We start from the raw sequence: 65,254 nt of genomic DNA on the forward strand, positions 1-65,254 counted from the left end.
ACAGAAATGTTTTTTGCTATTCTCTCCCGGATAAGGAGTAGAATATTTTTGGGTAGTTTTGGAGATAGAAATGGGTAGATATATGTGGATGCGTACTTCCGGAGTAGAAGCAACATGCGTGAGTGAACGTGCAAGTGAATCTTGATTTAACCACATGACAAGCTCCTAAGGGTCTACACAGCTTGACCACACTCAATGCTCATAAGCAGTAAAAAGTAAATGTGTGGCTCAAAGTCTAGCAAGCATGTATATATGGCTGTGGTAGGAATTTAAACTCTCATCATACAGGAACTCATCATGTGATATTTTAAAGATTTTTTAAAGATAAAATTCTCCAGAATTCTAGCATCTCTAGGAACAGATAAACAGCAGCTCAACCTTCCCATATCATATCTGTTAACAACTTAGACTTCAGATCAAGTTTTCTTCCCACAAGTTTAGGTTTAGAGCAAGCTTTAAATTATAACAGTTATGTCTAAACTTGATAGAGAACTCAAATTTTAAAAATTAGGCAGAGCAACTATTCATCATATCCATGTTAGAGTTTTATTATTAAGATCTAGTTTAGCATAGCCACTTTATTTATTTATTAAGCACACTAAGCAAAAGACACACACATATATATATAAGCATAAAATCTTTATTTGGTTTTTCATAGTTATGTATATTTATATTTTAATATAGTATAAGTATAAAGATAGGTAGAAATACTTAGCGAGATAAATGGGGGTGCTCTCCCCAAGCTGGATTTTGACATAATTTCTTCTGATGTAGCTAGCAGGTGGCAGAGGTGTATTTGAAAGTCGGCAGTACCCGGACAGCGATTAGAATGTCCTCCGTCTGCTAGTCTTCTTGATTCTTAAATTCTGTGGAGCTCAAATAGACAATAAAGCTTTGTGGAACTGATTAAGTGTTAGTATAAATATCTAGCCTTTATCATGTTGAGCCTCCTCAATAAATGTTACTCTCTATTTTTATATTTTCATTTTATAAAGCAGAAAAGAAATATTTATTTTATTTTTATGCCACCACAGTGAATGTACTTATGGGTTTTATGCCACACGTATACTCACATGGGGCTTACTATTTTTTAACATTTTTATTTTCTTTTTAGGATAGTATAAACTATTTTAAATAATTGAAAGGGAAAGAGTAACTACCAAGTTTACCTCTTGGCAAGGCGTTCGGTGTTTTTAAGTCCTCCGAACGAGACTCTTCGTATTCTTAGTTGTCCTAGGATTCATTGGGTGGTGCAGTCGGTGCTTCCGGCAGCGCCTCTTCTTCATGTATAGTTATCTTCTCTCTCCATACCTGACTCGGTGCTACGGTCTCCTCAGGATAATCTTGTTCAAGCTGTATGTCCCCAGATCTTATTACTTCTCCTTCGTAGTCTGCCCATCCATCCTTGATGATTTGCCTCTTCTGGTTGCGGTTACGTCGTCATTTTCTTGTCCCGACCTGCTTAGAACCTTCAACTATATAGTTAGGGTCAGTAAAATAGCGGCGTACCTTCTCTGAGGGTAAGTGCATGTGGACTTCTCCAGTTCCAATGTAGATGATTGCTTTAACGGTGCTGAGGAACGGTCTTCCAAAGATGACGGGTGGATCGTATTCGTCTTCTCCCATGTCAATAACCTGAAAGTCTTTGTAGACAAAATGATCGTCTATTTTGACAGGGACATCAGTTACTGTACCTTTAACCTCTCGAAATGTCTGATCTGCCATCTGGAGCTGAATGTATGTTGGTTTTAGGGGCATGGTTCCGAACAAGAGCCGATAGGTGACTGCAGCCATTATGTTGACGCTCGATCTGGTGTCGCAAAACGTCCTGTAGAAGTTGTATCCATTTATGGAGCAATAGATGCTTGGCATTTCTGGGTCGTCCTTCTTGGTCAGAAACGGTGACTTAAGTCGATGATCTTGATCTCCTTGAACTGCAGTGACCATCTTAGCTAACTCGGTCCATACTTGCTTGTTCCTGTTCCTCCTGTTGGTCCTCTTCCTTGGTTCGTGTCGAGATTGCTCTGGGATTTGTGTAGTCTTGTTCTTGAAGGAAAACGTCTCCTTCCTCCCTTTGATGTAGAAACTGATCTTGGCAGCGCTAGCGTAGATGATAGCTCCCGAGGTGTTTAAGAATGGCCTCCCTAAGATGATGGGTGCCCTCTCATCATTACCGGTCTATATCACCATGAAGTCTGCTGGGGCGTACAAGGTACCAACTTGGACAAAGAGATTCTTCAATATTCCCTTTGGGAAACTTAACGCCTGATCTGCAAACTGCAAACACATGGCTGTTTCTAATAAAGGATATCTGGATATGTAAAGAATTTTTCATAGAGTACCCTAGGCATAATGTTGACGCTGGAGCCAAAGTCGTAGAGTGCTTCTGGGAAGTCCACCATGCCGATGGAGATCGAGATGACGGGACATCCTGGATCGCCTCTCTTGACCGGCAGAAGGTCAATATTAACTTCAGTGACGGGGTTACTCCAGTAGTTACCTGCATCAAACACATCTACAAGATTTGCAGATTCTAATCCTTCCGATTGTGATGGTATACCAGGGTTAGTAGCAGGAACAGCAGCAGCTATTTGATTTAACTGAGATGCAATCATTTTATTAAAGCTAATTTGATTATTGATGGCAGTAGAGAAATTATTCATTCTATTATTTATATTTTCTAGCATTTTATCATTAGATGCCAATTTCTTAGATAGGTTATCCATTAGCTTTCCTTGATTAGACACTAACTCTCTTAGAGGTGGAAAATTATTATTATTATTATTGTAAGAATTGTTACCTTAATAATTACCTGAGTAGTTAGGCCTTTGTTGATTCCAACCTTGATTTTGTTGAGGACAGTTGTAGTAGTAGTTGTTGTTGTTGTTGATGTAGTTTACATCCTCAAGCATCTCAGGGCAGTGATTGCCTGAGTGTCCAGTATCTCCACACTCCTCACAAGTCATGTGAGAGTCGTAGATGTGCATAACTTCTTTCTTATCTCCAGCTCTATCATCGAGCTTCTTCATGAGCAGGTCTAGCTTTGCAGACAGCATGTCTACCTCCTTAAGCTGATGCATACCTCCACCTTTCTTGCGTGTCTGGGTCCTCTCTTCATTCCAGCCTTGGTTGGACGCCATCTTCTCCACAAGAGCTGTGGCTTGTGGTATGGTGAGTGATAAGAATGCTCCTCCAGCTGCAGCATCCATAGTTTCCCGGGCACTATTGCTGAGTCCATGATAAAACATCTGCATTAGTAGCTAGCTCTCCATTCCAGGATGGGATATTCTAGGATGTAGTCTTGGAAGCGCTCCCATGCTTCTGGAACGGATTCATCATGTTGTTGCTGACAACTTGTAATTTTCCCACGGAGAGCATTGGTCTTGCCCATGGGAAAGAACTTAGCCAGAAAATTCGTGGAGCATAGTGCCCACGTAGTATTCTTCTCCTTTGTAGCATAGAACCACTGCTTCGCTCTCCCTAACAGTGAGAATGGGAAGAGGCGAAGTAGTATAGCATCTCTGGGGACTCCTGATATGGTAAATGTGCTGCAAATCTCCAGAAAGTGTTGGAGATGAGCACTAGCATCTTCGTGTGCCTTCCCACAGAACTGGTTGGATTGCACCATGTTGATAAGTCCAGGCTTGAGCTCAAAGTTGCCATCGATCTCTGCAGCAGGTCCAGTACGGATGTTGTCCGTAGTGGGAGCTGAGAACTCACGGATCGATTTGTTCACCATGGCTTCGAACTCTGAAGACAAGTTCCGGTGATCTTCTTGATTGGATGAAGCTTCTTGCTAAAGTGTTGATGATCTCTTCTTGAGCTTGGCTCTTGTTTTTCTGAATAATGCTTCGGAATTGTCAACAAAATTTCCTAGAAGATGTCTTCTATTCATACATTACCCTGCATAAGATAAAATAGAAAAATATCGGAGTAAAACTGTATGAGAGAATTGATAAGCTCAATCATATTAGTGATGCGAATGATGACTCAAAATTCTATATTCATTCCTGATTAGTAATCAACCTTCCCCGGCAACGGCGTCAAAAATGCTTGTTGGGCATTCTTAACGTCACTACCAAAAGTAGACTTAGTTTTCTAATTCTGATAACGGCGCCAAAAATGCCAAACCTATCCCTCATGCCACTTAAGCCAAGTTGTCATCCCCAGCATGACATAAGAGATGCGGTATTGAAATATGCAATTGCTCATCTAAATAAATAACAAATGGGATCTGCAAGCACACAGATTAATACCGATGTTGCATTTTAACCGGGAAGTATTCCAGGTATCGTTATTTATATTTTTACCACTGGGAAGGGATTAGTAACCATCAATGTTGATTATAGAATGGAATATAAGATTGAGTATCTATCATTGCATGTATAATTGAGAACATTTATCTAACTCTTTCATACAGGGATAAGTGTCACATAAAGGATATATAAAGTAATGAATAGTGACAAAGATAATTAATCTGATCAGCATAACTTAGCCACATATAAATATGATAAGCACCTCAATTAGATATTCTAGCTAGTCATTAGCATAGAATTAGAACGAACTACAAGAATATTTATACAGTCTAGCATATCATAGTTAGTGCAATTATACTTAGCAATCATTGTGAGACAAGATTACACCCATGCATAGTGATATTATCAAGGTAAATGAGAAACATAGCAATCACTCCCCTGTAATAATGTTGCTCTGCCAGCCCTATACACGAGAGGGGGACTATATAAGAATCAATGAAGTTGTCACTATCACAAACTACCCCGCGATCTGGCATATAGGGTACAATCGCAGATAAATACGGTATAGGCACCACGCCTACACAATATCTATCATTTACCCATGGATCCGATGGATAAACGCTATACGATCCTAAACATGTATATAATTCCAATCTAACTAAGCCAAGTATATAACTATGATAAACTAAGAACAATATAATGGCGAATATAAACAAGTAGAGCAAAGTCATAACCAATATATTGAAGTAGAACAAAGTCATATTCATAATATCGAAGAACAAAGATGAACAATTGAAGAACAATAGAGAATTACCAAGAATCCTCTTGACAGATCCAGAAACCAATCGAAGATTAACTCCTTCTAGTTCTAATCCTATGTAGCTATGCTAATCTAAATGTCTAATTGATGTGGTGGCTCTAGGCTTGATCAGAGGCTTCTTCTCCCTTGATGAATAATGAATTAGGGTTGAGAGCTCTCCTCCTCCAGGGGCCAGGGGGTCTGGTTTTATAGTCCTTCCAAGTGAATATGGGCCGTCGGATCAAACCGACATTGATTGAACGGTTATCCTTGATCCTTTAGGTCGGTGGAGCGTAATACCAAAAGAGAGTTCTGATTGGACTCCAACAGGGGGCGGGCGCCCTGGTCCCTAGGGCGGCCGCCCTGGGCCAGGCTCCGTTCTGCCTCCGCTTCGTTCTCGTGGCTTCTGGAGTCTTCTAGATGTAAGATAATTGCGCGGCTCGTTAATATCTCTATGTAATCCCGACATGTGGGCCTTTCTTTCGTATTTCTTGATAACCCCCTGCAGAAATAGACAAACACCAAAACTCGTGGAATTCGGTCAGATAAAACCCTAAATCTGGATGTTGATTTCATTTGGATCCTTTTCTTTGTTTATTTGATAATTAAGTTTGATACTTAAGGACCGTCAACAGGTATGTCTTTTTACATGCATTCTCTTTGTTTCTAATGGCTCATTCCTCGCCCTCTTCTGATGTTTTGTACTGCACGAAGTCATCCCAGAAGGCCCTCAGCTTTACATATTGCTTGAGGTTGAAATTTGGAGTCTTGTTTTTCTTGACAAATTTATTGTACGAAGACTTCTTCCAATTCTGGAACAGTACCGCCATCTTCTTCATAGTCCAGTCATAAATTCACACCTTCAACTCTTCATCGTTGGTGTCGAAGGTGAAAACGTCCGTGACGGCTTTCCAAACTAACTCCTTGTCACAATCAGAGACAAAACTGATTTCACAAGCACCTCGCTTCTCTCTCCATTCACGAGCACTAATCGGTATTTGATCTCTCACAAGGTATCCACAGTGACTAACATATTTATTTGTATGTTCACCAAGTGGTCTGCATGTAGCTATCTCAAACTCAGAGATTACATAGCGGCCCTCCAACGGCTTCTTTGGCCCTCGTGGAGGTACGCTTCTCCCCGTAGAGGTCGATCCAGAAGGCTACACGTAGATATAGAAACAAAAATAATAAATTAATAACCAAGTAAGTCTAAAACCTAATGTAAGAGATGCATTATATATATTTACATTTACATACCTCGCCGGTATTTCCTTCTTGTTGCACGACAAGTTGTTGCTCAGGCGCATTGCCCTCTTGTTGCTCAGGGGCATTGCCCTCTTGTTGCTCAGTCGGATTGTCTTGCATGATCTCGTTGTAATCAATAAAGTACTGACTACCGTCGTCGATCATATTTTGAATGACATCTTCCATATAATCAGGATCATCATGAGGACGGTCGGCCATTTCTATGTCTGCAACCATATATATATATATAAGATAAGAAAACCATACTATAATGAAAGTGTTGGAGTGCTCCAAAAAATAATACTAGAATCTTTTAATCTAAGTAATACACTGGAATAATATAATAAAAAACAATACTAGAATAATAGTACAAACAATAATATATAGAAAACACTAGAAAATAAAATATATATTAGAGACTTATATACTAGTACTACTACAAATGAAAGTGCTGGAGTGCTCTAAAAATAATACTAGAATCTTTTAAGCCAAGTAATACACTAGAATAATATACTCAAACAATAATATATACAAAAAACTAGAAAATAAAATATATATTAGAGACTTATATACTACTACTAGTACTACTACAAATGAAAGTGCTGGAGTGCTCTAAAAATAATACTAGAATCTTTTAAGCCAAGTAATACACTGGAATAATATACTAAAAAATAATATTAGAATAATAGTACAAACAATAATATATACAAAACACCAGAAAATAAAATATATATTAGAGACTTATATACTACTACTAGTACTACTACAAATGAAAGTGCTAGAGTGCTCCAAAAAATAATACTAGAATCTATTAAGCCAATTAATAGACTAGAATAATATACTAAAAATAATACTACAAAATAATACAAGAATAATATTAATATACTACAAATATACTATAATTTATAACAATTCAAAACACTACATGTATACTAGAATAATATACTAAAAACTATTACTAGAATAATATACTAGCATCATGCATTATTTTTTATGTATATATATACTTAATATACTAGCATTCATTATTATTTTTTACTGTGTATATATATATACTTTATATATATACAAATCACTAAAATTGCAAAGTGCTTGGCATATAATTCATAACATTCGTTTATTAAATATATATAAAAATTGTAGTGCCATGCATATTTCGATCGATGTCGGTTTGGAGAGTGTTACGTGTGTAGAGGCCGGACGGTGTGGACGCGGGCTGAAGACGATGCTAAAGGGCCTTAGGCGGGCTCGGACGGGGTCCTGAAATTTTCAGGACCCTTTAGCACTGGTTCTCACTATGGACCCGTGCTAAAGGCCCTGTTTTTAATTTAGAATTTTTAAAGTGTTTATATATACACTTTACATTATAAATTATATAGTAAATTAAATATTTTGCATAATATTTTTTAAAGAGTGACATGTATTGTAATTTTTTTTAATGTACACATGAAAATTTTTAACCTTAAATATCTTACTGTATTTTTTAATTTGCAATAATTTTGTAAGGAATGTTTAGTATTTTGTTAATGCAAAAAAATATTATTCCAATAAATTTACAAAAACTATATCCAATCAACTGAAAATCTATTTTCACATCATATAAAAAAAATCTACTTATTACTCAGAATGCTAGTAGGGTACAGTTTTCATCAAATAAAAAAACTATTTATCATATAAAAATATATATCTTAATGAATACACCCTTTGACCGAATCCTAGATGGTCGCAAATGGAAAAGTCATGAATACAAAGTTTTTTACACTCATCAAGTTCTACATTTGGTCTAATGGTCAACTTTTCATTTGGAAATGTTTGAACCAGTCAATTTTGAATTTTGAAAGAATTTATAGCCACGCATCAGTTTCGGAAAACTAGATGGTCTCGAATGGAAAAGTCAAGAATACCAATATTGTTCTACTCATCAAAATCTACATTTAATATATAGACTATTTTTGCATTTGACAAAGTTTTGGGAAGGTGTAGTTGAAAATCCACAATTGACACATATAGTTTCATATAGTTTGTGTGAGATTCAAGATTTGGTGGGTATTGTTAACTTAAACTTTCTCAAATGGAAAAATTGTGTATATAAAAAGTTTAGATCTTGATGATATCTAACAACTTCGTATTCAAAATTTTTTCATTTTAAGTAATTTAGTTTGTCATTTGACCAAGTTTGACCAAAATCCGTCTTGGATTTTAAAGAAATGTGCTTAGGATTGGCTCAAATTTATCCAAATAGAAAAGTGGACAATATATCAAATGTAGATCTTAATGATCTCTAACAACTTTGTATTCAAATTTTTTCATTTGAAGTCATCAAATGGGTCATTTGACCAAGTTTGACCAAAGTCAAAGCATTGGTTTTTACAAAAACACCCTTTGACCGAACCCTAGATGGTCCCAAATGGAAAAGTCATGAATACTAAGTTTGTTACACTCATCAAGTTCTACATTTGGTCTAATGGTCAACTTTTCATTTGGAAAAGTTTGAACCACTCAATTTTGAATTTTGAAAGAATTCATAGCTACGCATCGGTTTTGGAACCCTAGATGGTCTTGAATGGAAAATTCATGAATACCAATATTGTTCCACTCATCAAAATCTACATTTAATATGTAGACCATTTTTGCATTTGATAAATTTTTGGGAAGGTGTAGTTGAAAATCCACAATTGACACATATAGTTTCATATAGTTTGTGTGAGATTCAAGATTTGGTGGGTATTGTTAACTTAAACTTTCTCAAATGGAAAAATTGTGTATATAAAAAGTTTAGATCTTGATGATATCTAACAACTTGGTATTCAAATTTTTTTCATTTTAAGTAATTTAGTTTGTCATTTGACCAAGTTTGACCAAAACTCGTCTTGGATTTTAAAGAAATGTGCTTAGGATTGGCTCAAATTTATCCAAATGGAAAAATGGACAATATATCAAATGTAGATCTTGATGATCTCTAACAACTTTGTATTCAAATTTTTTTAATCTGAAGTCATCAAATGGGTCATTTGACCATGTTTGACCAAAGTCAAAGCATTGGTTTTTACAAAAACACCCTTTGACCGAACCTTAGATGGTCCAAAATGGAAAAGTCATGAATACAAAGTTTGTTACACTCATCAAAATTCACAATTCTCAAATATAGTTTCATACAATTCTTAGAATTCGTACATTTTACAACACATACTATTAGCATTCTGTTAAACATGACTTTATGTTAAGCCGACACAAGAGTGAACTTCTTCTTGACGTATGACCCTTGGTTACGATCCTGCCGTAACCATGGAGTATCCTCATTGTTTAACAGAATGCTTGGGTCTTTGTTGACTATGAAGGGTGGAATTCGATCATCCCTTTCGTAATCGCCTGACATGTCTGACTTGTCCTCAATTCCGACAATGTTTCTTTTCCCAGAAAGGACAATGTGGCGCTTTGGCTCATTGACGATTGAGTGGTCATTATTTTTTCCTCTCTTTGGTTTCGTAGACATATCTTTCACATAGAACACTTGACTCACGTCTGCAGCAAGGACGAATGGTTCGTCTTTGAACCCACTATTGTTAAGGTCCACGGTTGTCATCCCATACTCCTTGTCGACTGTTACCCCATCTTCGGTCATCTTCACCCATTGACACCGGAACAAAGGAACTTTAAAATTAGCTGCATAGACTAGTTCCCATATGTCTTCCATGCGTCCATAATATGTTTATCTGTTCCCATTTGGATCCGTGGCATCCATGCGTACACCACTATTTTGGTTGGTGCTCCTTTTATCTTGGCCAACTGTGTAAAATGTGTTACAATTTATCTCATACCCTTTGTACGTGAGGACATGCCACGATGGTTGCTTGGCCAACAAATAAAGTTGCTCATTAATGTTTTCATCACCCTGACATTTTTTGCGCAACCAATCACCAAAAGTTTCCATGTGTTGATGCATTATCCAAGCTTCATTCTTCTCGGGCCACTAGGACCGTAGGAAATCTTTGTGTACCTCAACATATGGTTCCACCAATGAGGAGTTCTGGAGAACTATGTAGTGTGCTTTATTGAAGTAATCGTCTCCCGTACCAATATATGTTTTCTTCCCAAATGTTCCCTTTCCGCTGAGTCTGCCCTCGTGTCGAGATTCAGGAATGCCAATTGGGTCAAGGTCTGGAATAAAGTCAACACAGAACTCTATGACCTCCTCTGTTCCGTAGCCCTTAGCAATGCTTCCTTCTGGCCGGGAACGACTATAGACATATTTCTTTAGAACACCCATGAATCTCTCGAAGGGGAACATGTTGTGTAGGAACACAGGACCGAGAATACGAATCTCTTTGATCAGATGAACTAGGAGGTGTGTCATGATATCGAAGAAGGATGGAGGGAACACCAACTCAAAGCTAATGAGACATTGAACAACATCATTCTGTAGAGTAGATAGTTGCTCTGGATTGATTGCCTTCTAAGAAATTGCATTGAGGAATGCACATAGCTTTACGGTGGCTAGACGTACGTGTGGAGATAAAATTCCTCTTAAAACCACCGACAACAATTGCGTCATTAGAACATGACAGTTATGGGACTTCAAGTTCAGGAATTTCTTCTCTGGCACATTAATTATTCCCTTGATATTGGAGGAGAATCCATATGAGACCTTGATGCTGCTAAGACATTCAAACATGCTTTCCTTCTCTTCTTTGCTCAAAGTGTAGCTAGTAGGGCTTAAGTAATGACGTCCATCATCTGTCTTTTTTGGATGCAGGTTATCTCGTTCTTTAATGCGCTACAAGTCTTGTCGTGCTTCAAGTGAATCCTTAGACTTCCCATAGACACCCATGAATCCGAGCAAGTTCACACAAAGATTCTTTGTCAGATGCATCATGTCGATCGCGTTGCGGACCTCTAGGACATTCCAGTAAGGTAGCTCCCAAAATATGGATTTCTTCTTCCACATGGGTACGTGTCCCTTAGCATCCTTGGGAATAGGTTCGCTGCCTCGTCCCTTTCCAAATACCACTTTTATATCCTTGACCATTTCGAGTACATCATCTCCGGTTCGATTGAGAGGCTTGGTCTGGTGGTCTGCCTTGCCTTTGAAATGCTTGCCTTTCTTTCGTACTGGGTGGTTCATAGGAAGAAATCGATGGTGGCCAAGGTACATGACCTTTCGACATTTTTTCAAAAATACACATTCAAGGTCTTCATAACAATGTGTGCATGCATTATATCCCTTGTTTGACTGGCCTAAAAGATTACTCAGAGCTAGCCAATCATTGATTGTTACAAATAGCAATGATCGCAGGTCAAAGTGCTCTTGTTTGTACTCATCCCACACGCGAACTCCTGGTTTGCTCCATAATAGTTGAAGTTCCTCAACTAATGGCCTCAGGCAGACATCTATGTCGTTGCCAGGTTGCTTCGGTCCTTGGATAAGCACCGGCATCATAATAAACTTCCGCTTCATGCATAGCCATGGAGGAAGGTTGTAGATACATAGAGTAACTGGCCAAGTGTTGTGACTACTGCTCTGCTCACCGAAAGGATTCATACCATCTGTACTTAAGGCGAACCGCAAGTTTCTAGCATCATCTGCAAAATCTGGGAATTCTTTGTCTATCGCTCTCCACTGGGATCCATCAGCAGGGTGTCTCAGCATGTTGTCTATCTTACGGTCTTCTTTATGCCACCGCAACAACTTTGTATTGTCCTTGTTTCTGAATAGACGTTTTAATCGTGGTATTATAGGAGCATACCACATAACCTTGGCAGGAATTTTCTTCCTATGACGTTCTTCACCCTCAACATCGCCAGGATCATCTCGCCAGATCTTATACCGTGATGCATTACATACTGGACATTCATCCAAATTCTCGTATTCCTCCCCACGGTAGAGGATGCAGTCATTAGGACATGCGTGTATCTTCTGGATTTCTAATCCCAAAGGGCAGACAACCTGTTTTGCTTCATATGTAGTGGTGGGCAATTCGTTGCCTTTCGGAAGCATCTTTTTTATGATCTTCAATAACTGCCCAAATGCCTTGTCAGATGTACCATTCTTTGTCTTCCATTGCAGCAATTCCAGTGTGGTACCCAGATTTTTTTGCCCCTCTTCAGCGGTGGGATATAGCGATTTCCTGTAGTCCTCTAGCATGCGCTCAAACTTGGCTTTCTCTTTATCACTTTCACTTTCTCTTTGTGCATCACGGATGGCATCACCAAAAGCATCATCGCCCCGATCATCTTCTATCGCTACCTCTTCTTCATTATCTCCCCCCATTGCAACATCATTGAAGCCACCGTACTGAGCAATAATGTTGGCGTGGTCCAATTCTTCTTCTTCTTCTTCTTATTCTTCACCTTCATCCATTATAATCCCGCTTTCTCCATGCTTGGTCCAACAAATATAGTTTGGTACAAAACCAGACTTTAATAAGTGCGAATGAAGAGTTCTTGAGTTAGAATATTCCGTCAAATTCTTGCACACGACACATGGACAACACATGAAACCGTCCCTCTTATTTGTCTCGGCCACACTTAAGAAATAGTGCACACCATTAATGAACTCTTCGGAGCGCCGATCGGCATTATACATCTAATTACGTGTTACCATCTGCATTAAATATAACATATATATTATGAAAACCATGCACACATATAGTTTCTCATCTTATTGCACAACATGTCTAACACACATAGTTGATTAATTCAAGCAAGCTTGGCTACAACAAATACAATCGCAACTAACACTAAAAAACCAAAACTAAAATGCACTTAAGCAACATAATTAGTTCGCGTCTGATCCCAACTATAATAGATAGATCATTCGCTTGATCAATATCATTGAACTCCTTTCGCTGGCTCACTGCCTCATCACCTTCAGCCTCAACCACCTGTGCAAAAGATTTTTTAATGTGTTGAATGTATTCTTCCTCCCAGTACCAACCTGTACATCCGCCGGTACTGTCCCACTAAAATTAAAAAAGAGAATCAAAAGTTTAATTAATATTATTAAAAAAATAAGCACATATATAAGCAAATGTCTGGAAATAACTCACATTACGATCCAAACACTTGTAGAATATACGACTCTTGTTTACTCCCTCTTTCGACACTTTGTACTCCATCACAATCTTCTGCCCACACTTGCCACAAGTAATGAGAGGGAGTTCCTGCCGGTATCGCTTTGAACCCGTTGAGAGACCGAAGACCCGGTCACGGTTGCCATCTACTATCCATACTCAATTTTTAAACAATAATAAATTTCACATTTACTAGTAAACATGTATGATTAAAGAAGAACCTAATAATATCCTTTATTTGTCTAGTTACTTCAACAAATATTTTAAATTATACAATGGACATTATGTAGTAATAAAAACTTATCAAGTGATATTAACAAACCAATTAATTTGAACTATCCTACTTTCTAAGATCATAAAAAGATACTATAATTCATTCTTGCAAACTACATTAATACTAGGTCAACCATGAAATAATATATATATATATATATATATATATATATATATATATATATATATATATATATATATATGGATACTAATTCAAGTAAATGATTCAAAATAACAAAGTGGATTTGAGCTAAAAATAATAGGAAAATCACAAGCCAAAAACAACATGACAAAGACAAGAAAGAATGCAGTTAGTCACCTCCAAGCACGAAGAGACGATAACGGAGTCGAAGAAGATCAACGATGGGTGTCGGAGATGAATAACAAAGGAAGACCAAGCAAGAACAACAAAATGGAAGCTCGAAGAACAACAATGGTGCTCTCAGTTTCGAATGGACAGAGGGGAGGAGGTAGCCGCCCTATAAACCGGACCTTTAGCACCGGTTCATAACATAAACCGATGCTAAAGGGTCACCCTTTAGCACCGGTTTGTGGGCTTTACCTCGGCCCATGGCACTGGCCGGTGCTAAAGGAGATCCTTTAGCACCGGTTGGTAACACGAACTGGTGCTAAAGGGTCCCTGCCCCGATAGCACTAGCCGTTGGGCAGGACCCTTTAGCACCGGTTCGTGTTAGAAACCGGTGTTAAAGGGGCCTTTAACCCCGGGCCACAAAAAAACCGAGATTTTTGGCGATTTTGGGCATCGACCAATGCCTCATTCTGTAAGCAGTGTTAATTGTGGGTTACCATTACCAAGAAACAGCGTTTAATGAGTGACTCTATTTTTTTACTACCACTAGTAGAAAAAAAGGTCCATTTGACCTTCCTCAACTATTGCATAAGTTCGATTTGTCTCCCTCAATTAGAAGACTGTTTTTATAGACTCCGTCAGATATTGAAACGTGAGCAGTTTTGGCTGACATAGTGCCATGTCAGCCATCCTACATGGCAGTCAGCCATGAGGGGTATAAATCAACTTTCGCGATAATTTAGGGAGGTCAATTAGACTTTATAAAAATAATTAGAACTAATTTCAAAAAAATATCCAAAGTTTTTAAAATAAATATGTATTTAAAAAGGACTAAAATTTGATTTATTATTATAATTTTTTAACCCAGAAAATATGTACCAGTTTTTTTTCTAAATCCATGCTCTACCTTTTTGTTCCTTTCTTATAATTATTGGAATGTTATATGGTCTCGTCCTAAAGTTTGAAACTTGACCAAATATGAAACAGAGAATACATACCAAGATAAATTATTGCAGGCCACAGTGTCAATCACCGTACAAACCGCCATGCAAACTACAAAAAATTCCTCGACGGCAATGTCTTGCTTAACCATCATGCATGGAAAAATCCAAATAAAACATATAATTCAAACTTTGATTGCATATTGACAATAAGTATCATGTGGTTTAAACTTTGTAACAGCATTGCCTTCTTAAGGGGACATTGTGACAATAGCATGTGTAGACTCATAGTAGCCATTGCGACTTCTTAGGGCCTGTTTGATTGCTCCTATTTTTTAAACATCTATCGCATCGAATATTTGGACACATGTATTAAGTACTAAATGTAGACTATTTATAAAACTAAAAACACAGTTAGAGAGTAATTTATAAGACGAAACTTTTAAGCCTAATTAGTCTATGATTGGACACTAATTGTCAAATAAAACAAAAGAGCTACGATACTCGTTAAACTTTAACACTTCCGACCAAATACCTCCTTAGCCTCCAAACTGTCTTCTGGGACTTGGTTGATAACACCTGAATGGACGCGACCAGTATTTTTTGTTGTCACCGTTGTAGATTTGCATATACACTCATAGCACATGATTCATCAGGTAGACAATTTGGACAAGCTCAGAATGTTGGACCCCATGTGTTTTCAAAAATCATGATCTAGATTATGGTGCCTAGCTCAGAAAAATAAAGAGTACATGATTTAGTTTTTTAAATGCATATTTATCCTATAAAATATTTGTATATCTTTTTGAAAATTTATTTCTATATTTTTTATAAAGTCTAACTTATTGAACTATCAAAGTCCTATTTATCCTCCTTGTGGCTAACTTGGCACCATGTAGGATGGCTGGTGTGGCACCACAACAGCCTAAACCACTATTAAAACCGCTTAGAGCACCATGATAGCCTAAACCACTATCAAACCGCTTAAAGAAGTAAATTGGATGGTTTTACTGGTCAGAGATGTCTAAAAACAGTTTTTTATTAGTATAAAACAGTTTTAAAAATTATAAGGTAAGTAAATTATACTTATGTAATAGTTTTTTTTAGCAGAATAAAATCCTTTATTGAGTTTCATAAGAAGAAGTACAAACTTGAGGAGGTCAAATAGACTTTTTTTCCCCAACGGGTACGAATCCAGAAACGCTGGTTTGCTTGGCTAGGCCCAAACCCGGCCCATCTACGCGGATGGACATGAATTTCCCTTGTCCGGCTCATTTTCGTGATCCAACGGCTAGGAAAAGCGAGAGAAGGCTGGAAAGGCCGAGCGAGGGTCGATGGCGATCAGGACGGCAGCGCTCCTCTTCCGCCGCCGGGCCGTCGCCGCCGCCGCCGCCGCCGCAGCTCCAAAGCCGCTACAACAGTACTTCGCTGGTCTGTCCAGCGCAGTGGGGCACGTTACTCTAGACGATGGCGGTCGCATTGGCGGTGGGGAGGAGAACAAGAAGCGGTGGGTGGAGCTCCCTCCCTTCGCACCACTCGACGCCAACGCCGCCGCTCGAGCCATCTATCGGGGAGATAATGGGGAAGGTTCACGCTCCAATTCCACGGCTATCAGGTGGGTCCGGCGCTGCTGCCCACACCTGCCGGCGTCGCTCGTGCAGAAGCTGTTCCGCCTCCGCAAGGTGCGCGCACCACATTCTCGACCAAATGCTCCACTGCCTATCCTCCTCTCTCAGTTACTCCGCGTAGCTTAGAAATTGAAACATGATAAAACTTTATGTTTGTCTTGTGATTATCCATGGTTAGCTCCGTGCTTGGTCCTCAGGGCGGCCATGGTTTCTAGTTGTTTTACTTAGCATGTGCAAAAGAATTCTCATTTTTTTGTACGGATGGGTATGGACACACCACACACTTACACTTGGTAGTATGCTCACACAACCTTTTAAAAGAGGAGCATGAAAAAAACTTAGAAATTGCAAATATGTCACATTTTCAATTAAATACATGCAAATCTTCCAAAATGTTACACATTCTTATTCTGCTTTCATCAATATTCACTTCAATAAAAGGAAACTGCATACATCTTAATTTATTCCAAGCTGAGTGTTCGTGCGAGAACACAAATCTGTGCTAGGGATTTTTTGTAAGCATGTGGTACTTCAAGCTGTTTGCTTTATTTTCTTTGGTAAACAACATTCTAGAATGATGTTTTGTAGGGAATAGAATCCCAAAAGTATTGATGCTAAATACAGTAGTTTAGCATTCTAGTATTTTGTGTTTTACTTTCCATGCTAAAAGTTTTATGTTAAAAATAGAATTGTATGTTTTTAAAAAAGTTGTTTTTGGAAAACCTATCCCCTCCCCCTCCCCCTCCCCCTTAACTTTTGAGCAACTGTTATAGTATTTTTTATTTTATCCTTTGAGTTCTGCTGAACAAAGTTAGAGTTTTTCTCCACTAAGAAGATATTTCTTTCCCTGTGTATTCACTGTTGCAGGTTGTTAGCAGTAGGCGCCCTAATGGGCTGTAATGGGCCGGTGCGGTTAAGCATCTTAGGGATTAAGATAGATTGATAATGCAAGGATCACCATTGATTGGGTGTTTCTATAAACCCTTAGCGATCCTTGCCTATATAATGTACCCCTGTACCCCTTAATCAATTATCTAATTCCGAGGCTAATTGCTCTCATGGTATCACGCCTAGGTTAGGTCAGCTTCCGCTACATCCTGCGCGCCGGCCCCTCGCCGCGCAGTGCCTTTGCGCGCTCGCCCTGCTGTGCTGCGCCCGCTACTCCCAACCATGGGCAGGACAACACCGGCTCCTCTGGTTCCGTTCAAGACGACGAGGTCGCCCAACGGACCGCCAAGGAGCAACGCTGCTGCTGCCGCCGCCCAGCAATTGGAGCATGACCGCGCTGCTACTCGCGATGCTGCACTGGCCCGCGCACTCGAGGCCGAGCAGGAGGCCGAGGCCGCGGCCCAGGAGCGTGACAACGCGGCCAAGCACGCCTCGGACGCCCTCGCGCGCGCACCGCTGCTGCCGCCGTGGCTCTAGGCGCTCCACCCGGTGGTACCTCTGCACCGACCGACGGCCCTCTACCTGATCTCCGCGCCGCCATGCTTCATCACGAAGTCGTGGCTCTGCTTCAACTTCACTCCCAGGCTGTTGCCGTCAGCAACATCCGGAACCACGTCAACCGTCCTTGACGTCGACTCCGGTAACTTCAATCGCCGGTGTGATCAGTTCCTCCTTATCCTCGGCAAATTTACCCTCCAGGATCACGTCCGCGAAGACCCTCCAGTCCCGATTTCTCCGGATTGGGCCCGGATGGACTGCGTCGTCAAATCCTGGATCATCGCCACACTCACGGACGGACGATCTGGGCGAGATCATCCGTGCTCAGGGCTCCACAGCCCGACACGCCTGGCTCGTGGTCGAGTCGCAGTTTCTCGGCAATCGGGAGGCTCGCTCCATTCAGCTGGAGACGAAGTTCTGCAACTTCGTGCAAGGGGACCTCTCCATCACCGACTACAGCTGCAAACTGAAGAAGATGGTTGATGATCTCACAGCCCTCAGCGAGGTCATCACCGACCGCACTCTCGTTCTCAACCTCATCTGTGGCCTCAATGAGCGCTTCACCCACGTCGGCACTCTCCTTCGTCACGCCAAGCCCTTCCCCACGTTCATGGAAGCTCGTGAAGACCTCATTCTTGAGGAACTCACCATGACAGACCGCAAGGAGACTCCAGCAGCTGCCCTCGCCGCCTCCACTACTCCCGCCGCGGCGCCTCCACCTTTTGCAGGTTCCGGCGGGGGTCCTAAGGCCTCCAACAACCGCCGCAGCAAGCGCGGTGGCGGCAACAAGGGACAAGGCAATAGCAGCGCTACAGGATAGGGCTCCCGGCCTCCTGCCGGCGGCGCACAGCAGCAGCAAGCTGCTGTCCAGCAGCAGCAGCTAGCTGGAGGAGGGCGCCCTTGGCCTAGCTTCTTCAACCCCTGGTCCGGCTCCATCCAAATGTGGCCGGGAGGTCCTCGTCCGCCCCTGGCACCCATCCTGGTGCCTCCTCACCTCCAGGCGCAGCAGCAGGCATAGCACCAGGCACAGCAGCATGCCCTGCTCGCTCAGGAACAGCAGCAGGCGTTCGTTGCTCCCCAGCAGCACGCTGGGCCGTGGGTCGCCCCAGGGTATTACAACCCCATGACCGGCCTGCCCTCCTGGTACCTGACAGATGTCGCTGCCTCCTTCAGCACGACCTCGCTGACGCCTCCTTCGACCAATGAGTGGTACTTCGACTCAGGTGCTACTTCACATATGACATCTCAACCCTCCTCTCTTTCACATGTTCTTCTCCCACGGTACCCTACTCCTTCATCTATTGTTATCGGTAATGGCTCTCTTATTCCTGTCACTGCCACTGGTTCCACAGAGTTAGCTTCAAATTTACGTCTTAATAATGTTCTTGTGTCGCCACAAATTATTAAGAATCTAATCTCTGTTCGCCAATTTACTCTCGACAATAATTGCTCTGTTGAGTTTGACTCCGCTGGTTGTTCTGTTAAGGTTCTTCCGTCTCAGAGAGAGATCGTCAGGTGTAATAACTCCGGGCCCTTGTACCCACTTCGCCTTCCACCAGCACTCTCCTTTGCCGCTCAGGGCTCCTCTCCACTGTGGCATCGGCGTCCTGGTCATGAGACCTTGTCAAAGCTCGCGTCTACGTCTAGTGTTTCTTTTTTTTATTCAGGATTGTTCAGATTTATGTCATGCTTGTCAGCTAGGGCGTCATGTTCGCCTTCCCTTTCATGTGTCCACATCTCGTGCGTCTAGCAAGTTTGATTTTATTCATTGTGATTTATGGATCTCTCCAGTTGTTAGCATTTCTGGTTATAAATACTACCTAGTCATTCTTGATGATTGCACTCATTATTTGTGGACTTTTCCTTTATGACTTAAATCTGACACTTTCAGCACGCTAGCTCAATTCATCACCCATGCCTCCACTCAGTTTGGCGCCCGCGTCAAACCTGTACAGTGCGACAACGGGAAGGAGTTCGACAACTCTAGCACTCGGCATTTTCTTCTCTCCTAGGGCATTCACCTCCGCATGTCCTGCCCTTACACATCGTCCCAGAACGGTAAAGCCGAACGCATTATTCGCTCTATCAATAATGTTGTTCGCTCCCTGCTCTTTCAGGCATCCATGCCTTCCCGGTATTGGGTAGAGGCCCTCTCCACAGCGACTGTTCTCCTCAACATATTGCCCACCAAAACTCTTCCACGCCTCATCTTGCCTTGTTTGGTAAGCCAGCCACATATGATCATCTGCTAGTCTTTGGTTGCAAATGTTATCCCAACATGTTTGCCACCGCCATTCATAAGCTTGCTCCTAGGTCTATCCTGTGTGTCTTCCTCGGCTATTCAACTCATCATAAAGGGTACCGTTGCCTTGACCTCTCCTCCAACAGAGTCATCATCTCTCGGCACGTCATCTTCGATGAAACGGCCTTCCCCTTTGCTGAGCGCTATGGTCCTAGTATTCCAGTAGACCTCGAGTTTCTTACAGATATTACCGGTGTTGTGCCCGCTCCTATTGGACCATCGCACAAGTGTTTGCCTGTAGGAACTTCTCCCAGTACCTTTTATGCTGCTTGCGCCCTTGCCGGTCACCGTGAGGCCGTGCCTGGGGCGCCCTTCGAGGATGCTGAGGACCCCCCGGCGCCCGCGCTCTACATTCCTCCTGCGTTGCGGGCGGTAGAGCCACCTTCCGCGCCACGTGCGGCCCTAGAGCTGCCTGACGCTCTGCGTCATGGCTCGGCTCCCCCTTCGTCGCCCACAGGCTCTTCAGCGGTGCCCCGTGGGCCACCACCCGGATTCCCTCCTCCTCAGCCGGCTCGCTACTTCACGCACGTCTACGAGCGTCGACCACACCATTTGCCCCCGCCCCTGCTGCTACTCCAGCAGCCTCGCTGCCCAAGGGTGCGGTTGCTGTCCCTCCAGTGACCAACCAGCACTCCATGGGCACTTGATCGAAGAGTGTGGCTACAGGATGCCCTCTATCTACCACGCCGTGCCTCTCTCTTCGGTGCCGAAGACCTTCCGTAGCGCTCTTGCTGATCCCAATTGGCGAGCAGCTATGGAGGAAGAACACAGTGCTCTTCTTCAGAATCACACCTGGGATCTTGTGCCTCGCCCTCCTCGGGCCAATGTTGTCACTGGGAAGTGGATCTTCAAGCACAAGCTTCAGTCTGATGGCTCCCTCGAGCGGTACAAGGCGCGTTGGGTTCTCCGTGGATTTACCCAGCAGCCTGGTGTGGACTTTGATGAGACTTTCAGTCCTGTGGTGAAGCCTGCTACTATGCGCACGGTGCTCTCCTTAGCGCTCACACGCCACTGGCCCATTCACCAGCTAGATGTGAAGAATGCCTTTCTTCATGGCAACCTGACTGAGACAGTTTACTGCCAGCAGCCGTCCGGGTTCGAAGATTCAGCTCATCTGGATTTTGTCAACCTTCTGAAGAAGTCGCTCCATGGCCTGAAGCAGGCCCCTCGTGCTTGGTACAGCCGGATGGCTTCTTACTTGCTGTCTATTGGGTTTGTTGAAGCCAAGTCAGACACCTCACTCTTCATCTACCAGCGCGGATCCGACACAGCTTATTTGTTGCTCTATGTCGATGATATTGTCCTTACAGCCTCGTCCACAGATTTTCTTCGGCGGATTATCTCAGCACTTCAACGGGAGTTCGCTATGAAAGATCTTGGTGAACTTCATCACTTCCTTGGTATGCATGTTCAACGACGTGGTGATGGACTCCTCCTTTCACAGCGACAGTACATGCTGGATATCTTAGATCGTGCCGGAATGACTGAGTGCAAGCCGTGCTCTACACTAGTTGACACCAACTCCAAGATTGCTGCAGCTGAGGGGGCCTCTGTGTCTGATGCGACGGACTTCTGCAGTCTTGCTGGAGCTCTTCAGTACTTGACATTCACTCGCCCAGACATTGCATATGCTGTTCAACAGATCAGCCTACACATGCATGACCCTCGAGAGCCTCATCTTGCTGCTCTGAAGTGGATTCTTCGCTATGTTCAGGGCACACTTCACCTTGGTCTCCTGCTGCGACCGTCTTCTTTGATTGATCTTGTTGTTTATACCGATGCTGATTGGGCTGGTTGTCCTGACACTCGCCGATCCACCTCAGGTTATGCAGTGTTCCTTAGTGGCAATCTCGTTTCCTGGTCCTCCAAGCGTCAGAATACAATTTCAAGATCAAGTGCTGAAGTCGAGTATCACGCAGTGGCGAATGGAGTTGCAGAGGCAACCTGGCTGCGTCAGCTTCTCTTGGAGCTACATGCCCCTCTTCGGCGCGCCACACTGGTGTACTGCGACAACAACAGTGCTGTCTACATGACCTCCAATCCGGTGCAACATCAGCGCACCAAGCACATCGAGATTGATCTTCACTTCGTCCGAGAGAGAGTCGCCATTGGTGATCTGCGAGTCTAGCATGTTCCTACCGCCCTGCAGTATGTTGATATCTTCACCAAGGGACTGCCTACCTCAGTGTTTACGGAGTTTAGGTCCAGTCTAAACGTGCAAAGTGGCTGACGTTTGGACTGTGGGGGAGTGTTAGCAGTAGGCGCCCTAATGGGCTGTAATGGGCCGGTGCGGTTAAGCACCTTAGGGATGAGATGGATTGATAAGGCAAGGATCACCATTTTTTTTCTCGAACACGCAGGAGAGCTGCGTATCATTATATTAAAAGAAGAAGAAACAGTCTTACAAAGGCTCCGAAAACCTACTCAAACCCACACACTAGTCCAAAAGGAATAAATCACCGGGTGTTTCTATAGACCCTTAGGGATCCTTGCCTATATAATGTACCCCTGTACCCCTTAATCAATTATCTAATCCCAAGGCTAATTGCTCTCACAGGTGAAGAAGAATCTTGTGACTGCTGATACCTCTTCAACAGACAGTATTGCCCAGCAACTCCGGCTGAGAAGGGTATTTCACTTATATGCTTTTACATAACATTTTTTGTATCATATGTACTAGTTTGGAAATTTGGATACATCATACATTGCTGGAATATGCACGGTTTTAAGAAAATATTTGAAGTATGATATTCTTTGAAATAAAGTAAATATGTTATCTACTTATCTGAGTGAAGTATAACTTTAAGGGGTGTTCTTCTGCAGTGATTTCTTAAAATGGTTTATGATCTTAAATCAAAGTGATTAACATTAAGGTGCAGCAGTATGTGTTCCCTACACATGAATTTCTGCTCTTCACGTTAAAAATGGTACTTAGATAAAAGATTTGTCTTCATCTAGTAGAAACCTATATGTGTGTGTAGCCATCAACTTGATTTAGGGCCATTTGTGGTGGTTGAGCTGTGCTGCACTATGCTCAGGATCTTTAATAATGCTAGTAAGATTTTAATGTTACGGATCCTAAAAAGATGCTCATAACCAACTGTCACAGGCAGATCTAGAAAGGAATAAGTACTTTGGAAAAGGCCACCGCAATGGTAAACGGATCCTTGTTCTTTTGGGTTGGTACACAGAGTTGCTCCAAGCCAAACATTGAATTTTGTGGACTTTGCACTCTATCTTTGCACTTGATAATTTGACACTTGATGTATCATGAGCATTTGGTTCATGGGGCCACATGTTAGCGAAACAATTGATTAGTGTTTTTTTTTTTCGAAAAACGCAGGAGAGTTGGGCATCAATATATTAAGAAGTCAAAAAAGGGAAAGAACCCATACAACACACCCCAGGCAAGCCAAAAGGCAAGCCCACACACTCACACCAACTCACACAAAACTCCCCCAAACTCTCTGATCCTTAGCATACAAGCGTGCCTGTGTCTGTACCAAAGGGCGACCAACAGCAGCATTAGGATCTTAACTTTCTGAATGGGGGGCAGTCAGGAGAGAAATTCCTTGAGCCCCAGCCAATGACCATAGTTTCGCTCCCCTCCAGCAACGATCAGAGTTTTTGCAATATCAGGGGCTGCTCCATCAAAAACACACCTGCTGCAATGAGTCCATACAGTCCATGCTCCAAGAATTATGAGAGAATTGATTCCTTGCTTTAGTAAGTCACTAGTAGCACTAACTCTATCCTTGTTCCCTTAAAGTGTGACCTATCTTCCCATGGTACTATTACTTAAAAGAGGAACTTGATAACTTGTCATCGTGGTTTATGATTTTGAAAGGCACAGTATCAATCACATGGATTGGTGATATTAGCAGCAAACTTTCAACGTAATGCTTCAGCTTTTCAGAAACTTTCATTTAAATTTTAGCAATTGTCAGTATTTTCTTTGTTATTTGGAGAAATTTATGGAACCACAAATCTTTCACATTGTTTTCTTCTTTTTTCGTTCATGTGACTTTGTGCCTCTAGTATTTTTTTTCATGGAACTATATTTTATCATCCCATATCACTAAGCCTTGTTCTTTTATACTGCATCCTGCATACATGTATCATGTTTTGATGTAGTTATTGGTCTATTGCCAAAGAAAAGATTTGCATGGATGAAGAACGGCCAATTGTATTATAAAGTGAGACAGTTTTCAGTTGTAGTCTAATGAGGTTATAGAGCACAATATTTTACTAGTAACTAAGTCCTCTCGCAGTATGTGACCTTGTTTTAACTGCTTCAAAGGTTTCAGCAAAAGATGAACTTGTGCCTGGTGATATTCTCTTTCTACCTGATAACATTCAAGAATCTTCTGTTACTGAGAAGAAGAAATTTGGTAACAAGAATGAGATTGATTTTCTACGCAGCCTTGAGATCTACAAGGTGGAAATCTGTATTTGTTTTTCAAAGATATGTTGATTAGCTTGGATGGTAAATGATCTCATTGGCATCTGTATTTTTTTCAGGATAGGGCCATCATCGTGCTCAACAAACCACCTGGAATGCCAGTGCAAGTAGATAACTTTATCTCCTTAATAATCTGCAGTTCACAAAAATTTCAGAGCCTATTTGAAACATTTTTGCTTCTTAATTCTGAAGGGTGGTGTTGGCATAAAAAATAGTATTGATATACTGGCCCCAATGTTTGAGGACGGTTCTTCTGAAGCACCTCGGCTGGTGAGTTCTGAGTGCTGCAGTTGCTACTCACTTGCAGTGCTCATACATGTATCTTATTGTACAAACCTGATATATCACCTTAGCTTAAAAAACCTTATGAGAGTAGAAGGGTTAACCAAAATATCATTAAAGAGTTCTGAAAGCGTAGTAGATTGGGTATAATGTGTGGGATGAATTGCATTGAGACTTGGGGGGACAAGTTGCCTCCCCGGATACATATGGCAATACCGAATTAGAATCCTAACTACCAAATATTACTCTAACATCCCCTGGCGGTCGTAGCGGGGGCATCACAGACAGTCAAACTGGAGAAGAAGTTAAAGACTAACGAGTTCTACGGCCCTTTTTAGAGCTTTATAAAAGCAATTTGCAGAATTTGAACATCCAAACAAAATTAGATATTTCATTAATACCAAGTGAAAAAATAGCCTGTGAAGATGTTCTGCTAGCGTTCTATTAATCCTCATGTTACAGTCATAACCAAGAATGCAATGACATCATTATTAGGTGATAATACATGTGGTTTTAGGTGATAATTTACATGTAATGCTTTTGGAAATGGACATAACAACTGCCAAGAACATCATTATTGTAAGAGTGTTTTAGGTCCCTCCACTTTTTCTATGGCTGAATATCAATGCTAGGAACCTGCTCTCCATGTCAAGGTCGCGAACTCCCATAAACACTTGAAAGCACGGTGATTAGTTCTTAACTAATAAACTTATAACATTGATTCAAGGATCTAGAAGAAATATAGCAGCTATTAGTCTATTATCTCTGTCAGCATGTATACCACTAGCAGCTTGCTTTTGTACTGAGGTGCCGTTTACAAATACGCGCACCTTGTGAGGCATTAAATTTGATGTACTAGAGGAGTTATTCTGCTTTAGTGATAAGTCCTGTAATCTAGGAGTGCTGTAAGAATCACAGACATGGGATGACACGTGGACCCAAAGACAGGCTTATTTGGGTGGCATTGTTATATAAGCCACAAGCTGTAGATGGATGAACTGGACTGAAATAATATGTCATTTTCCTTTCTCGTCCAATTCTTCTACATCCATGTGTTTCTTCTTCGTGATCCTTCTGGCTCTCTCATATCTTATGTTCCTGCCCTAAACCTCGTTTTGTTCCTGTACTTTAGCACATCTCTTGTGATATTAAACTATTTGAAAGGAATGGTCTCTTGTGGCTCGTGAAGGTTTTGACAGTTCAACAAGCCATTACTGCAATGAAAGAAACAATAGATAAGGCATTATGGCAGGGATCATAAGAAGCCACCGGCTAGGCCAGTATTACAGAATACAGATTCTAAACTATGGTTGACTAAAAAAATTTGACCCCTGGGGTAAGACCTCCCCTGATGTATTGACGGAAAGGTAGAAGATTCTCTTCCGTAGGGTCAAGAAAAGGCCATGAACCCTGGCAGGACGTGCCACTAACGTGTAGCGCCCCGTGGCCCTCGCCCGTCGCCGGCAAGAACGTGAGATGCGCAACGGTAGACAAAAGAAGGATTTTCGCGACGAGGACGCCGCCGGGCAAACCCCCGAGCTTGGCGTGGACGTGTTGTCTGAATCGATCTGTTCTCCCGAGATCGGGTTTCGCTTATTACAGAACGGCCTCTGGCCCAGAGTGCGCCTTCCGGCTTACAGAGACGTAAACGTAAACAACAACCAAAATACGCCTTCGCTGATACGGTGGCCTCCTGTAACTCTTCAAGCTATTGCCGCCGTGACACCTCCCCCTCCTTGAGAACCAGCGTGTCCCCATGCTGTCGCATCTGGGAAACTGCTCTTCACGACAGTGTAATCTTGCCAGGTAGTGACGTCGCTGGGCAATCCTGTCCAGTTGAGTCTCACTTGGAGCACGGCAGCGTTGCCTTTCTTCACCAGGCGGCGCTCCACAATCTCATTGGGAACTGCAGCAGCTGCCTGCAAGTCAGTAGTGACTGGAAGCTTATCAAATACTGGAGCATAGTTTGCAGTGAATGGTTTCAGCTGGGAGATGTGGAAAACATTGTGAATGTGAGATCCAGGAGGTAGTTGCAATTTGTATGCTACTGATCCCACTTTCTCCAGAATCTGATATGGTCCAAAATACTTGAAAGACAATTTGGGGTATGGACGATTTGCAACTGAGGACTGTGTATATGGTTGCAGCTTCAACAGCACCATGTCACCAACCTCAAAAGTATAGTCTGTTCTCTTCCTGTCAGCATACTGCTTCATTCTGTTTTGAGCTCGAGCCATATGATGCTTGAGAGCTGCTAGATGGAGTTCTCTGTTGGTGATCACCAATCGGACATCTTCAGGTGTGTCATCGGTTAGAACAGGAACAGCACCCAAATTTGCCTCACAGCCATACAGAGCTTTATATGGAGAACAACCAATGGATGAATGGTGTGAAGAGTTGTACCAGAGTTCAGCCAAAGGAAGCCAGTCCTTCCAGGTAGTTGGAGCATCTTGTAAAGAACACCGCAGGTACATTTCCAAGCACTGGTTAACTCTTTCAGTCTGCCCATCTGACTGTGGATGATATGATGTTGTCAGGTTGAGGTCAATTTTGTATGCATTGAACAGTGTCTTCCAGAATTTGCTGACAAAAATGGTATCTCTATCAGAGACCACAGAATTAGGCAGTCCATGAAGCTTGATGATGTTATCCAGGAACAGCTGTGCTATAGTGGTTGCAGTGTATGGGTGTCTCACTGGTATGAAGTGAGCATATTTGGTTAATCTGTCTACCACAACTAATATAGCACTGAAGCCTTTGGATTTGGGAAGTCCTTCAATGAAGTCCATGGATAGATCTTTCTAGATGTCCTTTGGTATTGGTAGTGGATTGAGCAGTCCCATTGGGTGAGTGTTGCTATGCTTTGCTTGTTGGCAGATGTTGCATTGCTTGATGTAATTCTCCACATCCACTTTCATACCTTTCCATGCAAAGAATTGCTTCAGCTTTTGATATGTCACAGCAATTCCAGAGTGACCTCCAATAGCACTGGAGTGACTGAATGATATCAATCTTGTTTGTAGTGCAGAGTTTTGGCCAATCCAGATTTTCCCTTTGAACCATATGAGCCCTTTTTCCAAGGAAAAGCCTTGATCATTTGGGCTGGACAGAGCTAACTGTTGCAGTAGTTGCTGAGCTTGTGTGTCAGTTGCATAGGAATTCAACACTTCTTGGACCCAAGCAGGTTGTACTACTGAGACTGCTTGGAGAGTAAACAGATGGGCCACTTGGGACAGAGCATCAGCAGCTATATTTTCCTTGCCTTTGCGGTATACAATTTTGAAGTTGAGACCCATAAGCCTTGCCATTGCTTTTTTTTGCATTTCAGAGTGGAGATTTTGCTCATTTAAGTATGCCAGAGACTTGTGGTCAGTGAGAATGGTGAACTCGTTCCTTTGAAGATATTGTCTCCATTTCTCTACTGCCATAATGAGTGCTAGGAACTCTTTCTCATAGATGGAAATGTGCTTGTTCCTGCCAGCAAGTGCTTTGCTCAGGTAGGCTACTGGTCGACCATGTTGCATTAGGAAGCCCACACCATCTTGACAAGCATCTGTCTCGATGACTGTAAGACATAATCTGCTGCCCCCTTTCTCTCTTCTTCCTGTCCAGGACAGAGACATGGTAGTGGATCAGATCATCTCATGGCTGGTCAAGTCTCTAGTCCTGTAGAGTATAAGGCAATAGGCCATACTTGTACTAGTAGAAGTACACCAGCAGTATGGCTGGTACTAGTGTAGTTGTTGGCTGATTTCAGCCTTGTACCCTGGGTGTATGTAGTTGGTAGAGCTGTACCTTAGAAGGTACATGTATTGGTGTATATAAACCAGCCCAATGCAATGGAACCAGCAGCAAGTTCATTGCCACTCATTCAGTTCCAGTTTCAGTTCAAGTCTGAAACTGTGTGTGTGCTGTGTGCGTGTGCAGTAGTAGCTCAGGGCTTTTCTTCTACCTTGGAGCAGGGGAGAGGGAGAGGGGAGGAGAGCAGGTGCTGCTCACCTCGGTGCAGGGTTGCTGTGCCAACAAGTGGTATCAAAGCCGTACAAGCCGTAGCTAGGTCCCCTGACCAGCAATGGCAGAGAGTGCGGGCCGGAATGGTGGCGGGGAAGGTAGTGAGCGACAGCTCCAGCCGGCGCCACCGCAGGTTGAGGTGCGCGTGGTGAAGGAGTTCGGTGGCAGCGGCTCCTGGCCCATGCTCACCCGCACCAACTACGGTGAGTGGGCGACGCAGATGAAGTGGAAGCTGCGCGCGCGGAAGTGGTGGCGGGCAATAGAGGAGGATGATCGCACCGAGGACGCCCAGGTGGGAGTCATGGAGGCGCTCATGGCCTTGACGCCGACGGAGTACCACGAGGCGCTGGGAGCCAAGGACACCGCGAAGCAGGCCTGGGAGATGCTGGAGTCGCTGCGTGTTGGCTCGGATCGAGCCAAGCGGGCCAGGATCCAGCAGCTCCGCAGGGAGCTCAACGACATCAAGTTCAAGCCCGGAGAGTCGGTGGAGGAGTATACCCTTCGTCTTCAATCTCTGGCCACGCAACTGGCCACCTACGGGAAGAAGGTGGACGACGAGGACCTCGTCACCAAGCTGCTGTGCACCGTCCCGGCCAAGTATTCGCAGCTTGCCATGTCCATTGAGACGATGTTGGACATCTCCACATTGTCTCTGGAGGACGTGGCTGGGCGGCTGCGAGTTGCAGAGAGCCGCATCACGCCGGCGCCGGAGAAGGAGAAGGCCAAGCTACTCCTGACGGAAGAGGAGTGGACCGCGCGCATGAAGGACAAGCGCCGGACCGGGGAAGGCTCCACCAGCCGCGGCGGTGATGGCGCCAAGGGGCGCGGGAAGCCGCCGGCGGACAAGAAGAAGGGGAAGAAGAAGTTCTCTGACCCGAACGCCTGCCGCAAGTGCGGCAAGGTTGGGCACTGGGCGCGGGAGTGCCCAGAGCGCAAGGAGAAGAAGGATGAGGCGCACCTGGCTCAGGACGACAGCGACGGCGATCACGCACTCCTGATGGGGGTGTACTGCGCGAAGCAGAGTGGCAGAGAAGAAGTGTTGGAGGCGGAGCAGAGCCCTGCGCCGCTGGCCATCCATCACTTTGATGAGCCGCGAGCGCAGGTCCATCTTGGAGTCGCCGGAGATGAGTCCGAGCAACGGTGGTACCTGGATTCCGGCGCGAGCAATCACATGACCGGCTGCCGCGCCGCTTTCTCCGAGCTGGACGAGAAGCATGCTGGGAGCGTCCGGTTCGGGGACGGCTCTCGGGTGGAGATCCGCGGACGAGGGACGGTGCTGTTCAGGTGCAAGAACGGGGAACACCGAGCGCTCTCGGAGGTCTACTACATCCCCGAACTCCGGTCGAGCATCGTCAGCTTGGGGCAGCTGGACGAGCATGGCGCGGAGGTGCTTATCCGCGGCGGCGTGCTCCGGATCAGGGACCAGGACGGTCGACTCCTGGCGATGGTAAAGCGATCACGCAACCGACTTTACCTCCTTGATTTGAAGATCGAACAACCGGTGTGCCTAGCAGCAGCGTGCACGGAGAAGCCATGGTTGTGGCACGGCCGGTTCGGCCATCTCAACTTCGATGCGCTGGGCCGGCTCGGGAAGATGGTGGACGGCCTACCGGAGATCAGGCACGCGGGCGAGCTCTGCGACAGCTGTCTGGCGGGGAAGCAGAGGCGGCTGCCGTTCCCCAAGGCAGCCAAGCGTCGCGCAGAGGAGCTGCTCAAGCTGGTCCATGGGGACCTCTGCGGTCCAATCACGCCGGCGACCCACGGCGGGCGGAGGTACTTCCTCCTGTTCGTAGACGATTGCAGCCGCTACATGTGGCTGCAGCTTCTAACGAGCAAGGCCGAGGCAGCGGACGCCATCAAGCGCTTTAAAGCGCGGGTGGAGGTGGAGTCCGGGAAGAAGCTGAAGGTGCTGAGGACAGACCGCGGCGGCGAGTTCACGGCGATAGAGTTCGCCACCTACTGCGCCGAGGAGGGGATGGGGCGCCATCTCACTGCGCCCTACTCTCCTCAGCAGAACGGCGTGGTGGAACGCCGGAACCAGACCATCGTTGGGATGGCGCGTTCGATGATGAAGGCGAAGAAGATGCCGGGAGCATTCTAGGGCGAGGCGGTGAGCACGGCCGTCTTCATCCTCAATCGGGCTCCCACCAAGGCGCTGAAAGGACAGACACCATTCGAGGCATGGCATGGGCGCAAGCCTAATGTCTCGTTCATGCGCACATTCGGCTGCATTGGCCATGTGCGCACCACCAAGCCAGGGCTTCACAAGCTGGAAGATAGGAGCACCAAGGCAGTGTTCCTTGGCTACGAGGATGGGTCCAAGGCCTACAGGCTCTACGATCCGGCTGGCGGGAAGGTGATGGTGTCCCGAGATGTCATCTTCGATGAAGCGGCTGCCTGGAGGTGGGAGGAGGAGACCGAGTTGGGGGAAGCATCAGAAGGCGGTAGCATCAACGACTCCTTCGACGTCGAACACCTGGTGATTCAAGGCCATGGCGCAGCGGCTGAGCAGTCACCAGAGCCTACAGCCGGGAGAGGTGTCGAGTCACCGGTTGCAGCAGAAGAGCCACCCAGTCCAAGCAGGACTGGGCACCTGGATATGCCCGGGCCGGCCTGGGAGGAGTTCCCTGGCTCACCCGAGCAGAGGACACCAGCTGCGGCCACTGTGGAGTACGCCTCGCCACCCTCCAACGTCTCAGATTTCGTGGATGCCTTCCATGAAGGGGAGGAGGTGCGGTTCCGGCGGGTGGACAACGTGGTCGGAGAGGCAGCCGTGCCAGGACTGGCCGATCGGTTGCTCGACGACGGTGCCCACACTCTGCTCTTGATGAGCGCAGAGGAGCCGGGCACGTTTGCAGCTGCGGAGCGCGATGGAGCATGGCGGCGTGCGATGCTCGAGGAGATGAAGTCCATTGAGGACAACCGCACCTGGGAGCTTGTCGATCCGCCGGCGGGATGTCGACCGATCGGGCTCAAATGGGTGTACAAGGTCAAGCGCGACGAGCGGGGCGCCATCGTGAAGCACAAGGCACGGCTCGTCGCCCGCGGATTCGTGCAGAGAGAAGGAGTTGACTTCGAGGAGGTCTTCGCACCAGTGGCGCGCATGGAGTCGGTGCGGCTCCTGCTAGCGCTCGCGGCGGCCAAGGACTGGTAGGTCCACCACCTCGACGTCAAGTCTGCCTTCCTCAATGGCGACTTGGCGGAGGTGGTCTTCGTCAAGCAACCGCCAGGATTCGTGCAGGCGGGGCAGGAGCAGAAAGTGTTGCGGCTTCGGAAGGCGCTGTATGGACTGCGTCAAGCTCCGCGCGCCTGGAATGCCAAGCTCGACGCCACCATGACGGAGCTTGGATTCACACGATGCGCCAGCGAGCATGCTCTGTACACCCGACGACGGGGGAAGGAGCACCTCATCGTCGGGGTGTACGTCGATGATTTGATCATCACCGGCGCGCGGGCGAGCGACATCGCTCGGTTCAAGGAGGAGATGGCCAGCCAGTTCAAGATGAGTGATCTTGGATCGCTATCTTACTACCTCGGGATTGAGGTGAGGCAGGGGGCGGACTCCATCAAGCTTGGCCAGCGGGCGTACGCGCTCAAGCTACTGGAAAGGGCAGGCATGGTAGGCTGCAAGCCAGTGGCTACACCGATGGAGGAGCGCGTGAAGCTCTCCAAACAGAGCACGGCGGAGAAGGTGGATGCCACCTTGTACCGGAGCATCGTCGGTGGTTTGAGGTGGCTCACGCATACCCGGCCGGACATTGCGTTCGCCGTCGGCTATGTGAGCCGCTTCATGGAGGATCCGCGTGAAGATCACTGGGCGGCAGTGAAGCGCTTGCTGCGGTACGTCCAGGGGTCAGCGGAGATGGGGCTCATCTTCCCCAAGCGCGGTGGGCTTCGGCTGTCTGTCTTCAGCGAGGCGCCACCCAGGACAGGGGAAGCAGAGCTGGTGGCTTACAGTGATGCGGACATGGCCGGGGACGTGGATGGACGGAGGAGCACCTCTGGGGTGCTTGTGTTCCTCGGGACTGCGCCGGTTGCCTGGCAATCACTGAAGCAGAAAATGGTGGCTCTGTCCACTTGTGAAGCGGAGTATGTCGCGGCAGCGACGGCAGCATGCCAGGTGGTGTGGCTCCGGCGGTTGCTGAGTGAGCTCACAGGAAGTAAAGCTCAGGCACCGGCACTGAAGATGGACAATCAGCCGGCCATAGCATTGGCAAAGAACCCAGTTCTCCACGACCGAAGCAAACACATTGATGTGAAGTTTCACTTTCTTCGTGATTGCGTCGATGGAGGGCAGCTGATCATCGAGTTCGTCGAAACTGGTCGACAACTCGCTGACATCCTCACCAAGTCACTCGGGAAGCTTCGGTTTCAGGAACTGAGGAAGATGATTGGCATGGTGGAAGTCAAATGAGGGCAGCAAAGATTAGGGGAAGATTGTAAGACATAATCTGCTGCCCCCTTTCTCTCTTCTTCCTGTCCAGGACAGAGACATGGTAGTGGATCAGATCATCTCATGGCTGGTCAAGTCTCTAGTCCTGTAGAGTATAAGGCAATAGGCCATACTTGTACTAGTAGAAGTACACCAGCAGTATGGCTGGTACTAGTGTAGTTGTTGGCTGATTTCAGCCTTGTACCCTGGGTGTATGTAGTTGGTAGAGCTGTACCTTAGAAGGTACATGTATTGGTGTATATAAACCAGCCCAATGCAATGGAACCAGCAGCAAGTTCATTGCCACTCATTCAGTTCCAGTTTCAGTTTTCAAGTCTGAAACTGTGTGTGTGCTGTGTGCGTGTGCAGTAGTAGCTCAGGGCTTTTCTTCTACCTTGGAGCAGGGGAGAGGGAGAGGGGAGGAGAGCAGGTGCTGCTCACCTCGGTGCAGGGTTGCTGTGCCAACAATGACAAAAGGCTCTTGGAAGTTGGGCAAGGCTAACACAGGTATTTGTGTCATTGTTTTCTTTACTTTGTCAAATGCTAGTTGTGCTTCAGGGGACCACTAGAAGGCCTTTTTGCTGAGCAAAGTGTTGAGAGGTTGAGTGAGTAAGCCATACCCTTTTATGAATCTCCTGTAGTATCCAGTTAGTCCTAAGAAACCTCTTAATTCTGTGACAGATGTTGGAACTGGCCAGTTTTGCATATCTTGAATCTTTCTAGGATCAGTAGAGACCCATATGATATGGCCCAAGTAAGAGATGCTTTGTTGAGCAAATGAACATTTAGATTCTTTCAGGTATAATTGGTTCTGCCTGAGAAGCTCAAAAACCTCCTGTAAATGTACCAGGTGGTCATCCAGGGTAGGGCTGTAGATCAGGATGCCATCTAAAAATACCAGGACACATTTCCTCAGGTAAGGTTGCAGGATGTGGTTCATGAGGCACTGAAATGTAGCTGGAGCATTTGTTAACCCAAATGGCATGACCTTGTACTGGTAATGGCCCTGATGGGTTTTGAAAGTTGTTTTATACTCATCTGCAGGGTCCATTCGCACCTGATGATAGCCAGATTTCATATCCAACTTGGTGAAGTATTTGGTACCAGCCAGCTCATCAAGAATTTCTTCAATGATTGGCATTGGAAATCTGTTCTTGATAGTTAGAGCATTGAGCTTTCTGTAATCCAGACAAAGTCTCCAGGTACCATCCTTCTTTTTCACTAGCAATACTGGGGATGCAAAGGGGCTTTTGCTGTGTGTAATGAATCCAGATTGCAGTAATTCCTGCACTTGCTGCTCAATTTCAGTTTTATGATGAGGAGAGTAGTGATATGGTTTGCTATTGACAGGGACAGAACCAGGGTATAATGGGATAGCATGGTCATGGGTTCTGTGAGGTGGCAGCATAGTAGGTGTTTGAAAAATGTCCTTGTATTGCAAGAGGAGGTGTTGAATCTGCTCAGGTACTGTTGCTGTTTTGTCCATGTGATGATGTTGTTCAACCAGGACAAAGGCCCACACCTCATTGCCTTTAGCCATTTTGTGAGCTTTAGTAGCTGAGATTGTGTTCACCTCCCTGATTGGAGTATGTAGTCCTTTCAGAGTGATTGATTTTCCATCTTCTATGAAAGTCATTGTTTTCTGATCCCAGTCAAAAGTCATATGTGGATGTGCTTCAAGCCAGTCATACCCCAAAATTGCATCATAAGGTTGCATATCCAACACTATCATGTTACTTGTCATAGTATGCCCTTGACAGTACCATTTCATGTTTGCTGCCATACTGTTTGTAGTGATAGTGTTGCCATTGGCTAACTTAACTCTTTTAGGTTGAGTTGGGCTTACTGGTAAGTCTGTCATATCTGCAAACTGCTTGCTGACAAAGCTATGGGAGCTTCCACTATCCAGTAGGACCAACATCACCTTGTCTTTTACTTTCGCTTTGAATTTTAGGCAGGCAAGGTTGTCCTTTGTGGTGATGGCATTGAGGGAAAGCTGACAGAATTGTTCATTAAGCTCATCTTCTGTGGCCAGTGCATTGAGGATTTCATCAGGTAGCTCTTTGTCCATATCAAGATCATTGACAGCCAGGACATTTGCTTGGGCCTTGTTTCTGACCTTGCAGACAGCCATGTGTCCAGGAACAAACTTTTCCCCACAACTGAAACAGAGACTATTAGCTTTTCTGTAGTCTCTGAGTTGTCAGTCCTTCCATGAAATGGTTGGTTGTAGGCCTGTCTTTGGGTCATGTTTTTGCTGGTGGAACTGTTTGTAGTTTCCTGCAGGTTTGTGTTTGCTCTTTGCTCTTTCTGCTTGTTGTTGCTGAATTTTAGCTAATGCAGCAGCTTTGATGACAGAAGGTGGCATTTGAGATTCTACCATCACTCTAATGTCATCTTTCAGTCCTCTTATGTATTGCTTTGTGAAAAACATCTCATCAAAGCCAACATGATGTATGCTGACTCCATACTGAAAGCTCTGGAACTGAGTGGTGTATTCTTCTACTGTTGCAGTCTGTCTGAGGTCAAGCAATTGGTCCATGTAAGCATTGTAGTCCTCTGAGCCAAACTGTTTCTCCACCTCATAACAAAAATGAGTCCAGCTTTTGAAGGAATTGTTCTGTTTGAATGCCTGATACCATTTTCCTGCATTTCCTTTCAAGTGTACCTTGGCTGCTGTGACCCACATCCCTTCTGGGATATTGTACATGTCAAAGAAGTCCTTGCAGTTATCTAGCCAAACCTTTGGATCATCTCCATAGAAATCATGAAAATCCATCTTGGGCATAATGCTCTTAGGCAGTCTCTGCTCAGTATGTGTTCCCTGATTGTTGTATTCTTGTTTACTGGACCCAGAAGCCTGATGATCAGTTTTGAGTATCTTGGCAGGTTTATGCTGTGTTGGCTTGTGTTGCTCTGGAAAGGGGTTTTCAAAACTCTGTTCTTTTCCAAAGAGTATAGAATCCACATCATCCTCATCAAATACAGGTTCAGTATCAAATGTTGGGTGACCTGCATCAATAGGTTGTTTCTCTGGTTTCCCCAGGTTGCTCTCGCAATGGCAATTGCATTGGCTTCCACAGTATGGGCAATTTTATGCTGTTCTTCCGTGTAGGAGTCCATAGCCTGATCTCTGAGGTCCATCTGCGCCTTCATTTGGCTCTGTGTGTTACTGAGGCCATCAATGCGAGTGAATAAAGCATCCAAGCTTCTCTCCAGTTTCTCCCAGCGATTGTTTTCTTCTTCCCGGCTACGAGTCATGATGCCGAGGAGGAGGCTGGTTTGTGGAGAGGGCTCACACTGCTTGCCGCGCTTCGGAGCCAGTTGTGTTGCAGAAAGGTTCAGCCTTGGCCTCCCCTGTTGGTTCTGCACACAATATCACCGCCGTCTAGGAACGATGCAGCCGTCTCGGGATTTTACGCCAGGACGGCTCTGCGCAAGCGCAAGAACAGCCTGACAACCTGAACGCTGGACGTTCCGCCGCCGTACGCCACCGCACACTTGATCAATCGGCGAATACTCGGAATTTTACACGCGAACAAGTGCCGCGCAACCCTAATCTGCGATTAATCGGTGCTAGATGAAGGAAAATGGAGTGAATTTGGTGTACTCACTCGGGTTCTCGCCGCCGAACCCGGTTGTCGATGCCGAACCCCAGTCGAACACTTCGTGGGCGCCGCCGCCTCGGTCGCCTGGTGCTCGGTGTAGCGCGTCGCAGCGAGGTTGCTGGGCGCGGTCGTGAGGATCCGCGTCGAGCTTGAGTGTGGTGGTGGTGGTGGTGGCTGCAGGTTTTATCCCTGCCGCCTCCGGTAGCTCGCGTCAGCTCCGAGCGATGGAGCTCGTCGCCGCTGCCGAGGATAGATCGGGCTCTGATGCCACTGTAGCGCCCCGTGGCCCTCGCCCGTCGCCGGCGAGAACGTGAGATGCGCAACGGTAGACAAAAGAAGGATTTTCGCGACGAGGACGCCGCCGGGCAAACCCCCGAGCTTGGCATGGACGTGTTGTCTGAATCGATCTGTTCTCCCGAGATCGGGTTTCGCTTATTACAGAACGGCCTCTGGCCTAGAGTGCGCCTTCCGGCTTATAGAGACGTAAACGTAAACAACAACCAAAATACGCCTTCGCTGATACGGTGGCCTCCTGTAACTCTTCAAGCTATTGCCGCCGTGACATAACGGCGATGACGCGCTTGCAGCCGCTTATCACTGCGACCATTAATAGCACAAGGAGTGGCTTTTTTTTGTGAGAATGGGGAGTTGAACTCCCAAACTGTAGGTTGCACTTCTGCTTCCCTGCCACTGCGCTAGGTGCACATTCTCAACTATGGTTGACTCAGAGAAACACATGATGGCCATATGTGAATTTGTCAAGGTAGAGTGGTAGATAAATCTCAAATTAGTGAATGCTATGTTCTGGTTCAAACTGGCAATGTCATAATACCTCATTTTAGCGTTAAAGTATCATCCTTTCTGATTATACAAGCGCTCTCTGTATTCTTAGTTCCTCAGCAAAGTGGCTTACATTGGCGCCACTCCAACAACTTGTTTGAAAGTTTATGCATGACTTGCTTTTTTCTTAATATTCTTTTTTTTTACTTCACAAGGTCCACAGGCTTGATAGGGATTGCAGTGGCGTCCTAGTTCTGGGAAGAACTCAACTTAGCACTTCCATTATGCATGCTATATTTCGTGAGAAAACTGCTGATGCTTTAGGTGATGTAAGTTATTAAAATAATATTACTCTGGTTTGCACCATTTTTTGTATTCTTATTCAACTGTAAGGTTATTATCTTCTATTTATCTTGACAATATTGTCCATTATGTCAAGGGTACTCAACAAGTACTGCAAAGAAAATATGTTGCACTTGTTATTGGAAGACCTAGGCATCCCAAGGGTTTATTGTCAGCTCCACTTGCAAAGGTTTGTATGGATATTGTTACCTTGTCCTTGCTAGTTTTATCTTTTCTTAAGTATAGGACAGAAAAATGTGCACAGTTCAGTGACAATGGAATAACCTGAAATTATCTTGAACAACAATCTCAAACTAGTAGTATTTCTATATCTGAAAGTTATTTGATACTCTACAGGTACTCAATGGCAAGTTCTCCATTTTTTCTTGTTTGTAGTGGTGACGAGAGACTATATTGTTAGAGTATGGGTAATGCAGGCCCATGTGGCTAGGCCCATGAGGCCCATGTATTCCTAACTATATGGCCACCCTGGTTAGGGTTGGCCTAAGTAATGAATGACAGTTCTCTAATATGGTATCAGACTAGGGTTTCTCTTCCCTGCTCTCTCCTCTCCAGGCGCCGTTGCCACTGGCCGTCGCGCCGCCGCCGGCAGCTATGGCCGGCCTGCCACCTCCTCCTCTCTCTTACTTCCATCACTTCCCCTCCCTCCCTACCTCGACTTGGGCGCAGATTATGGCCGCTCCCAGACCAGGACCCGCCAGCGCCGCCGCTTCCCTGCCCGCGGGCGCCGCCGTCGCCCTGGCCGCGGGCGGGCCCGCCGCGGACGCACCGGTGGGTGCTGCGCTAGGAGCCGGCACTGCCGACGCTGGGGGCCGAGGACGGCGTTCTCTAGGGCGCGCTCGTCGGGGATCCGGCCGCCGCCGCCTCCTACGCCCGCGCCGCCGCCGCGGCTGGCCTCGGGATGCCCTTGGCGGCGCCCACTCTCCCTCCTCCTGCGCCTTCTCTGCCCGCAGGGGCGCCTCCTGCACTGGAGCTGGGCAGGAGGCACTTGGCTACGCCCGATATGCCTGGAGGGGCGCCTCCTGCACCTGCACTGGCAGTGGGCGTGCGCGGCTCGCTCCTGGCCGCGGCTGCTCTGCCCAGGGAGGGCGCGGGCACAAGCGATATGTTCCAGGCAGCGGCCGCTTGGCCCGGTGCTGCCTTCCCTGCTCCGCCCCCGCCCACGTCCCGCTCCGCCGTCGCTGCCGCCCTCGTCGTAGCCCGGGCTGCTGCTGCGGAGGGCATGGCCCGCGTGCGTGAGGACGCCATCGCCTAGGAGCGCGAACGTGATGCGGTTGATGCCTTTGCTCGCCAGATCGCCGACGCGGAGCAGCTCCTCGGCCTACCTGCCTCGCCCGACGTTGGGGCCACGTCCTCGGGATCGGCCGGTCCCCGCGTGTCTCACACCGTGGTCCTCTGGCACGACCCGGCCGACCCGCTCGTGACCCAGCTTCACTACCCGGCTGGAGGGGTCCAGAACATCCGGCTCCTGGTCCCGGTCGTCCTCGAGCCGGAGTCGCCTTCCTACGCCCGGTGGCGGGACCTGGTCCTCCTCACCCTCCGCCGCTACGCCCTCGACGACCACGTCCTCCTCGACACCGTGGGCGTGGCGCAGACCGCCTCGTGGCTGCGCCTCGACAGCATCGTTCTCTCCTGGATCCTGGAGACGATCTCCCTGGACCTCCACGACCTCGTCCGCAACACTCCGACCGCTTGCGGGGCCTAGCTGGCGCTCGAGGGCTAGTTTCTGGGCAATGCTGAGGCCCGGGCTCTGCGTCTCGATGCGAGCTTCCGGACGTTCGTCCAGGGCGACCTCTCCGTTAGCGAGTTCTGCCGCAAGATGAAGGGCATGGCAGACTCCCTCGACGATCTGGGTTGGCTCGTGGAGGACCGTATCCTGGTCCTCAACTTCCTCAGCGGCCTCAGCGCTCGCTACGCTCACCTCCGGACGTGGATCACTCGTCAGTGGCCTTTCCCCACCTTCCTGCAGATCCGTGACGACCTTGTCATGGAGGAGCTCCAGCAGGGAGTTCATGCCCCCTCGACCTCCACGCCAGGGTCCTCGTCCTCCTCGATCGCCCTCGCCGCTACTCCACCCCGTTCGACCGCTCCGCCATAGTCGTCGCTCCTTGGTCCTCTCCCTACCGGGCTGAGCGGGGGTGGGGGGGCCGTGGCGGCCACCGTCGCCGCGGCGGAGGCCGTGGTGCTGGTCGTGGGGGCACCACAGCGCCGACACCTCCACAGGGTGCACCCTGGCCATCCTACAACAACCCATGGTCAGGGCACATCTCCATGTGGCCGTTCCAGGCTTTCGGTGGCGAGCCTCGCCCGCCGGCGGCCATGCTCGCAGGTGCTCCCCCGAGGTTCCCCTCCGCGACCCCGTGGGCGGCCCCGTTCCCCGCGTCCCCGTGGGCTACTCCACCCGTGGCCTTGGCCGGGCCTGCCGACTGGGACCAGGCGGCCTTGGCCCACTCCTTCAGCACTATGGCTCTAACACCACCAGTTGGGCCGGAGTGGGTTGCCGACTCTGGGGCTACTTACCACACCACTCCTAACCCCGGTATACTTTCTTCTGTCCACCCTCCATCTTTCTCTCTTCCTTCGTCCATCATGGTCGCAAATGGGTCTTCTCTTCCTGTCATATCTGTGGGTGCCGTCGGCTCCCATGGTTCCTTTCTTCTTCCTAACGTTCTTGTTGCTCCTTCTATGGTTCACAACCTTCTTACAATTCGTCGTTTTACAGCTGACAATTCTTGTTCTGTGGAGTTTGACTCTTCTGGTCTTACTGTGAAGGATTTGGCTTCCCGGCGTCCTCTGCTGCGCTGTGACGGCACGGGGCCCCTTTACACTCTTTGCTTTCCGACGTCTGCCTCGCCTCCTTCGCCAGTTTTGTCAGCTGCTTTCGCCATCACTACTTCTACTACTTGGCGCCGGCGTCTCGGCCATCCTGGACGTGATGCCCTGATGCAGCTTAGTTGTAGTTCCGATATTCGTTGTACTCGGGCTCACGATGAGCATTTGTGTCATGCGTGCCAACTGGGCCGTCATATTCGTCTTCCTTTTCATAGTTCTTCTCATGCGGCCCACATTTTTGACCTTGTACATTGTGACTTATGGACATCTCCTATCATTAGTATTTCTGGATACAAGTACTATCTTGTGGTGGTGGATGATTATTCACATTATTCCTGGACTTTTCCTTTACGTGCGAAGTCTGATGCTTTCCCCGCGCTCGTCTACTTTTTCGCTTGGGTGTCCACACAGTTCGGCCTCACCGTCAAGGCCGTCCAGTGTGACAATGGTCGGGAGTTTGATAACTCCACCTCCCGCGCCTTCTTTCTCTGTCACGGTGTCCAGTTGCGCATATCTTGTCCATATACCTCCTCTCAAAACGACAAGGCTGATCGCATGATTCGCACCACCAACGACACCGTGCGCACTCTCGTGCTTGAGGCCTCGCTTTCTGCTCGCTTCTGGGCCGAGAGCTTGCACACCTCCACTTACCTCCTTAACCGCCTTCCTTTCGCTGCCTGCCTGGCTCCCACGCCACACCACGCTCTATTCGGTACCCCTCCTCGCTACGATCACCTTCGAGTCTTTGGGTGTGCGTGTTACCCGAACACCACCGCCACCGCTCCTCACAAGCTAGCTCCCCGTTCGACTCTCTGTGTCTTCCTTGGATACTCCCTGAATCACAAGGGGTACCGATGCTACGACCTTACCTCTTGTCAAGTCCTCATCTCTCCATGTGGTGTTCGATGAGTCTGTCTTCCCCTTTTCCACCACCACCACCACTCCCGCTTCCACCTCAGAGCTTGACCTCTCCTCTGTGTTTCCTACTGACCCGGTGGTCGAGCCACCTTTGCCGGTGTTTCCTGCAGGTACTGTTCCGCCGCCGGTCGTCCGTGACACCCCGGGGCCTCTACCCTGCTCGGGTCCCGAGGTGTCACCTTCCGGCCCGGCCTCTGCGCACGACACGGGTCCCGGGTCGGCGCCTCTGACTCCTGCCCCACCGGCACACTTCGCCCAGCCGGTGCGCGTCAACCAACGACGTGCCCGGCTGGCGCCGCCGCCTCCGTCGGCACCGGTGGCCCCCTCTTCGCCGGGGTCACCTACGGCACCGGCGACGTCTTCCCCGCCGGTGACACGACCCCGCCGCCGAGGCCCCCAGCTACCTGGGTCGCGACGCCGGTGTATCACCCTCCGCTTCTTCACCGACACCTGCGTCATGTTCACCCGATAGTGACGCAACACGCGGTTGGTACCCTGCAGCCTCGGGCTCTTGCGGCGATGCCTGGGGACTCACAGGTCTCCCTGGTACCCTTTTCCGTCCGCGAGGCCCTGCTGGACCCTCACTGGCGCCGCGCGATGGAAGAGGAGTACGCGGCCCTCCTCACCAACCAGACCTGGGATCTGGTCCCTCGTCCGCCAGGCTCCAACATCGTCACCGGCAAGTGGATCTGGACCCACAAGCGTCGGGCTGACAGCACTCTTGAGCGGTACAAGGCTCGCTGGGTTCTCCGGGGCTTTACTCAGCGCCCCGGTGTCGACTACGACGAGACCTTCAACCCAGTGGTGAAGCCGGCCACCGTCCATACGGTGCTCTCACTGGCTCTAACGCGCGGGTGGCCCGTGCATTAGCTTGACGTCAAGAATGCCTTCATGGCGTTCTCACTGAGTGAGACAGTCTACTGCAGCCAGCCGGCGGAGTTTGTTGACTCTTCTTGTCCTGACATGGTGTGTCGGCTCAACAAGTCTCTCTACGGCCTCAAGCAGGCCCCCCGGGCGTGGAACCATCGGTTTGCTGCCTTTCTACTGACTCTGGGGTTTGTGGAGGCCAAGTCAGACACTTCTTTGTTCATCTATCACCATGGCGCTGAGACTGCATACCTGCTGCTCTATGTTGATGACATTGTCCTCAGCCTCTAGTGAGTCACTCCTTCGGCGGATCATCGCCTCTCTTCAGCAGGAGTTTGCTATGAAGGATCTGGGTTGGCTCCACCACTTCCTCGGGGTCACTGTTGAGCCTCATTCTGCCGGATTACTCCTTCACCAGCAGCAGTACACTCTTGATATCCTGGAGCGAGCTGGGATGACTGACTCCAAGCCCTGCTCCACTCCAGTTGACACACAGGACAAGCTATCAGAGGACGAGGGTACACCAATGACAGATCCCACTGCCTATCGGAGTCTTGCCGGTGCACTTCAGTACCTCACCTTCACCTGGTCGGACATCACCTATGCAGTTCAGCAGATATGTCTCCATGTGCATGATCCCCGTGAGCCACACCTCACCGTTCTCAAGCGGATCCTTCGCTACCTCCGTGGCATCGTCGACTTCGGTCTCCTCCTTCACCGCCAGTCATCCTCCACCGAGCTTGTCGTCTACACTGACGCCGACTGGGCCGGGTGCCCGGACACTCGCAGCTCTACCTCCAGCTACGCCGTCTTCCTAGGCGGCCACCTGGTGTCCTGGTCGTCCAAGCGCTAGCCGGTCGTCTCCCGCTCCAGTGCCGAGGCGGAGTACTGCGCCGTTGCTAACAGCGTGGCTGAGGCTTCCTGGCTCCGGCAGCTCCTTACCGAGCTCCATAGCCCTCTCTCACGGAGCGCGCTGGTCTACTACGGCAACGTCAGTGCGGTGTACCTCTCTGCTAACCCGGTGCAGCACTAGAGGACCAAGCATGTGGAGATCGATCTACACTTCGTTCGTGATCGGGTCGCCATCGGCGATTTTCGGGTCCTCCACATCCCGACGACTACCTCCCAGTTTGCCGACATCTTCACCAAGGGTCTCCCGTCTTCGACCTTCATTGAGTTCCGCTCTAGCCTCAACATCACCAGTGGCTAGTTGTCTGTGGGGGGGCTCGTGTGTGTTGTACTTCTTTTCGTGTTCAGTCTGCAAACTCCGCTGCGCCGACAGTTCAGACTGCGGGGGGGTGTTAGAGTATGTGTAATGCAGGCCCATGTGGCTAGGCCCATGAGGCCCATGTATTCCTAACTATATGGCCACCGTGGTTAGGGTTGGCCTAAGTAATGAATGACAGTTCTCTAACATATATGAACAACTCTTACTTGCTAGGTCATCAGCTGTTATGCATATTTGTCATTTTTAACTTATTTTTGCAATTTTTCCACTGAAAGAAAAATTAACTTTATATGCATTATGCAACTCAGAATCAGGGATACATGTTTGACTTGCCATTGAGATGTGATAAAGCAGTATAAAAGTGCTATAGACGACATATGATAGCTGGCCCAATGAGCCGCTCGTCTGATATCCTTATGGGCCATGCGCCCACATGTAATTAGGATGGTTATTGAGTAAATAGGAATAGTACCATATTGCTCACCGCCTATGAGACTCAATGCAATCCATCAATTTCCGTGTCATACTCTTGCTTACAAAAGTATGCTTCTAACAATATCCCTTGAGGTAAGAAAAAGTAAGAAAATAAAATAAAATAAAATAAAATAAGGTTTCCTCTCATTTATATTTGCAATACAGTCCTCCACAAAGTCATTCATTGCCAAAGGACATTTTAGTGGTGAAATTGTAGTTATTTGTTTTCCTGATAGCAGGACTTAAGTTCCAGTTTCTGTGTGCCAAGTTTTCCCTTCTTGTTTGTTTTGTTCTGTGTGCCAGGTTTTTCCCTTCTTTCTTGTTTGTTTTGATCACTCGTTTAATACTGACAATTTGATGAACTTTGATTCTCATGTACTCCAATCCATTACTACCTAAATTTCTCATAAAATGATTGCAATTGTATGAATCTTATCAAAATATTGGTAAGTTCTAATTTCAAGCTAGGCTCCGTATCCGTACTGCATAGGCGCCGATCATCCTCGTACTGCGCGTCGCTGTAGCGGACGGCCTCACAGAACCCTCGCGCCTGGAGCTTGACCTTCATCAGCAGGCTCCACTCGTGGTAGTTGGAGCAGGTGAGCTATGGCCATGCGCCGCCGTCGTCGCGGTAGACCTGCACCATCGGGGAGCGCCCACGGCGTCCGCGACGGCACTCTGGGGATGGCGACACGTGACGACGGCGCTCCGGGCTGGGTGAGTGTCCACCAATCCACCCGCCTCCTTCAGCTCCGCGCGTAGAGCGGCGGCCGCGGCCACCGCAGCCTGAGCAGCGGCTGCTGCCTTTGCCGCGGCGAGACGAGCCTCAGGGCTGCCGGGATCGACAGCCTTGCCGTCCCTCCTTGGCGAGCCATCGCTCTTGCCCCCGGCGGCCGCGGCGGCCAGACGCGCTCTCTTGGCAGAGTTGGAAGACATGGAGAAGGCGGTGGCTGGGTAGGGGCTTTGCTAACCTTAGGCTCTAGATACCAATTGTTGCCCAAACATCGCAAGTAAAGGGATAGAAGAATCCCACAGGTCAGCTTGACCAATGGTCGCTTGGATTGAATCTGAAAGTTGCAAAGCATGTGTTTACAATAGGATGGCTGCTGCTTATATAGAGCAGGGCCTCTACCAACTACTTAGCATATTCTTGCATAAAGCAAGATGCTCTAGGCTACATGGTTGCCAAGGTTTCTCATGATCAACTTGAGGGCCAAGGAACCCGTAATGCAAAAAGTAGAAATGCAGAAAAGTAAGATACATGTGCTAGCTTAACACTGTCACTATCCATGCATTTACAATGTTCCGTTGTTTGCACCTTTGTTCTTTCTTACACTCATGGCAGTTAGTGACTGACTGTTGGAGTGTTAGTACAAGATATAGAAGTATTATCATATTTTATTATTGTGTTTGTGAGTAAGCTTGAAGTTCATGTTTATAAATTGATATCAACTTGGCTTCCTAAAGCCTGTGAAGTAGCACTATAGACACTCAGTTGGCATTTTGGTATAACTGTAGACATCAGTTAGCATTTTTCTATCATTGTATGCATATTGTTGCTTGAGAGTAAGATAGTTTCCCTGGCGAATCAGACCAAAAAATCATAAAGCAACTTTTAGCCAGTGATGTTTTTTATTTGCTTTTCAGAATTTGATCTGGAGCCTGTTGCTTCATTCTTTGTAATATCACCACTTACTTCATTACTTATCTTGGCCATCCCAATTCAAAAGATTTTCCATTTTGGATGAAGTAAGTATGATGAAAGATATGTAGGCCTCGTCCATTTACTTTATTTTCTTTCATGCTCAGTGGAGATACCAGTGCATGAAAACTTGCAGGAGTTTTATCTGGGAAAGAGAAGTCCATTTGAATTTTGACATTCTCAACTCAAATTGTGCCTATTTAGCCCAAGGCTACAAAACCGTATACTTATGCCCCCTGAGGTGGATTTTGTCACTTCTGACTGATGAAATGTGATTACTCAGCAAATTGAATCTCTTATGTGCTCTCCCACCTCAAGAGATGCACTCACTGGGCCCCTCAAAAACTTGATGTTTTCTGTGTGGAAAAAGGCAAGGGAATAGCTATATATACAACTGAGTCGCCTGATGCATACTACCATGGCAGCATGATCCACTAATCTGGTGGCTCATCCAAATTCTTGTGGATTGAACAAGCCTGTGAGTGCAGTGAGAACGGAGTTGTACATTATAGTCTAATATATAGCAAGGCTGCAAGGTTCATAAAGGGCCTGCTTGGTTCGCAGCCATAGTGTGCCTTGCCAAGTCTACAGCGGCAAAAACCTCCACCACAGACTAGTACAAAAATTGTGGCACACCATACTTTACTGATCAACCAAACAGCAGACTTGATAGGTGTGACAGCTTTACCTGTGGCAGTGGCTCGTGGTGGTGGGCAACCAAGCAGGCCCATAGCATCAAACAATTAAACTGCTCTACTAAGCCCCAGTTAGGTATGCTCACTCATGGGATTAAATATGTTACGTTCATTCTTATATAGGCAACCTTCTGAAGATATGTATCTTATGTGACCTTGCATCTCACTTAGAATCAGTTTATATACCTGCCAGTGAAAATTGCACCTTTCCTGCTCTACTTTATACAACAGGCCATTTTCCACCGGTACTTAAAACTGTGGTAGCCAGCTTGACTCACTTGTATTTTGAACTTCATGTGTTCAATTCCTTTAAAAAGGATAGGAGTGTTCTCACTTCTGATGCATCTTTTTGAAAGGTTCATACAGTTATTTTTCAAGACATTTTATTGCCCCAAAATAAAAGGACATTACTGTCATGCTGAGACAACATATATTTCATTGAAACATTCCATAGTTCCATGATGTAAGTTGGTGGCAAAATTTGTATAATATATAGAAAATGTTTCTGTTCTATGTACAGGTCAATCAACTATGCGAATTTTAATCATGCATGTGGGTAATTGCATTATTGATTTGTGTTAGGTGGAATATTTTGGTTTCTCTGAAGTTTATCAGTGAGTTCTGGTTTACCTTTTGGAATAGAACTCCAGTATGTCTGTTTGTCTCCTTTCTTTTCCTACACCTTTTGGAACTCTGATCCATCTTAGAGTTCTTCTTCGTTTTCCATATGGTTTGTTCACCCACTATACTGATTGATGTTTCCATCAGTAGTATTTTATGGTTGTGCCTTGCACTTTTATAGGTTGTATTACAAGATGGCAGGTCGGAGCGTCTGACTGTTTGCGCTGGTCCAAATACCGCTTCTGTTCAAGATGCTTTGACAGAGTACCGTGTGATTGAGTCTTGTCCTCAAGGTAGGCAAGAAACAAAAATGCATGTTGAGGAGCAAATGCATTTTATTGTTGTACGGATAAGTAAATTATTACTGCTAGCAGTGTCATTTCAAAATGGGCCACTAAAGCTTCTGATAAAAATAATGTCAAATAGATATCAAATCGGATGTGAATAGAAACAAGTTCATTCAAGGAAAATTCAGAGGCATTAAACTGTAATATAGTTTTGGTATTATTGATGAACATAGATGATGTAGGTTTATGTTTCCCTGTGCTATAAGGTTAGGTGTCCTGGATGATGATAGCCACTGTAAGCTTAGCAAACTAAGTAGATTGCTGAACTATGATGCATCATTTTATTGAATATTGTCGTCCTTTTTAGTGATGGGTTTGGGATATTGTTAGTAAGCAGCAAAATGTGATGCAGTGAAATTGCTTTTAGTTAAGGAAAGTCCATCCTACTTCACATATAACTGTTATTGTGATTCAATAATATTGAAGTTTGCTAATGATTTTAGGGTACACTTGGTTAGAATTATTCCCTCGGACTGGGAGGAAGCATCAGGTAATTATAAATTCATAATACTCCTATATCAGTTATCTCTGAACAAACTGGTTTCGTTGTACTTACTTGCAAGGTACCACGGTCACACTAACCACTCTGAAAAACTTTCTCCTTTATATTCTTGAACTGAGCCAGCTCCGAGTCCATTGTGCGGAGGTTCTGGGAACACCAATTGTTGGGGATTACAAGTACGGACGGCAAGCGCACCAGAACTGGACGCCTCTTCCCATGCCGCAAACAATCAATGAGGAAATGCTCAAGAAAAGGAAGCTTCCCTTTGGGCTTGCTTTGGGCGGTGGAAGCGTAGCTGAGCAGCAGCCACAGCTGCATCTACACTGCAAGCAGATGATCCTTCCTGACATCTCAGCAGCTATGCAGCAGCTGCAGTCTTCAGATGCTGACCACAATTTCTCTGATCTGGAGAAGCTGAGCTTTGTCGCCCCATTGCCATTGCACATGCAGTTGAGCTGGAGGATTCTGATGTCCATAGGCAAGTAATGTTGTCATTTCTTCTTTAGGCATGCCTGCTTGCTGTGCTGTATTACTGTGGGGTTTGCTTTAAACCCTGCATGCCTGCTTACTGGGGCTTGCTGTCGCAGAAAGCTTATAGAACAGCCTGAAACCCTGAATTTGGGCTGTAGTAGTAGTGGATCTCTACAATGGTGAAAGATGAGATCATATGCAGAAACCATGTTGATAAATAGATTATTCTTTGTTTTCTTTTTATTTTTCTGGTTTTCCTCCAGAGATTTTTTTTCATATAATGCCGCATAATCAATGAGCAATGATACAAGTTCATGGATTCGATTAATGCCGCATCATTGCAGGCGTCTGGGGGGTTTTCTGGTGCACCGCAGCCGCAGGGGCGAAATGACCCTCTGCTGTGGTGATGGCTTTCCTTGGTCGTTTTTCTAACGTGTGCGCGTCGTATAAACTTTGACAGAGCGAAACAGCTAATATTGAATTAGTAACTCCGGTCCGCATTTGAGTGTGTTCTTCAATGTTTTGGTGCTTCTTGATATTTGTATTTGCAACGTTTTTTTTCCTCTGGTTAATATTATATTTATATTATACGCGGGAGCAGATTTGGGCCAAAGCCAGTACAGTGCAGCAATAACATGTGCCAAAATATTTCACAAACAATGACAGTAAGAAAATAATAGTGTCATCGTTAGAGCATCCCACTCTTATTCCTGACTCAGTTTGGCATTACCCTGCTCGATTCAATGACTTAAGATACAGCAATACCACTGGATAAAAGAACACATTGCAATGCAGACAGAAACATCCCTGATGCATATAATAACTACATCAAGTAATACAACAATTTAATTACATCAAGCTGAAAAAAGTCCAGCACAAAAAAGGTTGGATGCACGTCCAGTTGAAAATTTCTGGTTTACACTACTTCAGTGGTTTCAATCCGAGTGAGGCCCGGAGCTTGTTCATTTCTATGATCTCGGGGTCATTCGGATCCGGAGCATTTCCTTCACCCTTCTTCTCTTTCTTTTCCTTCTTCCTCTTCGGTTCCTCTCTTGGGCCACCGTCCTCACCACGTCCTCGAGGACTTGCACTTCCACGACCACGCCTCCTGCGGTACTCTCCATCTTCCCGGTCTCTGTCCCGTCGATCTCTGCTCCTTGAGCGGCTCCTGTGCCTGCCACGGTCTCTGTCTCGGCGCTCCCTTTCCCTACCATCCCTCTCCCTGTCTCGATCCCTGTCACGATTGTAGTCATCATCTCGCAGGCGGTGACGGTCTCGATCCCTATCCCGGTTTCTGTCTCTTTCACGATCTCTATCTCGGTCTCTTTCCCGCCCTCTTCCATAATCCCTATCATAATCCCGATCTCTATCATAATCTCTGTCCCTGTAAAATAGACATAAAAGTGCATGCAGTAATTATCTACAGGTGTTTAAATCAACAAACAGCATGAACCAAAAATCCCAAAATAAACTTATTCAAGATATCAAAATTCCCATGCCAAAAGAATAAATAGACCTCATCATCCAACAGTGGAGGTACAGTCAAATAACTAAATCTGCTTTACATGAAAACCAAATGGAACAAGTTTGATTAGCAAGATAAATGGTACCATACTGTCTAAAGTGGTTAGGTTCAAGATTATATTCTAGTTTTAACGATGCCTTGGACTTCTGATCCATTGACTTATCAGCACCTGACCTTTACTGTTAGTTATTAAGTATTAAGTAATTTTTTAACTAACTATGTGCCCAGAAACTACAAAAGAAGATGATTCATATTCTACTTGATAAAAAGCCAGCCTCCCCAAAGTTACTCTACCAAAAACATTGTCACACATGATAATACAAAGTCATTAACATTTTTTATCTAAAAGCAAACAAAATCATCAATATAATCATCCGTTTAGCTGGCCAGTAAAAACATGACATAGTCAATAAACCCTATACAGTATACGTACATTTTATACATGTACAGAAATAGTTTAGCGTTTCACAGAAACAAAAAAAAAATCAAAACTTTCATGATAGCAAATAAGCTTATTACTCTCAAAGCCTGAAATGTGTCAGTGACAGAAGCTGGAAAACATGCAAAACAAAGGAAAAGAAAAGAAATGCAATGGACTCAAAATGTGAACTAAAACAAGATCAATGAAATTGAATAAGCAAGATATTCAATTCAAGATTATTTATGACTATGTATCTGTTTGACCCATCATACTTCTCACTGCACACTATCAGTGCAGAGAAACCTGGCAGAGCCACAATTTTCACTGTCGGAAGTGGTATACCTACCAATGGCTCTTGATATTAACATGCCATGGCAGTAACACTGATATAAATCACTGCAATGATGCAGCAACAGCTTCCGGTATATGATATCAACAATAAGAATCAAAAGCATCTAGACTAGACGTCGCAAATTAACAATGATATTTTGATATATCAGAACATTGTCAAAATTTCAGCTTCTTTAAAACCAAAACAAGCAGGTACCCTTTGGTTCACATATTCAATGCAAGATGCAATATTGATGCTAGACACATTAAGCAGTTGAGGAAACAGTCAGAAAAATTCAACAGTAAACTCAGTATATGAGTGCAGTACAGTTCATGAGGAGCATACCTGTGATGCCTTTCGGGTTTCCTGTCACGGTCACGGTCACGGTCCCTATCCCGTTCCCTTGCAGGGCTCCTTCCACGATGATTATCCTGAAGAGATGATAAAAGCGGATTCAGCATGCCATTAATAAACTTGGTAGATTCACTGCAGATTCACTTCTAAAGTGCTCACATTTTCATGACCGTTAGGTTCATCAATTTCCATAGGCTGTTCCTCCTTGTCTTCCTCTTCTTCCTCAAAATCATCCTCAAGTGCACTTCTTCTCGGTTCCAGAGTTCCAGACGCTTCAAGAACCCATCTATTTAAACAATCCAGAAAATGCCATACATGAGACAAAACTGAGTGTTTCAAGACTTTTTAAATGAGTATGCCAATGAAAATGCCACAAGCAAAATAATTTCCAAGAGCACAGCAGACACTCATTGAACTAAAAACAAACCTTTTCTGGATGCGAGGCAGGGCTGTATCACAGGAGTAATCCTTGGTCAGCAACTCATCAATGAACTCATCAACATGGGTAAGTGTGAACTCTGAAACGAAAATAAAATACCCATGTAAATACAGGGCCAAATACATACCCCTAGTTTCAATTATTATATTATAATTGTCAGTGTGAAAAACATCAGAGTTTTGAGGAGGAAAAAGTAAAACTGTAAATTAAGGGGACACTGGAGCATACGTCCATCGCTGAGCTTGTGCCTGATCTTGCGGTAGTCGTTGTAGAGCGGCTCAAGGTACTGGTAGACGTCAGCAATGGTGCCAGTGAGGCGCAGGTAGAAGGCACCGAGAACACGAACATACCTACAAGAAAACGCAGAAGCAGCATCGATGTTGTGTCAGTTAAAAAGCAATGGAATTCTTAAGTTATTCGAATGGAAGAAAAACAAAGTACACGAGAAGAAAGGTACAATGTTAGCGGAGATAAGGAAGCAAGCGTACTTGTAATCCTCGTTCTTGATGAACTCGACTACGATGTCCTTGTCTGGTTGGATCTGCAGCATCTTGAGCGCGAGGCAGAGGAAAGGGGTGGGCTTGCGGTTGCCGCCGTAGGTTCCGCCGGTGTGGTCGAGCTCCATAGCCTTGTCGACCAGCGTCTCCGCGGTGAGGCCGAAGCACTGCTCCTTCCAGTAGGTGCTCTGGTAGATCTTGGAGCGCACGATCTTCTCCACCAGGTTTTGTGGGTTCGTCCCGTGGATGCTCTTCGCGAGGGGATCCGTGCGGTTCGCCATCGCTTAAGCGCCGCGCCCGCGGCGCGCTTCGGTAGCGGTGACCAAAGGTGGTGGCGGTGGCGGTGACGGCGGCGGCGGACGTGGTTGGGGATTGGATTGGGGTTTGAAAACAAAACCCTAGGAGCTAGCCGGCAGTGCCTGGGGGCTGGGGCAGGCGAAGCTAATGAAAAGGAGAAGAGAGTCCGAAGTCGGTTGGGTCCGGCAGTTCGCCGATACAGTGCCATTTGAAAACTTGTGTACAGTATTCTGTATCACCAGAACTTTATTTTATATAAAAAATACATATTCTTCGGTTTTAAAAAATATAGGAAATACTTTGACCAGTGATCCCTTTAACGGCCTCATTTCAAACAAGATGAAGAGTACTCCTCTGTCCCACAAATAAACACGTTCCTTTGACTTCTATGATTTATGTTGACCGTTCATCTTATTCAAAAAAATTAATAAATATTATTTATTTTTTATGACTTATTTATTGTTAGATATATTTTTATAATAATTTATTTATTTTATTATTTAAAAATAAATAAATAAGACAAATGGTCAAACATGAATCATACCAGTCAAAGAAATGTATTTATTTGTGGGACGGAGATAGTATATTATTTATGCATTTTTATTTGGCAACATGAAATTCATCATGTCAATCTAGGCCTTGTTTATTTTTCAAAAAATTTGCAAAATTTTTCATGATTTCGCGTCACATCAAACCTTGTGGCACATGCATGAAGCATTAAATATAGATAAAAAATAATTATTTACACAATTTGTTTGTAATTTGCGAGACGAATTTTTTAAGTCTAATTAGTACATGAGTGGATAATATTTGTCAAATATAAAAAAAATTGTCCATTTTGCAAAAAAAAAAGCAACTAAACAAGGCCCTACAAAAAGTTGTGTTCGGGTCCAAGAAATAATTGATGTTTAGTTTTCTAGATTCCACAACAATCATTTGTTCACTCATAAATAGATCTGAATAGAGTAGACTATGTACAATATTGGTTTTTCATCTATGCTCAAAGGATATTCGCAGCTTCTTCTTTCCCAAGCCTCGGGGTTTACCATTGCAACCAATGCTTGGATAGTCAAAAATTTAGGTATCAAGGCTTCTACACGCGCTGATAAAAAGAGACTTAAATATTTATGGAAATAGAAAAAGAAGATGTGGTCGAACAGATGGATGCTTTCAATTTTTTGTGGGACCCACTTAAAGATAAAGAAGATGATGCTTAAACTACCTACAGCGTGGACGATATCGGCACCGAGAAAGGAGAAAGAGGCTTGAAGCATTGAGTAGAGACTACATAGAGCTATGGTTGAACTTAAAATCTCAGGCCTTGTTTAGTTCATCCAAAAACTAAAAAAATTTCAAGATTCTATATCACATCAAATCTTGCGGCACATACATGAAACATTAAATATAGTCAAAAACAAAAACTAATTACACAGTTTGTCTGTAAATCGCGAGATGAATCTTTTGAGCCTAGTTAGTCCATAATTAGACAATAATTACTAAATAATGACAAAAATGATACAATAGTCAAAACCAAAAAAAATTTAGAAACTAAAGAAGGCCTCAGCCTCAGAGTCAAGTACAATCCTCGGTGCTTGGTATATTTAAAATGATTCACAACATGTGCACAAAAGGGTGAATGTTCACGGAGCATCAATGACTAATGTTGTGTGTAAAAAGCCTACAGACATCGGTGTCGACATAGCACATGAATTCATATTCTCAACACCTACAGTAGTCTTAGAGCATCTCCAACAGTTTGCTAAAGCACTTGTCATCTAAAAAATTTGGCAAAAGAGGTAAAATAAACTTACTCTAGCAGTTTGGTATTCCCACTTACCAAATCGTTTTGCTTGCCGAATATCGGAGCCGCGTGTGTAACTTTCCGCCGTGCGGAAGCGTTTGGCATCGCGTGATTCTGCGTCTTCGCTGCCCTTCCTGCGCGACAGGTGAAGTTGTGGCCCGTGTTCCCCCCGTCGCCGCTGTGTGCCGTGGTGCTCCATCCACGCGTCGTGGTGGTTTTCCATCCGATCGACCTGCTGGAAATCATGCGTTGGGGCCGGTTGCGAGCGGCGGCGCCCTCCAAGGTTCAGATGTTGTGAAGGATCGGTGATTGGAACCTCCTCCATGGTTCGGATGTTGTGAAGGATCGCTGATTGGAACCTCCGCCACCGTTCGGATGTTGAGCTGAACTCATTTCTATTCTGGCAAGCGTGGAACCTCCGCATTTTTCCAGAGGTTCCGGGGTCTGTAATGACCCGACCATTGACAGGGAAGAACCAGGGTCGCGATGAAGTGAAGGCGTCGGGGTTACCGGTTAACAACCGAATCTGGTGAGCCATCCTCTTTTTTTTATTTGGCAAGTGAAATATAGCAAATTGTTGGAGATGGCGTCTTTTGAACTTGGTAAATAACTATAACAACTTGCTAAAACACAGGATTTTGCAAGTGAAATATAGCAAACTGTTGGAGATGCTCGTGGCTTTTCCAGAAACCTGAAATCGATACTGGTTGATGTTTCAAGCCTTGATACTCCTTCATGCAGTTATGGGTAGTCCAAGATTTAAAATACATACTTCCTCTCCCTGAGTTTATTTGCATGTTTGGAGTTCAAAAAATTTTCCCAAATTATTTGATCAATTAGGCCTGAACGTGCAGTGGTGGTAGCATCATCAGAGCAATGCAGCGCTAGTACAGTGGTGGTAGCATCATCAGAGCAATGCAGCGCTAGTACGTCACATCCTACAGCAACAGCGCTAGCATGTCCAACCGAAAGTGTTTTTAAAAAAACTAAAAACAAAAGAAAAAGAAAAAGAAAAATCAATGGAGGCTAGGCTTTGGGTGACCCGAGACGGAGTGGATGGAGGACGCGAAGTCTGTAGAACATGCACGGGCAAGCGAAGAGGAGGATATAGAGCTACTAGGACATGTTTGCTACGAGGCCTGGGGGTGGCCGTGCTCCCGGCATGCAGCGGCCCGTGTTTGATGTCCATGGGGCGCTTCCTAGCCTGGGCAGCACGGTGCTCAAAGCACCCTTGGGCCTGTCCCTAGGGAAACGACCTCTCCCACCATTTTGCTAGAGCTTGGCTCGCTCGTGCTCCTCCATGCCGATTTTGGGGTGAATCTTGGCATTGCGATGCACTCGCGTAGGAATCCTGAAACCTGTGCGCGTACTTCTCCTCCTGCTGATTTCCACCGCCTATATAGCTCCCCTGCCCTCCCCTCCCCAAGCTCCAGTCCTTCGTCTCCCTTGCTACTCCACCCAATCCCGTGAGAGATCAGCAGCAAAGTGCGGTGTCTGGCAAGGCGGCAGTCTTCCCTAGCGGTGTTCCTCTTGGATCTACTCTAGTGCGACGCAGTAATCGCTTCCTTGCTGGGACTCTAGGAGGCGGTAGGGTTCTTTCTCGTCTTCCTCAGGTCCAGCGGTGCTGTGTACCAGATCTGCTTCCTCTTCATCGCTTGGTCGCCCTCTCCTCCGTTCTCGATCACGTTTGGACTACAAGGTGAAATCTATCTACAAGGCACCTCCTTTTTTTTCTTTTGATGATGTTAGTGTTTTGATTGTGTTGTTCATGTTGCACTATGAGTTGGACGAATGCTATGTTTAGTGATTTGCTTGCTAGGGTTTTCCTTGACATGTTCTTACTGTTTTTACTTATTTGTACACTAGATTTGTTTGTTTTGGATTACTACTAGCTATTGTTTTGTTACAAGCTCTGGGAGGCATATATGTTCAAGCATGCAGCCGTGCCTTGTTATGTTCATCAACTCATGATGTTGTGAGGTGCCAGGGTTAATAGAGTTATTTTGTCTTGCTTTGTTGGTATTGTCTTTCTGCAGTTTTCATTGTTGGTGTTGGTTTGTTAGTTAATCTGGTCGATGATGATGTCCACATGCACTGGGAGGCATGTTCATGTACCTCTGCCTTTATGTACTTGTTGAATGATTACACATCCAATTTGATGCCTGCCTGGGTCAACTGAGCTTTGTTTGTCTTGATATTCATGCATGTAGATGGACCCTACCCAAAAACGCGAGATGATGGCCAAGCAAGGTGTTGTCCTATGTTGCAAGTAGAATTAGGAGGTCTAGACCAGAACCAGACCTTCTGTTGTACCATTTGAGGAGTGATGTTGAGAAGCACATGCAACACACCCTCCAAGCCATTTTCAAGTCCACTGATGTTGAGTGCTTGTCCATGATAAGAATGACCAAAGCTCCTTTTTTTGCTTTGTGTAATCTATTTAGAAATAGGGGACTTGTACCTAAGAAGGCAAGGTGCACTATGGAGGAACAAGTAGCTATGTTTCTCCATATAGTGGGCCACAACCAAAGGTTTAGGGTGGTTCACCAATCTTTTAGGTCAATTGAGACTGTTCATAGGCAATTCCACCAAGTCTTGTATGTTGTTGGTGAGCTTAGGAGTGAGCTCATTAAGCCTCCTTCAACTGCCACTCATCCAAAGATACTTGGTAGCCATAGATGGTACCCTTACTTGTAGGTAACACTATTTTGGTGTTCAATAACACTTCACTGTAGTCTCAAACATAACACTTTTGACGTTTGCATATTTTTCTAGGACTGCATTGGTCCCATTGATGGCACCCATGTGTTGGCAAGGGTGCCTAGGCACATGCAACAACCCTTCAGGGGTAGGAGGAAGGAGCCAACCCAAAATGTGATAGCTGCTGTGGATTTTGACCTCAAGTTCACATATGTGTTGGATGGCTAGGAGGGTTCTGCCCATGATGCCCCACATCTTAGCTGATGCCATAGAGAGAGATGATGGGTTCATTGTGCCTGAAGGTAACTATAGACATGTGCCCAAATAAATTTTCACTTGATCCACTACCTTGGACACTCACAAAGACCATCACTACTGCCTTGTAGGTAAATTTTACCTTGTAGATGCTAGCTATGCTTGTAAGCCTAGGTTTATGCCTCTCTTTAGGGGGGTTAGGTACCACCTTTCTAAGTACAACAACAGGAACTACCCAACCAATGTGAAAGAATTGTTCAATCTCAGGCACTCCTCACTTAGAGTCATAGTTGAGAGGGCTTTTAGGGCTTTGAATAACAAGCTTAAAATTCTTGATAACAAGCCCTTCCGCCCCTATAAGCCACAGGTCAAGCTGGTGCTAGCCTGTTGCATTCTTCACAACTGGATCTTAGGTTTTAACATAGACCTGGTGGTGCCTGATGAGAATTGGGTGCCACCTCAACAGCCTGAACCTCAGTCTAACAGTGACCTACCATCACAAGACTCTATTGTCATGGCAACTAAGAGGGATAGCTTAAGTAATGCCATGTGGTAGGGCAGGGGCACCTCTAGGACCTCATTCATGTATGTCTATTCTTGTATTACTAAGTTTGTTGACTTTGGCATGGAACATTTTGTTTATGTTGTATTTTTTTAATAATTTGTGGACAAGCTGCCTGCTTATTCTTGTGGCTGTTGTTGGTACCTTACTGTTGGTTACATAAATAGGATGGCTTCATCTCCTATTGAGGGTGGGTTAGTCATTGTTGCTGATGTGCTGGATGAGGCTGTAGGGGTTGCTGATGGTGATGTTGTAGCACCCGTTGCCCCCATGAGGTGGAACAATATCACCTCTAGGTTTGTGCTTAGGAGGATGGCTCAGTTTCTTAGTGATGGCACTAGGCCTAACAAGGTATTCAAGGACAAAGATGTGAACTTTGTAGCCCAGTGTCTTAAGGCCTACAGTGGGGATGCAATTAGCCTAACTTAGGTATACAACCACCTAAGGAAGTGGAAGGAAAAATGGTCTAGGATCAGTAAGCTCAAGGACCTTAGTGGAGCACTATGGGACTCTGATGTGAATGCAATCATGGTAGATGGGGAGCACTACCTAGTCCACTGCAAGGTAGAACATTTGAGTTCATATCATGGTTTCTTTGTCTTACCTATCTTACCTATCTATTTTACCTCTAATGGTATTGTATCCCCACCTGCAGGACCACCCTAAGGATGTTGAATTCCTTAACTACCCCATAAGGTTTTATACACTACAAGGTTTTGACCCTTTAGCCACGAAACCTTTGGGCAACACCACTCATTTGGTTGCAATTGGGGGGTCCTATGACACCCAAACACTAAATTGGTAGTAATATGGGTACATATTGCGACACGTTTTTGTGTTGCGCTATTTTTTTGGTTGCAACTAGTTCATCCACTAATCTAGACTTTTGTGGTATACTCACATCCTCAAATTAATTGTCTCAAATTTTTCAATGCAAAGCATTGTCACATGAATCTTAATTAAGATAGAGAGGAGGCGTATGTTACCTCCTTGGCCCTCAGGATGGGAAAGTCTCCGGTCTCTTCATCACTCTCCTCAGTAAATGTGCAATGAATTGCAATTTTATCATTGACAACGAACACATTGTCATGATCAGGACAAGTAACCTTCATCTACAAAAATAGATTATATCGACCAAATCCAATCTAGATTAGAATGATAGCACATGCAAATTTTCATATATCAGCAAGACAAGATCAAAACCATCTCCTATATATTTCTATGCCTGTCATCATAGATCTGAATAATGCCATGTTGCTAAATCTCTGTCAAACCAAAAAAATGAAACGCATGGCTGGAGCATCATAAAAGAGAAACAATCCAGGATGAAACCTCTAAGCTGCTCGACTTCCTCCATGGATCCTACAGATGCCATGCAATTTACATGTTAGGTTAATATGTGAGAAAATCACATATTAACCAAATCCAATCTAGATTAGAATGATGGCTATTAATTTCTTACTGGCAGTGGATGTAGAACATGTACAGAATCAAACTTCACTAATATAAGGTCTCTGAGAGTATTCTTAAAAAAAAGCATCACACAAAAAAGCGGCTAGATTAGTGCTCCATAGAAGCAGTAGACAAACCCTCCACAGTCGACTGGATGGATCAAATAGAAGGAAATATTCAAGTTTGATTGCTCACAGAGAAAGATTCAATGAGATCCAAATACTGAAATTAAAGAACCAAATCGTCGCTTGCATATATGATGAACAGTGTAGAAGTACAACAAGAAAACCCTACCGCGGGTTCCTCGAGGGAGGGATGCTGTGCCACCACCGGGCCCGGAATCACCTCGCCGTCGTGCGTCGCCGCCTCTGCAGGAGGGAGTTCGGGACGCAGCGGCGCCGCCACCGCCGCCGCCGCCGCATTGACATTGCATCGCCGCACGAACCTACTCCTTCTATCGCGCGCCTCATAGTTGGAATGGTGGAGTCCCGATGGCGGCGAGGCTAGTGCAGCAGTGGAGCGGGCAGGTGAAGCAGGGGAGCGGGTAGCCTGGTGATTGTATGCCTATGTACCTCATTGCATAGTGACTAGGACATATGGGAGAGATGGGGGCCTCTGCGAGCACGTGCATGACCACTTCCTCAGAATTGACTGAAACTTTTTCCTCAACACCACACTTGTACATTGTGTGACCATGCAAGTTTTTAGATTTTTCTAGGCACCCCAGGCATTTTTTTCATTTTTTTCTTTAAAAAACAATAAATAATTACAGAAATAGGTAAAATTTGTCCAAAAAATGCCTTGGTGCACACAGCATCATCCCTCACCTACGTAAACATCCTAAAAAAGTTTCAAGTGGTTTGGTGAAAGTTGTGCTACACATCTCTTGTATGCCTATGTACATCATTGCATAGTGACTAGGACATGTGTGAGAGATGGGGGCCTCTGCGAGCACGTGCATGACCACTTCCTCAGAATTGACTGAAACTTTTTCCTCAACACCACACTTGTACATTGTGTGACCATGCAAGTTTTTAGATTTTTCTAGGCACCCTAGGCATTTTTTCATTTTTTTCTTTAAAAATCAACAAATAATTACAGAAATAGGTAAAATTTGTCAAAAAATGCCTAGGTGCACACAACATCATCCCTCACCTACATAAACATCCTAAAAAAGTTTCAAGTGGTTTGGTGAAAGTTGTGCTACACATCCCTTATATGCCTATGTACCTCATTGCATAGTGACTAGGACATATTGGAGAGATGGGGGCCTCTGCGAGCACGTGCATGACCACTTCCTCAGAATTGACTGAAACTTTTTCCTCAACACCACACTTGTACATTGTGTGACCATGCAAGTTTTTAGATTTTTCTAGGCACCCCAGGCATTTTTTTCATTTTTTTCTTTAAAAAACAACAAATAATTACAGAAATAGGTAAAATTTGTCCAAAAAATGCCTAGGTGCACACAGCATCATCCCTCACCTATATAAACATCCTAAAAAAGTTTCAAGTGGTTTGGTGAAAGTTGTGCTACATATCCCTTGTATGACTATGTACCTCATTGCATAGTGACTAGGACATATGGGAGAGATGGGGGCCTCTGCGAGCACGTGCATGACCACTTCCTCAGAATTGACTGAAACTTTTTTCTCAACACCACACTTGTACATTGTGTGACCATGCAAGTTTTTAGATTTTTCTAGGCACCCCAGGAATTTTTTTCATTTTTTTCTTTAAAAAACAATAAATAATTACAGAAATAGGTAAAATTTGTCAAAAAATGCCTAGGTGCACACAGCATCATCCCTCACCTACGTAAACATCCTAAAAAAGTTTCAAGTGGTTTGGTGAAAGTTGTGCTACACATCCCTTGTATGCCTATGTACCTCATTGCATAGTGACTAGGACATGTGTGAGAGATGGGGCCTCTGCGAGCACGTGCATGACCACTTTCTCAGAATTGACTGAAACTTTTTCCTCAACACCACACTTGTACATTGTGTGACCATGCAAGTTTTTAGATTTTTCTAGGCACCCCAGGCATTTTTTCATTTTTTTCTTCAAAAATCAACAAATAATTACAGAAATAGGTAAAATTTGTCCAAAAAATGCCTAAGTGCACACAGCATCGTCCCTCACCTACATAAACATCCTAAAAAAGTTTCAAGTGGTTTGGTGAAAGTTGTGCTACACATCCCTTGTATGCTTATGTACCTCATTGCATAGTGACTAGGACATATGGGAGAGATGGGGGCCTCTGCGAGCACGTGCATGACCACTTCCTCAGAATTGACTGAAACTTTTTCCTCAACACCACACTTGTACATTGTGTGACCATGCAAGTTTTTAGATTTTTCTAGGCACCCCAGGCATTTTTTTCATTTTTTTCTTTAAAAAACAATAAATAATTACAGAAATAGGTAAAATTTGTCCAAAAAATGCCTTGGTGCACACAGCATCATCCCTCACCTACGTAAACATCCTAAAAAAGTTTCAAGTGGTTTGGTGAAAGTTGTGCTACACATCCCTTGTATGCCTATGTACCTCATTGCATAGTGACTAGGACATGTGTGAGAGATGGGGGCCTCTGCGAGCACGTGCATGACCACTTTCTCAGAATTGACTGAAACTTTTTCCTCAACACCACACTTGTACATTGTGTGACCATGCAAGTTTTTAGATATTTCTAGGCAACCCAGGCATTTTTTTTATTTTTTTCTTTAAAAAACAACAAATAATTACAGAAATAGGTAAAATTTGTCCAAAAAAATGCCTAGGTGCACACAACATCATCCCTCACCTACATAAACATCCTAATAAAGTTTCAAGTGGTTTGGTGAAAGTTGTGCTACACATCTAAATTGTGTGACCATGCAAGTTTTTATATTTTTCTAGGCGCCGCAGGCATTTAAAAAACAACAAATAATTACGGAAATAGGTAAAATTGGCGCCTCGTGCACACTTCTCCCACGAATTTTTTTGTACCGAAATTTTTGTACGAAGGGCGCCAAACTATAGCGCCACTTCTCCAAAAATTGGTGCCTCGTGCCGAAATTTTTGTACGAAGGGCGCCAAACTAAAGCGCCACTTCTCCCACGACTGCGCTCCTTCCGAAATAAACGACTGAGATATATATCTACTAATCATAATCTCGCTATCAGTTAGGGTTACACTCAGACGCCGCCGCCGCCAACGCCGCGACTTCCTTCTCGTCTTCCACCAAGAAGCCGAGGATGGCGACGTCCAACGACGCGGCAAGGGGGACCCCTTCGTCGTCGACAATGCTGCGCACACCTGCGTCGGCGTTGCTGCCTACAACCATGATCACGCCATCGTCAGGGAGGGCTGCTGCACCAACGTCGGTGGCCACCAGATCTCGGGTGACTGCTTCGCTCTTCGGGAGACCTTCGGCCACCGATGGCGGAAGCAACGACAGCCAAGACATAGAAAATTTCATAACTTCGTCTCAGGACGAGACCGAGAATAGGTACGTACAATTTGTATGGTATATTGTGTTGTTTGAGGGCAGGGAAAATATATGGAGTTCAATTTCTAGAGATGAGGCCGGGGAGGGGAAATGTATGGTGTTTACATATGAGGTTTGATCATACAACAGATTAGTTGTTCATTGCTTCTTGTATTTCAATTTGCACCACAACTGTTCAAAATTCTTAGGCCATGGAAATCATCTTTATGTTATATATTCTGTCTATTCCGTGATGTTTAGTTATCTTACTACTATTGTTATATGTATTTGATATGGAGTTACTCTTTGGTATATACACCATGATTTATCATGTAGCCATAGCCTATACCCAAATAAAATCAAAGTAAAACATAGTAGCAGATTAGCAGCATGACTTCAGTTTTCAAATAGTTCCAAAGTTCATGTTTATGGAACTCCTATAGATCATGTTGTAGCGATTTAATCAGTGTCATCGCTTAATATGCAGGACGGATGATAAATGGACTGTACGTGTCGTTTGCAAGTGGAGTGAGGAGGGAGAAGAGTTGTTCAACAAATATACTATTGACAAGAGTAAAATCTCGCTAGGTAGCTTAACAACATTGAAATCAAAACTGGGGTATGGTTCCAGGGACTACATGTACTACAAGAAGAGAGTTGTTGATGATCCCGCTACAGCAACACTACATGAAATTGAATATGATGTTGATGTATCAGACATGATAGATAGTAACGAGGATGAGAGTGAGGTTAGATTAGTTTTGTCGAAGAATCCAGCAGCAGACCCATGTGTTGCCATAACACCCATTAAAAAGAAGGGAGGTTCCTCTGATGATGATGAAGACGAGGGAGTGCAAGATTCTGAATTAGATGCGTACAAAGATTGGCTATATTATCTGCATTCAAAGAATGAAGCCTTGGGTGAGTAACGATACAGCCCTAGTCTATGTATATGGATTTTGCAATGTGCACTCATGACTCATTATTGTTCTTTTTCAGAGTTAAATGATATATACAGGGAGGACACAATCAATACATTCACAGAATGGTTGAAGGTTGAAGGAAAATTTGATGACATCAGTAATATCCCTTTCCTAATTGTCAAACAAATTACAATTTTGTTGCAAACTTGAAATTATGGTAGCTGACCATGTGAATATTGTATGCAGATGCTTTTAACGATCATACCAATCATATACCTTCCAGTCAAGACAGCAACCAATCACCAGCAGTGCAGCCACCATCTCATGCTCGGCGTTGGAAACCAGTTCAAGGAGAAGGTAACTTTGTTTATTATAAATTAATGTTGTGTTTCGGTTTTGTTTAATATTTTGTTTCCATGCATGGAATAGGCTCAGAGAATGGGAAAAAAAGAGGACATTGTACCCTCAAATGATTGAAGGCATTACGTGGTTTAGTATCAATTGTAACATTTTGTTTCCGTGGAATTGGCTCAGAAAATGGGAAGAAAAGAGGACGTGGTACCCTCAAGTGCATGAAGGCGCTCTCCAAGAGGCACAAGTCTGGGAATCAAAAGCTCCACGTTGAGTTCTCCAGACTTGGAGGAGCGGTAGGTGAGAACTCCCGCACTTTCATTGATGAAATAGTTCTGTTTACAAGGAAGAGGGCGCCACTCATTGGAGTGAGAACATGGAAAGATATCCATGATGATGTGAAACAGTCAATAGCATCTGATATATTGGTAAGAATCTTTCTTTGTGTATAGCTGATCAATTATAAAATAACATAACAACTGACCTAGTATTTCCATGTTCTTGTAATTGTATAATAGGCTAGGTGGGACCTTGAGGATAATTCTGATTCAAAGATGAAGATATGGGCCATTGCTAAAGAGCGTTACAAAGGATGGCGTTCAACTTTAAGTGCTACAACCAAGGCATACAACACCTACCAGGAGAGAATGAGCCATAAGCCTGAAGAATTGGACCTTGTTGAATGGCACTATCTGTTGAACTATTTTAGGAGCGCTAAATTCCAAGTTTGTTCCACATTGTTACTATTGTTAACAACAGAAATTTCTGAAAAATGGCTTTGTCTCAAACATTAAGATCATTGTTCAATTTACATTCTGCAAGAAAAGAGCAGAAAGAACTCTACGAATCGATCACTTAAAAAGACCACACATTTGTCAGGCTCTAAGCCATTTTCTCAGTGTAGCTTTGAGAAGGTAATAACTTAGAAGCACATATACAAGCTTTCTTGCTGCATGAATTACTAATAATTTGTTCTGTTCTTGGCATATCAGAGAGACCCAGTAACTGG

General features: G+C 45.3%; 2 protein-coding genes across 2 annotated transcripts; one reads left to right on the top strand and one right to left on the bottom strand.

Moving 5' to 3' along the window:
* On the top strand, positions 16,198-49,368 carry LOC8062586 (RNA pseudouridine synthase 4, mitochondrial). The gene is made up of 10 exons (XM_021454386.1): positions 16,198-16,579; positions 22,831-22,902; positions 24,574-24,711; positions 24,795-24,842; positions 24,928-25,005; positions 38,064-38,177; positions 38,288-38,380; positions 47,730-47,841; positions 48,339-48,385; positions 48,521-49,368. The coding sequence occupies exons 1-10, from the start codon at positions 16,232-16,234 to the stop codon at positions 48,881-48,883; spliced, it is 1,413 nt and encodes a 470-aa protein (XP_021310061.1). The 5' UTR covers positions 16,198-16,231; the 3' UTR covers positions 48,884-49,368.
* On the bottom strand, positions 49,529-52,905 carry LOC8062587 (pre-mRNA-splicing factor 38). Its single transcript, XM_002461981.2, has 6 exons — positions 52,427-52,905; positions 52,167-52,288; positions 51,927-52,017; positions 51,659-51,785; positions 51,491-51,576; positions 49,529-50,252 (listed from the first exon to the last, which is right to left on the bottom strand). The coding sequence occupies exons 1-6, from the start codon at positions 52,714-52,716 to the stop codon at positions 49,790-49,792; spliced, it is 1,179 nt and encodes a 392-aa protein (XP_002462026.1). The 5' UTR covers positions 52,717-52,905; the 3' UTR covers positions 49,529-49,789.

Source organism: Sorghum bicolor, chromosome 2, assembly GCF_000003195.3.
Source record: "Sorghum bicolor cultivar BTx623 chromosome 2, Sorghum_bicolor_NCBIv3, whole genome shotgun sequence".
Taxonomy (NCBI): Eukaryota; Viridiplantae; Streptophyta; class Magnoliopsida; order Poales; family Poaceae; genus Sorghum; species Sorghum bicolor.

Coding starts and splice junctions, on each gene's coding strand:
- LOC8062586 (XM_021454386.1), top strand. CDS start 16,232: ATGGCGATCAGGACGGCAGCGCTCCTCTTCCGCCGCCGGGCCGTCGCC. Junction 24,712..24,794: donor GCAGCCTTGAGATCTACAAG/GTGGAAATCTGT, acceptor TATTTTTTTCAG/GATAGGGCCATCATCGTGCT. Junction 25,006..38,063: donor CTTCTGAAGCACCTCGGCTG/GTGAGTTCTGAG, acceptor TTACTTCACAAG/GTCCACAGGCTTGATAGGGA.
- LOC8062587 (XM_002461981.2), bottom strand. CDS start 52,716: ATGGCGAACCGCACGGATCCCCTCGCGAAGAGCATCCACGGGACGAAC. Junction 52,289..52,426: donor ATCAAGAACGAGGATTACAA/GTACGCTTGCTT, acceptor GTTTTCTTGTAG/GTATGTTCGTGTTCTCGGTG. Junction 51,577..51,658: donor AACCTAACGGTCATGAAAAT/GTGAGCACTTTA, acceptor TCATCTCTTCAG/GATAATCATCGTGGAAGGAG.